This window comes from Argiope bruennichi, chromosome 10, assembly GCF_947563725.1.
Source record: "Argiope bruennichi chromosome 10, qqArgBrue1.1, whole genome shotgun sequence".
Classification (NCBI taxonomy): domain Eukaryota; kingdom Metazoa; phylum Arthropoda; class Arachnida; order Araneae; family Araneidae; genus Argiope; species Argiope bruennichi.
In genome coordinates, this window is record NC_079160.1 from 70,557,161 (window position 1) to 70,629,249 (window position 72,089).

General features: G+C 31.3%; 1 protein-coding gene across 1 annotated transcript; it reads left to right on the forward strand.

The window, feature by feature from the left end:
- The first annotated feature begins 843 nt into the window (after nucleotides 1-843).
- On the forward strand, nucleotides 844-22,473 carry LOC129987579 (uncharacterized). Its single transcript, XM_056095542.1, has 3 exons — nucleotides 844-1,075; nucleotides 1,255-1,965; nucleotides 22,307-22,473. Exons 1-3 carry the CDS (start codon nucleotides 844-846, stop codon nucleotides 22,471-22,473), a joined length of 1,110 nt encoding a protein of 369 aa, XP_055951517.1.
- Nucleotides 22,474-72,089: the final 49,616 nt, after the last annotated feature.

The following is a 72,089-nucleotide window of genomic DNA, read 5'->3' on the forward strand; positions in this document are numbered from 1 at the left end:
TTTTATGAAACATTTAAAGTTCAAGGACAAGTGTACCATAGAATAGGTAGTTTATAGCCACAACCGAATGAGGAGTCAAGATCTCTTCAAGTTTATTTCGTTGCTGATAAAGAACAACAGGTTGAACAGTGCTGCAGGAATGCGAGAGACATAAAACCAGGAATAGTGTCACAGCTACAAGAAATGTTACATTAGCATAATAGTTATGTTCGAAGTTTAAAATGTGCAATGGAAAAAAAATCACGCCAGAAATGAAAATTGTCATTCATGCAGATAAAGTACCCTCCGGTGAAAATTAAAGAAAATTTAATGCTCCGACAATATCAGAAGTTGCAATTATCTTAGCTGGCGATAAACATGGCAGTCGTCGTTAGAGCTGAGGAGTGATAAAATAAAAAAGATAGCGAAAACTCACCGTGCGGACGATGCATGACAATATCCATTAACATTTTGGCAAGGTGAGGATGGACATAACTTTGAATTGCGACAAACCAATCTTTCAGGTGAAAAAACTACAAAAAGAATTTCATCAATGGATTTTTATACATTTAGGATTATGTTTCGTGCATCAAATTTCAACATTATTTTAAGGTGCAAAAAACTTTTTCAACAATTTGTTGCAGATATGTATGCTAAAATTCAAACCGAACGACTGCGATTTATACGTTTGAATCAAAAGAAACTCCGTGTTGAAGATTATATCCATTTGAGAGATGCTATAATTAATAATGATAATATGAAACAAATTGGAAAACCAACAATTTTACCATTTACTTTCACAGGCAGTCCTCGATATATGTATGAAAGAACTCAATATGCCATGTTGGAAAAGTACGCAGCAGTATGAAGTACGAGTATGAAGCAGCTACAAAGCATGTTGCGAGATCTATATGCAGTTATTCTTCACGCTGTGTATCAAATCCTGTACAGTTATGGAATTTACATAGAGAAAATATGTCAGAAGACATTTTGCATAAAACAAGAATAACAGTTAATAATATGGATTTAGACTACAATGATGAAATATTTAATAGAGCTTTACTTGCTCTTGAAGATAAAATTAAAGCATTGGGAGGTACAGATTTAAAAGTGTTTGGACATCCAGAGGTACACCGTGATATCAATAACAGTTTAAATTATGAAATAATAAGAGAGACATGTTACAACATTCATCAACTAACATCATATATTGAAACAAATGAACCTAATCTGACTGAAGATCAAATACTTGCTTTTTAAAAATTACATCTGCAGTTTTTACAGAAACTGGCGGTCTATTCTTTTTGGATGCTCCAGGTGGAACAGGTAACACGTACCTAATTAATCTTTTATTAGCAAGAATTAGACAAAGGAATCTAATTGCTCTTGCAGTAGCTTCCTCTGGCATTGCTGCAACTCTCTTGACGGGCGGAAGAACAGCTCATTCAGTCTTCAAACTACCAATAAATTTATCGTTTGCTGAAACTCCAGTTTGCAACATCTCAAGAAGTTCAGATAGATCAAAATTGCTTAAGAAGTGTAAATTAATTGTATCGGATGAATGTACAATGGCACATAAGTTAGCATTGGAAGCTCTGGCACATAAGTTAGCATTGGAAGCTCTTAATACAACTATGCAAGATAATTTTCAGAATAACGAGTGCATGGGTGGCATAACTCTGTTTTTTTCTGGTGATTTTCGCCAAACTTTGCCTGTTATTCCACAAGGCACAAACGCAGATGAAATGAATGCATCGATAAAAGCATCTTATATTAGGAAAAACTTTCAAAGATTTGGATTGAAAACGAACATGAGAGTTCTTCTTACAGGTGACATTTCCACCGAGCAATTCTCTCAGAATTTACTTCATCTCGGTAATGGAACTATGACAATTGATAGTGAAGGATTGATAGCGTTGCCATATATTGGTAACATAGTAGCAACAATGAAAGATCTTCAATATAGAGTATTTCCAAATATCGAAAGTAATTTTAGTGATATCAATTGGCTATGTGAAAGAGCTATTCTTTCTCCAACGAATGAGGGAGTTAAGACGATAAATTACCATCTGTTAAGGAAATTACCAGCTGAAATTCAAATATTCAAATCTTTTAAAACAGTAATTGAAATAAATCAGGCAGTTAATTATCCAACAGAATTTTTGAATTCATTGGAACCATCCGGTGTACCAACACACAAATTAGAGTTAAAGATCGGTGCACCTATAATGCTTTTGAGAAATCTAGACCCTCCAACTATTTGTAATGGAACAAGACTAATTGTGAAGAAATTGATGTCAAATGTTATTGAAGCAACCATATCTACAGGCCAATCAGCTGGGAAGGATGTCTTTATCCCAAGGATTCCTCATATATCATCAGATGTATAAGCATTCCATTAAAATATGTATAAGCATTCCATTAAAATATGTATAAGCATTCCATTAAAATATGTATAAGCATTCCCTTAAAATATGTATAAGCATTCCATCAGATGTATAAGCATTCCCATTCCAGTTTAAAAGAATTCAATTTCCAGTTAAACCGAGTTTTGGTATGAGCATTAACAAATCTCAAGGCCAATCTTTAAAAGTTGTTGGCTTAGATTAACGAAGGCCTTGCTTTTCACACTGGTAACTATATGTTGGTTGCTCGAGAGTCAGTAATAGTAAAAATCTGCATATCCTTGCACCACAAGGAAAAACTAAGAACATTGTTTACAGAGAAATATTACAAGAACAAATATATTAATTAAATTTGAATATGACAAAGAATGAAAATAGTAGAAAGAATTCTAAGAATTCTTTTCTAAATTCTTTTCAAAAGGACAATAGTATTTAAAGATACTACATCCTCTTTTGAAATATTTCATTTATACTTATTAGTGAAACCTACTCTTAGTTTTGTTTTCCTTTTCATGCCTTATTTAAATCTGTTTGTCTCAAGTGGGTGTAATGTTGAGTAATGTAATATAATAAATTCTTATTCTATAAATTCTTATTTCTTATTCTATAAATTCTTATTTTCTTTATCTTATTGTTTTCTGGATTCGTCAAGTGCTAACTATGAAACGATATGAACTTTGAACATTTCCAGGAAGACATTTGATGTCAAATATTTTATGAGCTGTTTGGACAATGCTATGTTGGGGCAAGCCCTTTTCATGTTGGATGCAGGTGGGATTCCTTCTGAATTATTTTTATATCATTATTTCCTGGATCCAGTTAGAACTAGGTTAGGTGTATGCTTTGGTAATTAAATTTTATTTATGTTAGTTACATATATTTTTATATGTTTATAGTTATAAGTAAATCGTTCTTTTAAGTAGTTTTTTTAACTATTTTCCACCATTTCCATTATTTTCCACCATTTCCATTTATTTCCATTATTTTAAACGATTCTGTTTATTTTCTTAGTGTTTGATGCATTTAAAATTAAACATTGTTAATGAATCGATCTGCTCATGATGAATCTGAGAAATTTTGTTGGCAAATTCTTGAGATATTACATAAATTAAGAAAGATATTCTTTAGTTCACATAAAGTTTAAATGCTCAGTGACTCTTTTTCAGTAATTATATAAAAAATGCTTTGTTTCAGTAAAAAATATTATATTAAATGCAGATTAATCATTTCCACTTTAATTTAAAGTATAAATTCTACCGGAGCAAACTGAAAATTAGTGATATACATATTACGTTATGACTGAAGGCATTTATAATATTATGAGTGAATTATATGACTATCAAAATTTGAAGCTTTAAAATATTTTGATGAAGAAGCTATTAAAGTAGGAATTACATAAAATATTTAATTATTAAAATTTTAACGATCATTAAGATTGTCGAACCGGCTGGTCGCCAAAGGTGGCTTGTATTCAAATAAAATATCTTATTTCCGAGAAACGTCTCCGTGCACAGTAATAAAAAAATTCAAACATAAGACAATAATACTTGATCCGTTGCAACTAGGGATTGCAATACCGGACCAAAATTTCAATACCGGTATTCGGTATTTTTTAGATCTTAATACCGGGATACCGGTTTTAATACCGGTATTAGAAATTTTAGAAAAAGAAAGATAACAAGGTGTTTCTTTGTTTTATTCGCCAGTTTTATAAGAGAATGTAAATATCACAAAAAATAATATGAAACTTATAAATTATAACAGTATATAAAGAATCACAAAAAAGTAAAGGAACAACTTATTTATTTAAATCACAAAAAAAGTGTAAATATCACTATTCAGTCTGTGGTACTATTACAAATTTTTGAAATGTGATCTTAAAAAACATGATGCATCAATTATACTGCCATTAAAGCTGAAAAGTAATTTTGTGTAAAAATTACCAGCTGTCGAAATTACGCTCTTTCGGCATCTACGCTAGTTGGTGACACTGTCAGCAATACGCGATATACTTTTTCCAAGTATTTACCTCTAAATCCCTCATTTTCAAATAAATAAATTTCTCGTCGGATGGTTTTGGATATAGCTGATTTCTGTATTGTATTTTGGTTCGTTGAATTTTTTTTATTTATCGCTAATTCTAATTTTTGTTCAAGAGACAATTCCTTTTCACTATCGACATTAGTGTCATCAAAATCTTCGATAACTGAACCGAATTCTTCTGAATGTGGATAGGTTTGTGGGTAAAAAATTGTAAGAAAATTTACTATAAACTTAATCAGATTTGAATTGATTCTTTTCTTTTCTTCTTTTTCATTTTCATTTTTAAAATCCTTATAATTATGTAAATACCATAAGACATTTTCTATTTCGGTATGCCTTTCTTCTGTGCGATTTTTCAATGTAATATATAATTCTTCAGATAGTGATGTGTGCTGTTCTTTCAAGATTTCAACATGAAATTTATTGTTGCATTAGCTGTTAATATATTAAAATCTATCCGACATAATGCCTCTATAGTCAGTTTTATTGGAAGTAGAGCTGATATAGTTCTAGATATTAAGTCGAATTCACTGTCTGAAAAATTAATTTACAGGTTTAAGTCGATTATTGCTTTTTGGAATGGATTTCTAAATTTCAAAAACCGTTCCATCATTAGGAGTAAACTGTTCCAACGTGTTTTAGAATCTATTATTAACATATATTCTGTTTTATTTTCAGTTAGTATATATTTTTATAATAAGGTATTTTTTGTAGGGGAAAGTTTAAATATCTTAACAATTTTTCGAACTTTATAAATTATAGGAAGCAATTCTTGATGGGTTAATATTTCATCCTCATTAGCAATATCAACTTCCACAATTACATTGTCATTATCTTCATTGTCAATATCACTCTCACTCTTATTGTCTTCAATGTCGGAATCCGAAGTTTCTATATCCACAATATTTGGATTTTTCTGTTCTTTATTTTTTTGGTATAATACATTTATTACTCCTAATTGAATTCCATGAGCATAGCACAATTGCTGATTTGCACCAATCAACTTTCCAAATTTTTTCATAACTGTTGCTCCATTAGTCGTTATGGGTACAATATCTTCTTTCAGGGATAATCCATGTTTCGCTAATTTAGATTTAGGCAATTAATTAAGCCATTAATTATCTAATTAATTTCGCCAGTTAGAGAGACATAAAAACAAAAACGTATACTATTTTGTTAGTTTATAGTGGAGACAATTTTAAAAATTTCTAGGAAATACCGAAAAACCGGTATTTAAACTTGTGAATACCGGTATTACGAAATTGTAAAATGGCTCAAAATACCGGTATTCGGTATCCCGGTATACCGGTATTGCAATCCCTAGTTGCAACGTATCAAATTTTTCTACACATTAAAAAAAATCTGGAAAGTGATATCTTATTTCTGAGAAACGTTTCCGGATAGGATCATAAATAATTCGAATATTTCGCTTCAAAACGTTACAATTTGAAAATAATTGCGGCTACTAATAAATGAAATAATTTGAATCGATAGAGGCTGGATTCTAGCGTCCGAGGACACTTTTCCAGTTTTTTGATTGGCAGACGATTTTCAGCTCAGTTTTGCTTCAAAATGAATTCTGACTGTGATAGTTTAAATTCATTTTTTGAACTTCGTAGGCAGTCTTTCGAACGGAATATTATTTGCACTTTTCCGTTGTGTATTTAAAAATGATTTTTTATAATTCGTTATTATTTCTTTAAAAAGCTGAAAAAATTGCAACAGCGAGATAATCTTCGGCGCGATGCTTCAAGTGTTGATTTGAATCGTTTCTATACGATTGCACGATTACAGCACACATCCTTTCGTTCGCATTTGTCAAATGGACGTTGTTTGCGAGCATTGTGGCGCATTAAAGTTTGCTGGAGAAACGCCTGGATTGTGCTGCCTTAACGGTAAAGTGAAATTGCCATTATTGACTTCGCCACCTGAGCCATTGCGTTCAGTGCTTTTCGGCGAAACACCAGAATCGCGACATTTTCTAGTGAACACTCAAAAATACAATGGCTGTTTTAAAACGACTTCATTTGGGGCAAACAAGAATCAGGATTTAATCCGACATTCGGGGCAAACAAGAACCAGGATTTAATCCGACATTCAAAGTAATTTATGTTGAAGAGAGTCAATGTTCATTTTCTTTAAAAGATAAGTTTTGTTTAATAGAAGATTTGGATTTTTTGGATTTTATTGGCACAAGAGCCATGGTATTGATTAAGTGTTTAATAGAAGAACAACTGCTCAAATGTAGTTTTAATCATAGGCGAAAAGATTTAGGTCAATGAATTTGTGCCTAAAGAAATAAGGCATGCAGACAAGCAAAAACAAAAAGAGATTATAAATAAGTAATATTGATTTCGCTTTCGACAGATTCAAGGCCAGATTCACCATCAAATGTGATCATTGCTACCTCTTGAAGATGCACAGCAGAAATTCTTGCAAATACACATCATTGGTAATATAGAGAAACAAGAGATCAACCCAGCAATGAAAAGAGCAATTCTCCATGATCTACAGCAACTAATTCATGAGCATAATAAGCTAGCTTACATAGAAATTACATATCAAATGAAAAGAGCAATTCTCCATGATCTACAGCAATTACTTCATGAGCATAATGCATTAGTAAGGATGTTCAGAACGGCATTGGAACGCATGCTAAACAATGACTACAAAGTCGTGATCAGAGCAGATAAAAGACAAGCTGGAACACGCGAACGAACATTTAACGTTCCAACAATAGACGTAGTTGCAATCCTGATTGTTGGTGAAAACGTGGAAAGACGTGATATTGTGTTTAAACGTTGTGATACTAGGCAACTGCAAAAAAATATATGAAACGCACCGTTCATATGACACATTGCAATACCCACTGATGTTTTGGCAAGGAAATGATGGATATCACTTGAATATAAAGATGATAAATCCATTGAATGATGAGTATCAATAAGTGTTGCGCAAATTTTAATTGAAAAAGCAATTAAAGATTAACAATCAATTAATTATTAATAATGCTCATGACAACTAACAATTGATTAACTGTAATTTTGAAAAGTTACAATTAGTATTTTTAAAATTGTTAATGTAGTAGCAGGAAGTAACAATTAATTAATTGTCAACCGCGATTTGAAACAGTTAATTAATTTATTTTCATTAATCAAATAACTAGGTGGTTGAAAAATTAAGTGACTGGAAAGACCAACACTGGAATCAATATCATTCAATACAGTCATGACTTCTAAGATACTAATTTTACTGTTTTTATTTCAGGAGAGGACACTACAAAGAAGGTTAGCTCGATGAACTATTATGCATATCGTTTATGATTCATCAAAATGCTGACAATTATTTGCTGCGATTTCGGCGATTGTTTCAGCAATATTGTGTCCATATGTACGTCAAAAACGAAACGGATAGACTAAAATCTGAATTTTTAAACTCTTTGGATATGCCTGGCTTACCACCGCACAATTTACAGCTGAAGGTTGGCTCGGTGGCTATGATGCTTCGAAACCTAAACCAACCAAAACTATACAATGGAACGGGTTTAGTGGGGGAAAAAAACTGATGATCAATGCGATTCACACGACTATACTCAAAGGAAAATTCAAAGATGAGGAATTTCTCATTCCGAGGATTCCCATGATCCCAAGCGATATGCCCTTTGAATTTAAAAGAATTCAATTTCCAATTCGTGTTACATTTGCAATGACGATTAACAAATCACAAGGCCAATCGTTGAGTGTTTGTGGTCTGAATCTAGAAAACCCATGTTTTGCTCATGGTCAATTATATGTGGCATATTCACGTGTTGGTAAATCATCCGCTTTATTTGTTCTTACGCCTGATAACAATACAAAAAAATATTGTATATCAGAAAGTGCTTGACTCAAGAGAATAAACACGAATGTATATATAGATTGAATAAAGAAAATGCCTTTCTGACAAGCCATTGTAATACTTATTTTTGTAGTTTTATTGATTTTTTTTTCCTTCTATTATTATAAAAAGTCAAATACGATTAAAATCGGAACCGCCGTTCTTGAGTTATAAATGGTGTAACTAAACTGTTCACGGATTGTTAGGCGGTACGAAGTTCGCCAGATCAGCCAGTAAAATAAACACAGTTTAAAAACTTTTATTAGTCTATATAAAAGTATAATTATTTGCTTTTTAAACTATTTTTAAGATTTAATCTTTGATTTATAATTTATTATAATAAATGCTAAAGAAACTTGAAATAAATTTTCTTTTAAAAGCTGTAACTAGTTGGCACCATTCGTGTCGATAGAAATTTGTTTAAAATAGTGAATTCAAATAGAAATTACTTTCTGAAAATATTGGATTATACTGTTAACGAGATATGCCCAGAAACTAGATTTTACTTGTCTGGGTGGAAAAGGAAATAATGGGAAAAATCGCTTGCAAAGCATCATCTTGCCAAACAGTTCCTTAAAAAGCGATACCTGTTATATCAATTTTGCAAATGGTGAAAAGGTTTTTCTCCTTCTAAAATGAAACTTCAGAGAAGAAGAAAATGCGAAATTTTAAGCAGTATATAATGAATATTTCTGTTTGTTTTTTTTTTTTTTTTTTTTTTTCAATAGCTATGAACACAAGAAAAAAGATTTTTTTAATTAGAATCGAAAATATGTTGATATTAGAAATATTCGTTACACATTCCAAAAAAAAAATCCAGTTTTTTTACTGCTTTTACTTCTAAAAAAAATCTAGAAAACTGAGTTCGCTCAATAGTTGTTGCTTTTCCCCCTTTTTTTTTTTGTAAAATTGGGGGTTTTCTTTTTGGAGATAATATTTAGATACGAATCACACACTGATTACACATGAATATTTTTCAATCTTATCTACATATAAACTGGTCATTTAAACAAATCCTAAATGCACTTAGTTCAAAATGTTATTCGAAACAATCTGCTGTATTACAGTATTCATTTTACAGTTTATCTATCATTACTTATATTTTTGAGCTTACACTCAATTTTACCGTGGTGAAATTGGGTCCGAGGTTGGTTGTTTGGTTGTTTGGATTTTTTTGGCGCAAGAGCCATTTTTGGCCAAGCTGCGCCAAGCACATGGTATGAAATGCTACTAGATTAAAAAGAACCAAACATCATAAAGTCTAATATAAAGTAAAATACGCAAATTCGGATGATATAAAACACATTCAAAGAGTAAAAATTCCAAATGAAAGTTTGAGAATAGATTGAAATTGGGTCCGAGATGGCACTATATGATATTGTCAGCATGAGAGCAGATAGAAAAAAGTCTCTAATAATTAGTTATAAAAAATGTTTTGTGTACAATCACATTTTTTAGGAAAGTCACCTATATAGATAAACTTAAATAGTAAAAATATTAAATATAACACAAGTAAAAAAATAAAACAAAAAACACAACTTGAATACACGCGTCATCCGTGTTATTCTGCTCCCTATACTGCACTGCCCACATTTCGAAGCTGAAATTGAATATACTTGTATCAGTAATTAGTTATAAAAAATGTGTGTGTGTACGTGCGTGTGTAAAATGTTTCAGGAAAGACATCTTTATTGATGAACTTAAAAAGCATAACCTTATCTAAAATAAAATTTAATCCAAATCGTTAGAGACGTTTCCGAGATACGCGAAATAAATAAATAAGAATTGCTCGTTTTAAGACATAACTTGGTATTTTACAGTCTAGACATGGTAAATTAAGAATTCCCCATTTCAATAAGAGGCCCAGCTTTATTTTTCTGCACATTTTTAATATGCCAATAATATATTTTAACATGTGACTATGCATGTGATTTTAGTCACTTATTAGACTGCCTGATATCTCCGTTTTGACACAATATTATTTAAACAGGTGGTTGGTTTTATAAACGTACAAATAAGCAAATGAATGCAATAAACATATATGAATCTGATCTATAATACTTGATAAAATGTTATAATCCTATTATTTTATATCCATAGATTTTTTTTTTACTAAATTATTTATTTCAACAAGAAAAATAAAAAAAATTAAGCGATTTGCTTGTGCCCCTCCCCTTTCTCTGCCTCTCATTTTCTCCTTTTTTAGACTAGAATGCATGGCTTTTTATGTTTTTACAAATAAAAATATCTGTTTTGAATACCTGCTGCTTTATAATTCAAGAAAATTATTCAAATAATTTAAATTATTTTCCTTGAAATTAAAAAAAAAGTTAAATGCTCCTAATTAATGCTCTATGAATTAACCAATATCTCAAAGACACACGACACATAATAAGAATTCTGCAATAAAAATAAAATAGCAAGCTTTTACCAATATATATTTTTTACAATGCAAAAAATACGTTGATAGTATTTTTAATGTTTCATACAGGACATTCATACTTTCATACGGAGGCATTTTGATATTTTCCCACGCTTCCAGTTTAAATCTACTTCTAATACCGCTGTCTTTTCTACAAATGTTACGCATTTTAAAATGGATTTCCAAACACTCACTGTTGCCCTTTGGAATAATCAAGTGAAGCTTATAAATGGAAATAACATGTTGCCAAATGGCTACGCTATGCACTGTCAGTTTAAGTAGTTAATTCGTCATTTTTCTTGTTAAAATACCAAATTTGAAAAAAAAAATAAAAATGTATGATAAAACAAAATTAAATTCAATTTTTCCATCCATGCGTCCAACATCATTCCAAACAACAGCCACATTACAAATATGAGACAAGAAAATGAATAATCGATTTCAAAAATGTTAGCATCAGAACAAATGCACAAAGATATAAATCCTGTTCCAAATTCTGTTACTGTTTAACAGAAAGATAACAACTACATCCAGTTCATATAATTCCTTTTTTTAAAAAATGACACCTTTAATGATTCTTACTCTGTATTATTTCTTTATATGGCAGTAGTATAAAGGACACACTTTTGTTTTTAAATTTCGAACATAACTGATGGTATAACATTCTTTCAGTAATATTTTAGACGAAACATTAAAAAGGACAGCAAGAGAAATACTCGAGTTTATTCATTTCTTTTAACTTCCCGAGAGTAAAACAAGGCGTTTCGACTTTCGTTTGTAATTATGTTGAAAAAATTTTAGCTAGAAATGTAATCGAATTTTCCGCTGGCTTACTTGCAATGAAAGACATGTTCATTCAATGGAAAAAAAAGAAATTTCAAACTCGAAAGCACAAAAAAAAATGACAAATGGACAATTAATGAGGAAAGTTGTTTCTGAAATACCATTTCATAAAAGAGAAATTCTTTTACAGAACTTTGAGGGAAATCAATTTCGAAAGCTTCAGTACCAGAGCGTGGGCGTTTGTTTCTCTAATACATTGCTTTAATTGGATTATCAAAAATTGAAGAAAGTTTTGAGTGGAATTAAAAAATTCGTACGTTTTCCTCCCGTATAATAATTTTTCTATTCGATTATCAAAAACTATAGAAACTTCAGATCGAAACCACGACAGACGTTTTTTTTTAAATTAGAATTACAGTACACTCCCAAGTATCCGGTTCGCGATTATCCGGCTTCCGTAATATCCGGCCTATTTTTCTTTCGTTGTAAATTAGCCCTTATTCGGGCAAAAGATGCATGATTTGTTTAGAAGACATAGAAAAATTCTGCTTTATAAAGAATCACGCTTGTCTATCTCGAATAACTTTCTTTTCTTGAGTTTTGAAGGTTTTGGCTGTTGACCAGTAATTCTAGCGTGAAATATTTTCAAAAAATGAAGTTTTAGATGCAAAATTTATGGAAAGTTCTCTTTAAGTTGTAACAAAGAAAATGAAGAAATATTCAATTTCACCTTAAGAATCTTCCATATTAAAATAAGTTTCTATTTCCTCAATTAACACAAAATGGCCAGTATTATTATGATAATCTCACCATCCTGTCCAGCATTCTTAATACCGAGACGTCATAAAGATATGTAATATCTTGTATTAAAAGTGTTAATTCCTTTAAGCGGGGAGACTTAACAGCATAGATTTGTATAACGAGCATTTGGCGTCCTTAAAAAGGAAGGGGATGGGGTGGGGTACTTCAAATTTATTTTCGTTTATTTTACTTCAAAAATAAACGAAAGCCACTCATCATGGTGATAGAAATAATTGAAGATAAGATTATGGAAGTCTGTCCTAAGCGTATTGGGGAAGAAGTTCAATAAATTCTATAACGGACAATGAGCGTAAGGAAACACGAAAAACATAACAAAATACTGCTGAAGCGTTTACAAAATTAGCATTTGCAGAAATAAACAACAAACTACAAATTCTTATTAAACAACAGTGATAGCGCAATAGGGCTTAGAGTGAAGCTAGAAAGCTCATACCATGACCAACATTCCAAAGAGAGAATTATATTTATTGTTGAGCGGTTTATTTCCTATACTTAATAAGATATAAAGCCTAAATGAAGGAATACAAACATATCAGAGATGTATTGTATAAAGGAAAGAGAGAGATGTATTGTATAAAGGAAAACATAAAATCGAGGAATTAAGTATTTACATATTTACATATACTATTAATCGCATTATCTCTAGTATTGCCATAATTGACTCTTGTATTGCCATAAATCTTGTATTTTCCATAACCATAATTTTTCTCTGTGCGGTCGGGGGGGGGGGGGCATTGGTACAACATTCATTGAACATGGCAAAAACAACATTAATCTTTCTTCTTTAATGCAAGACAACCTGCGCAATGGAACAATAATATGGATTTCTAGCACAATCTATTATAATCTAATATAACATCAAGTAGTGTATATAGTTTAGAAAAAAATGACACAAAATGATGTAATCGAAATGACAATTCTCTTTGCTACATGAAAAAATAACAGTGTTAAATATATACTTAAGCTCTCTCCAAGATTATTGTGACATGGGAATTCGAGAATCAATCTTTCTACTTGCGGCTACATAGCTAGTCACGTGAATATGATGAAAAGTTTAAGCGATTTTTAAATTGCGCATCCAATGATATTAATTTTTAGGTAACCAATTAGGCAAAAATTAACGAAGTAATTTTTAAGTAATTTAACACAATACTTTGTCATTGAGATGAGTAAATCACCATAATACTGGTTATGTTCACATTCAAATGCTTTCAGATTTATTATTCTTGACCAATAAATTTATGAAACAGACAAAGTGATATAAAACTTTAGCAAAATGAAACTCTTCCAGGGTATTAATATTGCCGCATTGAAGAAAGACAGTTGAATATCCATGGCCGAATGGTCATGGCACTGGTCTCATGATCAAGAGACCTGGGCTCGAATCCCGCTAGAGATAATGCGATTAATAGTATATGTAAATATGTAAATACTTAATTCCTCGATTTTATGTTTTCCCTTATTTCATGTTCCAGAAGATACTGGGCATTTCTTTAGTTTACCAGACAAGTGTTCTGGACATTTCTTACTGTCTCCAGAAGAGTATTCTGGAACTTTCTCTGATTGTATAAAAGCAGAAGATTTGTCAGTTACTGTATTCTCAGTTCAGAGTTCAGTTAATAAATTGGTTTAGCTCTACCTCTTGTGTGTGCCATTGGGTTCTATACTATAGTTCTACGTGACAATATAATACAATGATTTTAATAAAAATTGCTTTAAAAACACTTTTATTAGAGCACAAAAAAGTAGCATTTTTATATTTTTCTAGTCATTATTATTATTATTAAAAATATAATGAAACCTTAAAATTATTTATTTCGAAAATTCATAACCAAGTATCGGCATCAGTGTAGAATTAAAATTTAGTTAAATTAATCAATTGCTTATTCAGAACACAATAAAACGAATGTGGCAGTTTCCAACCTATAGGCAAAAGGCAGTGCATAAATGGGTCCGGAAACAGTGTCTCCATTTTTGTTTTAGGTGTTGTTTTCTGAAATTCGAAAATAAAAATCAATGGATTAGAAATCCTTTTGAAAAGGACAACATAAAAAAAAAAGAAGTATCATCGAATGAAGAAAATCCGTTAATGGAACAATTATGTGACCTGACTATAAAATGGGTTTTTTAGAACAACATCATAGGTTCGTTCTGGATAAATATTCGAAAACGGTATTCAACATTATGAGATTCATGGTCATTCGTCTACGCGGATGGACTTTCCAAAGTTTATTTTTATTTAAACATAAAGGCAAAACGCACACACACACACACACACACTTGAATGTAGAAAGAGACTTCAGGTTGAAACTATAAAGTTTTAGTTCAGGTATTGAATGTCTAGCTTGAGACAAAAAATTCGAAATTCCCTTCTTTATTATTGTTGTCGTTTTTTGTTTTAATCATAAACGCGTCGTTTTGAGTTTACCTATAGCCTTACATGGCATCGGCTTACAATGTTTATGAAATATTACCTTTTGACGGGAATTTCATTTTTAATAAACCCATCGTTTCATCCTTGGAGAATCATTTGGCGGGAGTGGTCTCCCCAAAACTTTCTCGTATACTCTCCAATAAGCTTATCATACCATAGAAGCCTTACATGGCGTCGCCTTACAATGGTTATGAAATATTACCTTTTCACGAGAATTTTATATATACAAAACCAATCGTTTCATCTTTGGAGAATCATTTGGCGGGAGTGGTCTCCCCATAACTTTCTCGTATACTCTCCAATAAGCTTATCATACCATAGAAGCCTTACAAGGCATCGGCTTACAATGGTTATGAAATATTACCTTTTGACGGGAATTTCATTTTTAATAATCCAATCGTTTCATTCTTGGAGAATCAGTTGGCAGGAGTGGTCTCTCCAAAACTTTCTCGTATACTCTCCAATAAGCTTATCATACCATAGAAGCCTTACATGGCATCGCCTTACAATGGTTATGAAATATTACCTTTTCACAAGAATTTTATATATAGAAAACCAATCGTTTCATCTTTGGAAAATCATTTGGCGGGAGTGGTCTCCCCAAAACTTTCTCGTATACTATCCAATAAGCTTATCATACCATAGAAGCCTTACATGGCATCGGCTTACAATGGTTATGAAATATTACCTTTTCACGAGAATTTTATATATAGAAAACCAATCGTTTCATCTTTGGAAAATCATTTGGCGGGAGTGGTCTCCCCACAACTTTCTCGTATACTCTCCAATAAGCTTATCATACCATAGAAGCCTTACATGGCATCGGCTTACAATGGTTATGAAATATTACCTTTTGACGGGAATTTCATTTTTAATAATCCAATCGTTTCATTCTTGGAGAATCAGTTGGCAGGAGTGGTCTCTCCAAAACTTTCTCGTATACTCTCCAATAAGCTTATCATACCATAGAAGCCTTACATGGCATCGCCTTACAATGGTTATGAAATATTACCTTTTCACAAGAATTTTATATATAGAAAACCTATCGTTTCATCTTTGGAAAATCATTTGGCGGGAGTGGTCTCCCCACAACTTTCTCGTATACTCTCCAATAAGCGTATCATACCATAGAAGCCTTACATGGCGTCGCCTTACAATGGTTATGAAATATTACCTTTTCACGAGAATTTTATATATAGAAAACCAATCGTTTCATCTTTGGAAAATCATTTGGCGGGAGTAGTCTCCCCACAACTTTCTCGTATACTCTCCAATAAGCTTATCATACCATAGAAGCCTTACATGGCGTCGCCTTACAATGGTTATGAAATATTACCTTTTCACAAGAATTTTATATATAGAAAACCAATCGTTTCATCTTTGGAAAATCATTTGGCGGGAGTGGTCTCCCCACAACTTTCTCGTATACTCTCCAATAAGCTTATCATACCATAGAAGCCTTACATGGCATCGCCTTACAATGGTCATGAAATATTACCTTTTCACGAGAATTTTATATATACAAAACCAATCGTTTCATTCTTGGAGAATTATTTTCTAATTAATCCTTAGCATGCGTTAATAGCATCCAAAAATCGAATTTGTGCTTTAAGCATATTTTTTTAACCGACTTAAACACAATTTTGGCTCAGAACTGCATTTGTAATCCAAAATCCTATACCAAATTTGTTACATTTAAGTCATTGCATTTCTGATCTATTGCGTTTACTTGTTTCTGAAAGTACAGACCTACAGACAGTCAACCGGTGGCTGGATTTGGCTCAAAATTTGAAATGTGTCTTCAGTATTAATGTTGACTCGGTGCATCGAATTTTATCTTTCTACAAAGAATCCTTCGTTTGCAAATATAGCGATAATTTATATTCAAACAGATGGACAGACGGACTCCGTCTGAACAAATGTTACTCAAAATTTGATAGAAATCTACAGAGTTGGTGTAAAGACCGTATATCTAGCTCAAACAGTTATTCAATTATTTTTGACACAAACAGACGGACGGACATTTTCTAAAGTTTCGAATTCAAAAAGTTCTAAACCTCTAAGATTCACCAAAATTGCAAATTCGAATTTTTTGACTATTACTATATTTTCTTTATACTGTGTTTACGAGAAAATAAAAGGGATAGAAACTTCTTAGTCAGAGAACCTTAAATAGCTTATAATTAAGAGTAATTAGAGAAAATTAAGAGAATTAGATAAAAAAAAATGCTAGCTTTCGAGAAAAAAAAATTAAGACTTGTTCTCTAAACTATCCTTATTTGTTCCCAACAGTTAAATATCATTAAAAAAGCATTAAAATTCAGATTTGTGACTTGTAGCACTGGCAGTTATAATTACTTTACGGGCAAACATTTCTTTAAATATTTAAAAATTATCCTGGACAATATCAAAGATTAAGATAACTTTATAATTAATAATAACAAAGAAGTTTTGGATTTTCTTAAAGATAATAACATTAATAAACTTAATACTTACGATTTCGAATATTTATACATCAATCTGCCTCATGAAAAATTAATAAATGTCTGTACTTTTATATATGACAAATATTTGAATGAAGGTGTTATTAATAAAAATAAATGGCTAGAATTACGTAATTTTAATATTACAGAAAATTACTTTTTAATGGAATTAATTTTTATAAACAAGTAAAGGGCATTCCAATGGGAACAGCTTTCTCAAGTGCTTGGGCCAATATCTTCTTACATTATTATGAGAAAAAACTAATTTAATATGATTTAATAAACGGTTGGAGGAATATTGATGACTTACTTTTGATACACTTAGATGATACCAATATTTTGACTAATTACTATCCAAAATATTTAATTCTAACAGAAACAAATCAAAATCAACTTGAAGCTACCGTTCTGGACTTAAAAATCGAAATTGCTAATGATAAAACAATAGTTGATATCTACAATAAAAGGGATGAATTCAACTTTAAAATAACGAAACTTTGTAATTACCATTCTAAATCTAAACTCTAAAATTTTCAAAAATTTAATTTTTTCAATATTCAACAGGATAAAAAGAGTTTGTAATAACAAAATTTCCTATATAAAAGCAACAAATAATCTCCTTAAAAATTTAATAATGAATTTCCCAGAAACTACTGCAATATTGATATTTTAAAGGAAAATATCAATATAAAGGATATATAAAGGAAAAAAAAAGAGAGATGCTTTGGTATAAACCCTTTGTCTAAAATAAAAATAGACTTTCCGTTGCATATTAACTAACTCAATAGATGGCGCTAAGATCCTGCGATTATTTATTACCTTGAACGGCGTAAGCAGAAACAGTATAGTATAGTATAGTATAGTATAAGACGCGGGAATAAAGATTGAAGATGGGACACTTTTTGTAATAAATTTTACCTGCTACTGGTAGGTTCTTTCCTCTTTGTTTTAATAATTGCTTATGAGAGCTATTATATAGTCTATTTTATGTTATTGTATTTTTTGCTTAATTAGTGGTCGTATTCTTTTATAATTTTTTGTTCTGTTTCATTTCTGTAAAAAGTGGTGCATCTCTTAGGCCTTAATTTCAGGGGATTTTCGGGTCATGAGGGGTCAATACTGTTGGACTAAGGTCTGATTCCTCACAGAAAAAAAATCCCTTATTTTGAATCCCTGACTTAGGGTGACCCTTGAGAAAGTCTTCAGAGGGAATTCTTATTTTATTTGGTTTAATTTTGATTCTATATTTTTTTCCTTTTCACTTAGTTTTTATTACTAACTAGTTATAAATTAGAGCATATTTAAATCATTTAATTCCTTTACATTAGGCACATTCAGCTTATTCTGAATGTACATCCTACAATTTTCTGAAACCTCCAAAAATTTCGATATATAAATTTTTTTTAAAAATTTAAATTTCAATTAGTTATGATAATTTCAATGAAATTGTAGATAATATGAACCCCATCAATAAATAGAAAATGCTTAGTAATATATATTCCTAAAACAACTTTAAAATAAGATAGACCAGTAAAATATGATCAATACGTACGATTCTTCGAACAGAAAATAATTCAGACATATAATGGAATGGATAAAAGTTCTTTAAATAAAAGAACGAAACCCATTTTTCGTCTCTTTGAGAAAGATGTGTCGTAGACGTCTGCTTTTGTTTTAAGTTTTCATTCTTGAAACCCATGAAATATTTTCCGACTCCAATCTATATAAAACAAAAGTCCGAATTTTTTTCGTGACAAAATGATTACACTGTCGCCTCATCTTGTCTTATTTTTGAACCTTCCTCTTTTCATACGCCCACGCTCAAAATTCAGAAATTAAAATTTCTTCCGACTCAGATTCTCAATAACAAAGCAGATTAATTATTATTTTCGTTAAAATTAAATGAATAACTATTTTTATGAAACCACAATTAATGAGCAGAAGATAATAATTAATCAAAAGAAGTTTAAAAAAATTAAAACTGTTAATGTCGATAATTTTATTTTCTATTTAAATATTTTCAAAAATTATTTTTAAGAGTAAGAAAATAAAATATTTTTAATCTATGAATAATGTACAATGTTAATTGAATTTTGTATTATGTGTAATTTAAAAAACGAAATCGTAAATTAGTATCATATAATATGATGTACTGAATTTGATTAATGAAGATCTTTGCTTTATTTTTCTGTAGAATATAAATGATCAGATTATCGTTATTACAAAATAAGTTTTTAACTTTTACAGACTATAAATGATGAAAAATAAGTTATGAACAAAAATAATTTACAAATAACCTTTCTCTTATTAAATTTCAAAATGGCGCAAGTTATAGTCTCAAAAGTGATGTCTATACAGTTAAGTAATCATGCTCCAAAGAAGGAGATGATATTGATAAGATTCGCAATCTTTCGTCTAGGACGGTTTCTTAAGAATATGTTTATATTAAGACATCGCTTAAGGACTAATATTTCCTCAAATTAATTTGTAATACTGTAGAATGTTCTTTCAATAACACAAGGACAATCACGGACATAACTATAATTTCTGAGAAGTTCCGGACATTGAGAATGACATCTAAGTTGTATATATTTTCCAAGTCACATCAAATATTTCATACTAATATCAAATATAATGTATTCAACACCTTTTCTATTCTATCAATTCTCAAAGTCTTGATTCTCGTATGCCACGATGATCTAGTTGAAGAATTTCCACAGCAAGATGGGATAATTATGTGTCAAAGGCTAGATTATAAGATGGGAATGTGACTATATCTAATATTTCAGTTACCCAAATTGTAGTTGAAAATTATTATTATGTTTTGAGAAAAATAAAGAGATGGGTCGATACCTTTCAGTCTAATTTAATACCCACAAATTAACATTAGGTACAGAAACCCGGAAACGACACATTCTACATAGCACTATTTATTTGTGCAACATCATGTGCATTGTACATTGAACTCGTGTCAGGTCTTACCACTAGGGATTGCAATACCGGACCAAAATTTCAATACCGGTATTCGGTATTTTTTAAATCTTAATGCCGGGATACCGGTTTTAATACCGGTATTAGAAATTTTAGAAAAAGAAAGAAAACACAGGTGTTTCTTTGTTTTATTTGCCAGTTTTGTTAAAGAGTGTAAATATCACAAAAAATAATTTGTAACTTATAGATTATAACAGTATATAATCACAAAAAAATGAAGAAACATCTTATTTATTTAAATCACAAAAAATGTAAATATCACTATTCAGTCCGTGGTACTATTACAAATTTTTGAAATGTGATCTTAAAAAACATAATGCATCAATTGTACTGTCATTAAGCCTGAAAAGTAAGTTTGTGTAAAAATTAACAGCTGTCGAGAACGCTCTTTCGGTATCTACGCTAGTAGGTGATACTGTTAGCAATGCGTGATATACTTTTTCCAAGTATTTACCTCTAAATCCCTCATCCTCAAATAAATCGATTTCTCGTCGGATGGTTTTATTTATAGCTGATTTCTGTATTGTATTTTGGTTCGTTGAATTTTTTTTTTTATTTATCGCTAATTATTATTTTTGTTCAAGAGACAATTCCTTTTTACTATCGACAGTAGTGACATCATAATCTTAGATAATTGAACCGAATTCTTCTCAATGTGGATAGGTTTGTAGGTAAAAAGTTTTAAGAAAAATAACTCTAAATTTAATCAGATTTGAATTGGTTATTTTCTTTTCTTCTTTTTCATTTTAATTTTTAAAATCATTATAATTATGTAAATACCATAAGGCATTTTCTATTTCGGCATGTCTTTCTTCTGTGCGATTTTTCAATGTAATATATAATTCTTCAGATAGTGATGTGTGCTGTTCTTTCAGTGACTGCAACATGAAATTTATTGTTGTATTAGCTGTTAATAAATTAGAATCTCTCCGACATAATGCCTCAATAGTCAGTTTTATTGGAAGTACAGCAGATATAGTTCTGGATATTAAGTCGAATTCACAATCTGAAAAATTAATTTACAGGTTTAAGTCGATTATTGCTTTTTGAATTGGATTTCTCAGTTTCAAAAATCGTTCCATCATTAGGAGTAAACTGTTCCAACGTGTTTTAGAATCTAATATTAACTTATATTCTGTTTTATTTTCAGTTATTATATATTTTAGTAATATATCCTTTTTATAAGGGAACTTTTAAATATCTTAACAATTTTTCGAACTTTATAAATTATAGGAAGCAATTCTTGATAGGTTAATATTTCATCCTCATTAGCAATATCTCTATCACCAATTACATTATCATTATCTTCATTGTCAATATCACTCTCACTCTCACTCTCACTCTTTTCAAAGTTGGAATCCGAAGTTTCTCTATCCACAGTTTTTGGAATACGTCTGTTCTTTATTTTTTTGGTATAATACATCTATCACTCCTAATTGAATTCCATGTGTATAGCACAACTGCTGATTTGCACCAATCAACTTTCCAACTTTTTTCATAATTGTTGCTCCATCAGTCGTTATGGATACAATATTTTCTTTCAGGGATAATTCATGTTTCGCTAACTGAGATATAAGCAATTAATTAGCTGATTAATTTCGCCAGTTAAGGAGACAAAAAAAGCGTATACTGTTTTGCTATGTTCGCGATACCTGAACATATAGTGGAAACAATTTAAAAAATTTCTAGTAAATACCGAAAAACCGGTATTTAAACTTGTGAATACCGGTATTACAAAATTGTACAAATGGCTCAAAATACCGGTATTCGGTATACCGGTATTGCAATCCCTACTTACCACTAACAAATTTGTCTTGGCACTACAATAATTTGTTGGCCGCAGAGGACTCCACACACAATCTACACTTCTACAACCTTTCAAGCAGTAAATAAGAATCTGATCATGTTATAGCAAGCTCTGCCATCATCTAAAATTCAACAATATTATGTGCAAAATGGTATAACTTGGGAACTTTTCATCCCACGAGTGACTTGTTGGGGAGGCTGGTGGGAACGTCTGATATTAATTAACAACGTCTGCGAAAGGTACTCAGATATACACTTTTAGATGAGGAAAGTCTGACCCCTGTCCTCATTGGATTAGAAACCACTCTGAACAGCCGTCCATTAGTCTACGAAGAGGGAAAAGACGACAGCGAACAGCTCCATAATCTTAGTTTTAGTCCTGTCAAGAAATTAACTGCTGCTAACAACCATTCCATCTATCCCGGATAATGACACAAGATTTAAGAGAATCTACAAGCAGCAGCAGGAATTACTTGAATGTTTTTTGGAAAAAATGGTCAAAAGAATATTTACTTCAACTGCGATCTTTTCATCAAGTTCGGAACCAGTACAGTCCCGTTACTGTCCGAGTTGGCGATATCGTGCTCCTGAAAGAAGACGTCCGACTACGGCACATGTGGAAGAAGGCCAAAGTGATAGATCTATATCAGGGACGCGACGGACATTTAGAATCTTGCTCACTGAGAGTTATTTGGCGAAATGTAACCAGCTCTGATGTTGGTCATCCCCCTCGATGTTGACCAGGATGGGGAGGATGTTGGGAACGAGAACTACATCTAAAAATTTAATTGCTCAGTTGGCAGCAGTTGCTAAAAAATCAGTTTTCCCTAAGAAATATAAAGAGATATATTGATACTTTTCAGTCTAATTTAATACCCACGATTTAACATTATATTCAAGGTTTTATTATGATATCCTTATGGAGACCGGTGAATGCAAAACAGCCTGCTTCTATTGCGCTGCGAATATTTTGAAAGTAGACGGCTTCACCATGTTCAGAGGATATCATCTTTAACCAAACAGATTCATGAAATTTTTCGGTGCGAATATTTGGAGAGTAAGGTTCCATGTTCAGGTGGTAACAACGTTAACTAACTAGAGTCGTTATGAAGTCAGTCCTAAAATATGTCGCGTATAATTTTGAAACATTATGCAAATCCAATACGACTAAATTAAACCTTATCCTATTAACCACATGAAAGTCCACACGAATGCTCAGTGACTTTTATGAAATTGATTTTTCATGCACATATTAGCGATTTTTCTCCATTACTCCTAAAACAGAATAAGAATATTCACAATATGCACTCCAAAATTTAATATTATGTTCTCGTTTAGAAGATAGACATAAAAATATTATGGCCAAATTAGTAATTGTAATTTTGACCTTTTACAACTTAGTACGTGAAAAAAGTAATTTTAAATATATCCACTATGCAAGTAGGGCATAGCAGATGGATTATTAGGAGGTAAAGATCCATTGTACAGCGTTATCTTTCATTTTATTCAGGCATAAATTTACTCCAGCAGTAAACATACTTCAATTTTAAGTCAATATTTTCATTATAAAATGTGGCAATTTTTCTATTAGAAATATTTCCATATCAGTATGACAATAAAATGCATGAAAGATAACTCCACAACTAAAAGAGTCGTCTCTAAATCTATTTAATTATTAACCGATGGCAACATAAATAGAATAAAAACAAAATAATAAAAATCAATGTTTATATCTTAACCCCAGAACTATTCATCATATATTTCTCATTAAAAAAGCGTTAAAACAAATATAAAAATAAAAATCTATGCCATCTAATTCCTTATTTTTGTTACAGATGCATCTAAAAATACTTGGTGTATCGAAGGGCAGCGAAGAGGAATCGATAAAACAGCTGAAAAATACTCCCTTGATAATCATTAGTCATCAAACTCATGACTTTGTTATGTCATTATAACTTTATTTCAAGTTCTGAACGAGAAAGAAAAAATGAAAATAAACTAGAAACACTGATAAATTTGGAAGTTATTGAAACATTTTATTCTTCCAGTTATAAGTATTTTGAAAAGTTTCTGTTGTCAAATGAAATTCGTTAGATATAAAAAAAAATGTTATCACATAAGTTTAACCATTCATCAATCAGTTTATCAAAATTATCACTATCAAGTACAGTGTACCTATTTTCTTTCACAGGTACATATAGAAAATACTTCAGTTATTTAACAATAAAACTTCTTAAAAATATTAAATAAGTAAGATTATCTAATTATTAAATTAAGTAGAATTTCTTAAATGAAAAAAATTATAAACATAAAAAGACAACCGACCTTTTATCAATTTTGAAATTTTATTGATTCTTGGTTTTACCGCATAAGACTGATGACTCGTATAAGCAAATGTTATTGAAAATTAAATTCAAATACAAAACCTTGCGTAATTATGTTGATTATTTGTCTTTAAATAAATAATGCAATTACATCTCGAAAATATTTATATCAACTATAACTTTAAAAAATATTAACTTCTTCCTAATAGTTTTTTTTCGCTCTAAACGAATTAATTGCTATAGTTTAATGAAAGCGGATTTTGTGCCATTAAACTCAGCAAAACTAAAAAATTAAACCCAATACATTTTGTTTGCCTTTTTCTATTAGTTTAGAAAAAAAACAGAAAAAAAAAAACATTTCACTGAATTCAAAGATTAGTCGCTTTCTCTTAATAAATATTGTTAAGAATCTGTAATGTTGCTTCCCAGAACAGTTATATCCATCGTAGAAAAAACAGGTTTACGATCAGCTCTATTGGATACTGATCGGATGCCAACTCAGTAACCCTCGGGCTTGGCGACAAAGCAGCCAACCATTTGGAAACAAAATGGGTGATATTAGAATCTTCAAGAATTTTGGCGATAGAAGCAATAGGAGTTGAGATATGGTTGATTGTTCGAGAACCTTTTCTGCCTTGCTCCGAAAATTATGAAATGCCGGCAGCCCAAGCCGAAGATAGTCGAGGAGTAGTATTGAGCCGCATAGCGAGTCAACAGCGAATTAGTTGCATCAATCCAGCGAAGCGCGAGCGTTGAGTGGAGCTCAAGCGACTGGTGGATTGAGCTGTCAACCTAATCTTGGAGTTTATTGTAGAAGCAGCACTGAGTAGTTTGAGGAGCAGCCAATCTTGTAGTAGTGAGTCGGCAGTTAGAAGAGCTAAAGCGAGGAAACAGTAGAGAATTGCATGCGTTTGGAGAGACAGTAGAGAGTAGATTGTAGTACATAGATTCCCTCTTCCTGGTAAGTTCTGTCTGGGCGCTTTGTGTGCTGTGGTTGTTGTTAGTTACCGATTATTATTTATGGGCTGCAGTTTGTTCTATGTATGCTGCTGCGTATTGCTTGTGTATCTCTCGGCTGTTTTGTCGTCTGTAAATTCGTGTTAATAAACGTCGTTATTTGATACTTAGGCCTGCTGACTATTTTATTCCATACATGCACTACAAGGAATCAGTTGACTCTACGGACTTAGGGGAGGAAGACCTATAATATTTATCTGCATATTTTATCGTTGAATTAAAATTTGAAATAAATTTTTGCCCGTTTCTATAATTTTAGGATTCTTTTTTAAAATTCAGAAGCAAAAAGAAAAAAAAAATAACGCAGAGGTAAATTGTGCGAGTAGAATCAAATGGAGGTATACAATTTATTGTGCCAGTATTTTTTCAATTAATTTTTTATATTTTTACAATTTAATCATTTTGTAAAAGCCATTATTCCATTCTGCTGATTAAAATGAAATGTTAAACCAATTTAGCAAACTATAATACATTCGAAAATAAAATTCCAAGCACAAGAAATAATTCTAATTCCTGTAAAATGCTATTTATATCAAGTATTTACCTATTCACTAAATGAACAAATAAAAACTTCAATATAATTATATACACTTTACGAAACGACCAATGAATATTTCTTAGACATTATAATCAGAAAATATCCCTAAGTATATACTAATAAGCCTTTACACTATTATTATCTACTTCAGGGGAAACGAAAATTCCTTTACTCGATAAAGCATCCGTTGTTGGATCGATTCGATAAGTAGATAATTGGTCTCTGAGATAAACAGATAATTGGTAAACAGACTAAAAGATTAGCGCTAACTCCTTTATGTACTGCACTGTGATGGTGTAACGCCAATTGAATCGAATTTCAAAATTAAGAAATAAATATATGGATATACAATTCAGGGATTAATGCTAAATATTAATAATACATAGTGAAACAGAAAGTCATTTACTCCTAAAGTGATGTTTTCTTGATAGAAATCATATTTTGCTACAAAGTGAGGATTAATATTTTATTATATGATTTGATCTTAATAGTCGGTAATAATTTCTGATCTTTCCTTTCAGATAACGATTTAGATGCTTTTAATAGTTAGCGTTCAAATTGTCGAGTATGCTAATATTTATGCAGGGTGTCTCAAAATAGATGAACAAGCGTTTATTTTCTTAAATGCTGTATCTAGATTCATATTAACAATCACAAAAATTTCATTAACACTGAAACGTCCGACGCTGTCGATTGGACACAGGACCTATTTAGTTTGTTCTCCTTTCTGCATTTCTGCAGGGAATTTGAAAATTTTTCGTGACTTTTAATAATTTTCTATAATTATTACACAGAAAAAGTTTTGTGGTTCTAAGTTAATTAGGAGAGATTTTACAAATAAATATACCTAGAAAGTCCGCTGGTGTCGTTTCGACACAGAGGCAATTTATCATTATAAATAGCTGTCGTTCAACAAACGATAGTTCACTAAGTAAAACAAACTTCACAAAATACTATCGTGCATTTGTTTGACCTTGAATGCAGTGTTATTGTGTTCTCAGCGGAAATGAATCAATTATACTACTTTTATAAATTAGCAAACAAAAATGATACCCTCAAGCAGCTTTATAGCCGTAATCAGTATGTAATTTGTAAAGAAAAGTCACTTTCTATAGATCAGATTTCTTCTCAAGAAAATGTCGCTGAGAGAAGTCGCTGCAGTTAATTGGAGAAGTGGAGGGAAAGGCTATACAAGCTGTCATTGCAAAAAGAAATATTTCACTACTAAATGCAATTACAAAAGCAAGGGACTTTTGTGCAATTTAAAGTTCGATAATAGTTTAAATTGTTGTAACGAATAAGATAATATAACGTCAATCACATAATTAAGTATAATACTATAGCTTTGAGTTTAATTACTATAATTTTATTAGCTTTAAGTTTAATTGCTATAGTTTTTTAAGTTTTATTACTATAACTTTCTCCTATTTTGACATGTATCATTCATAATATGTTTTAATAATAAAAGTATAATTTAAAAACGTAACAAATATATTTTTTTCCACATTCACCATCGTGCATGATGATTGTCGACATACACCGGTGATAGTCTGAATGTATAAGAATATAATAAAATATTCAATCTTTCTCCGAGTTATTTGGTATAAGTTGACATTCACCGGTGAGTGTCGATATTTTACAGATTTTGATCTTTCACGCTAACATCTGCATTCTTCAAGTCACACCAAATATATCATCTAATTAAAACATTGATCTATAACAAATATAATACACTCAGCACCTCTTTGATACCAACAGTTTTAATTTTAATTTTATTTTTCATCTTCCACGGATTGTTGAAATTGTGCAAACACAGATGAATGTAAAAGAACGTCACTTATAATATGGGGGCCGCCTAAAAATTTGATTAAAAAAATTTTTGTAACGAATTTCCACAATGTGCTTTTATGTAATTTATTACAGAAAACCAATACCAAATATATATACCAAACCATCACCAATTTATTTACAGAATTCTGTAATTAGAGTTATATGTTTTGGTGCAATATTCAATGAAAAAAAAGCCTATTAATAGTTACATTTGGGGACCAACTTCGTAGATCAGAATTTTGGCTTTCCAAATTGTTTAACTATTAATGTGGAAAACATTTATTTAAATTTTACTTTTTTATTTGAAAAAACACGAATATATGGATTTAACGGATACTACAAATAAAAATGCGAATTAAATAACGTATGTATTACGAAATGAAATCGGAATTGTAAATCTTACTTTAAAGTTACTGACAAAAAAAATTAAATTTTAACTCGCCAAAATCATGCAAAAGATTGGCTTGATGTAATTATGTAATTAGCTAGAATTTGAAATTATAATAGCATAATAAACAAACCATTCTTACTGGTCAATTCTATCGCAAAAAGGTGCAATTAATAAATGAATAAAATTAGTGAAACATACCCATTTATCAGATACTAGAACTGTTGTGGTTTGCATAGAGTGAGCAGCAGTAAGTTTTATAGTGAGGAGTCGTTCAAAACAAACACTGTAAAAAAAGGGGAGAAAAAAATTGATGACATAACCAAAGATATGGAAACATAAAAGCTAAGAATATTTAAATATTGTGTACAATGCTTGCAACAAATTTCATACTTCTTTTATTTTTAAAACGGTCGGTATTTTATAAAATAAGAAAACATTCTAAAGAATGCTGGCATTTCATATACATTGCCAGTAATCACTCCGCATAACGTAACACTCAAAAAATAAAATAAAAACATCTACATGAAAATGAGGTTTATTAAAATTCGAATAAAAAAATCGAAACCGAAAAAATACGAATGAATTCGTTAACTAAAAAAACTATCATCTTGAAAGAGCTTTTCTTTCTAATAAAAAAGAAATGTAAAGAAAATTCGAGCATCTAGGCCCGAACAGATATTGCAGAATTATGATGGTTTAGTCATGATTCATCTATTATTCAAATCGAATTTTATTTAGACAGGGACAAAATACATAAGAGCAATTTTCTTGACTTAAATTTTTAGAGTATATCGAAAACTGGCTTCACAGTTTGCACTAAAATATAATACTGGATAAAGGGAGAAGGGATGGAAGTTTTAACACCAGTTTTTCGCATTTAATTAAAAGAATGTTAATTTGTGAGAAAAATATCAAGTTAAACAGTGTAAGTATTAAAGAAACCTATAGAAGGAGGTGTCGAAAGTTATCCCTATCAACACAAGATAATGTCCGATATTTCCATATTATTCGATATTCTAAATATCAGGCAATATCGTGAAACTATCATAAAAATGTTGTTGGGTATTTTGTACTAATAGGGATAATAGCTTAATTAAAACAGGAATAATTTTTCAAAAATTGGTAATTTGAAAAAATATAATTTATTTCAATTTGAACGAAATCTTCGGAATTCCGTTAAATGTGTTTTACATGGAAGGAAATAGTTTATGAACATTTCAAATTCATATCTTCATCATATTTTAAGAAATTAGTCATTGTTGAAAAAAACAGAGTCATCCAAAAATTCCTATGAGTGCTTATTTAACCAGTCAGAATTCAAAGACTGAAAAAAAAATCAATTTTTAAAAAATTTGCCTTTTGTTCTCAAATGTTATCCATAATAATTGACAATTTGAAAAAAAAAAACCGATGAAAAATAAAATTGGAAGACGTATTCACAGAGTAATTTTGTCATAGAGTAGTGACTGATGATTATAATTAATGAATGAAAAATAAAAGATTTTTATTTAATTAATAAATGATATAAATTTAATGAATGATTATTAATAATTGATCAATAATCTGCATACAGACGCATTCCTATAAAGAAAACCAATGTTTCGGCAGTCATTAAATATTCTTTACGCTTCACTGATTACTTCAAATTTTATGAATTAAATTTTTAAAAATAAATATAATTGTTTAAATAATTTTCTAAATAAAATGTTTATTTTCTATTAGTAGTAGCACTCATTAAACATTTTGTATACAAATAGAAATATTTTATCTCACAGCTATATGAGAATTATTTTCTAAATAAATAGAAAAGTTTTAATTTTAGATCTTTGAAATGAAAAAAACATTAATATAGCGATTATGTTGGTTCTTGAAAAACTTTAAAAATATGTCGAATGTTAAGTAATGTTCGCAAATGAACAATAAGAAAAACAAAATATGTTTGAATTATGAATAATCAATCAAGACAAGATAAACTATGCTCGGACAATCGATCGAAATCTTAAGAGACGAATAGTTAAAAGATAAATGATACTTTGTATATATTTAGAGAGCATAAACCATACATGACAGGTCCGAGAAAACGCAGATTTCAGCATTTCCGAAATCAGAATGTATTATTCTTGGGAACGATGTAAACTTGTATTAAAATTTTTTAATGCATTGAGGGAATGACGGAGCTCAAAAATAAAAACTGCGCACCGCGTGCTAATTTTGTATATGATTTTAGCATGGAAGACTGGATTCGTAGAATTTTGAATAATCCTGCTGAATGCCATTCTAAGTCAGAATGATATTCAGAGAAAAACTTTTGGGTCACAATAAACACATTGCGTATGGTTCACGAGATTTCTCGTTTTAAGCAGGTCGAACGTTGCGGCAGGGTCACGCGATTTCTCGTTTTTAGCAGGTCGAACGTTGCGACAGGGTCACGAGATATCTTGTTACCATGCTTTTTCAGCTGAATCGAAGCATAACCATCCAAGGGCAAATATTTTTGTTACGTTACCAGGGTGACGAAGCCTTACGCATTCTTATTACAAATGATTAGCAAAATAACTGAATGTCGACATTTCAAGTATGTGGAAACAATCGCTCAGTATAGCCAGTACGCAGGTAAATCTGTGTCGATCTTCTACCATACCTTATGAAGTGTTTCATTATCGTTCATTTTGTTATTTCAAAGTTCATATTTTAATTTGTAAGAAAACAGCTTTTTAAAATTAAAATATATATATATATAATAAATAAATGTATAAAATATATAGTAATATTTCAGAATACGTTATGTAAATACAATACCAAATGCAAATTAAAAATGTGCACGTTTGCATCTTATTGCTTGACAAGCATGCTTCTACAGCGTTCAAAAGTATGCGGGTCCTGAGATACCGTTGAATGTGCAGAGCGCCGTACTCAATATGTTATCATAGAGTAGGAGGCCTTTTATTTAGTCAAGAAATTGACGAAATTCCAAAGCAAGAAAAAATTTGTTAGCTTTATTTGAAGGAAGTTTTTCCCCCATGATATTAACATTTTTCTCTTCATTTTTGCAAGATATTGTTAAGTAAGTCTGTGCTGTTTTTTCGTTCCTTTGCCTTTGTCTTTAATCACGATGGCGTTTATTGCTTCCGATGCTTCGGAATTCCGTCTTATTTATTTAAAGAAAATACTGGTATAACTAATTAGAAAAAAATGGGAAAAATGAAACTCATATAACTGTAGAAGTATCTATAAACAAAGTTTGAGGTCCATGGGAAAATTTCGTGGATTCTTTTTAACTATTGACTATTTATTTTGATAAAAAGAAATTGTTGCTATAATTGACTAAATAAAAACAACGAAGCCAATGGAGAAATTGTTTTAAAAAATGCAAACTATCGTAGGCATAGTACTTTTTCTGAATCTATTATCATCCACAGCAGTAGAAGCTAAAAATCATATTTCTGTACCAATTAATAATACTCTTCATGACAGAATTTCAAATCTAAATCCTTAATTCTGAAGATTATTTCAGAATATAAATTATATTATAAATTACAAGATTTTAAATGAACATAAAAAAAATATTAAAGACTGCAAGGCACGCCAATTTTGTCAACCCTGCTTTCCTAACGGAGAGGGAAGAGGGGGCACGCGGGGAAGGAGATGACGATTGGAACCAAAGATGAGAATGGTGATCTGTTAAAGAGTGTTTGTGTTATTTCGTATTTTATGTTTTACTTTTGTGCCGTGTTCCTATCATAAATGCGAATAAAAATTCGGACTAAATTTTGAAGTGATCACTACTCACACAAAAGAAATCCCACTCGAAGAAGGTATTTTACATTGGTGGCAGCAGTGGGATTATCCGAAAATTAAGGGATCAGATTATAAAAAGATTAATGTAAACAATGTTTCTGCTGAGAGGGAAGAATCAGAATAAAAAAATCTGCAGAAGAAAGCAAAGGATAGCATTATCTTTGAGGAATCTCAAGAGTAAATTACTTCTTGCGGGAATGAAGTGGGAGTTGACACTAAGGGCGAGAGAGTAACCACTGAAACAGTAGCGGCTGGATATATTTGCTCGGTAAGTTATTCCTAGGCAAGCTGTTGAAGGCAAACTTAGTAAGCTGGAAAAGGCATCTATCAGCGTGGCTATGAAACTAGCTGAAGCATTGATGGATTCTGGTACGGGAATGAAAGTTGTCAAAAGGGACTTAGTTCCTGAAATTTCAATCGAAGGAGCTTCTACAATATACGTGAAGGGTATTTTTGGCACAGCGGTTAAATGTCATTTGTTGTATCTTCCGTTAAGTCTAGCTACTGGTGGCCAGGTTAATGTGGCGCATCAGCAAGTTTTATGTGCTTTGGCATATGTTTTGGTGGAGGATTGTTACTTCAATCGGATGTTCTAAAAATGTTGGGAGGGGCCCAGAGTGAAGGAAATTCACTGGCTCAGAACTCTCAGAACCTGGGGGGTGGCTCAGGAAATTGTAATGGAACCGTGGTGTGAGGACGCTGCAGATGATGAGAATGAAAAAACGAACTGAAGGGAAGATAGGGGAGGAGTTGAACGGCGGGAGAGACGGTGCGAAAAGAGAGAATTGATGTTTGGATCTCGATGATGTTCTTGTATTAAATTTTGTTATATTGTTCTTGCATGTTATGTGTCGTCCTAAGTGAATGTCAATTAAATGTTGTTAAAAAATTAAATTTTGTGTCATACTAATTATTCTAGTCTACATTTGCTAATGAAAAGGACAGTCGTTGCCTTACTTATTTTTCAGGATGAGAAATCGAAATTGAGAAAGCTCGGCAGAACCGACACGTGGTTTCATTTGGAGATCTGAAGGAGCAAGCACAAGATAGCATTATCATTGAGGAATCTCAAGAGGCAATTACTTTGTGCGGATATGAAACCGAAATTTGATACTAAAGGCGAAAAAGTAATCACTGAGACAGATAAGGGAAGCATGGTGGCTGATACTTTTAGCTCTGTGAAGGAGCAGTGTGCCGAGTTAGTAATGACTTGGAAGCATGCTAAAGAAGGCAAAAGTAACTACTATGAGTTAGACGGTTGTCTATTTCACAGAGAAAAAATACTCGTGGAGAGTATTAAGCAACTTGTAATTCCAAAATGCAGACGAAATGAGGTACTGAAACATGCTCTTACCCCAGTGTTTAGTTGTCATATGGATTCTAAAAAACTCTAGAACGAATCAAATACAAATTCTTCTGGGAAGATATGAAGACTGATGTAAAAAAAAAAAAAAATGCGACTCATGTAAAGAGTGTCCAATCCAGAGTGTCAATCGGTTTTCTTTTTGAAGAGTCTACTCTATAATAAACGTAGGGAAATTAATTTTAAGTAAACTGTTGAAAAATTGAAAGTTATTATTTTTATTTTATTGAAAAAATAAAAATATTTTTTCTGTTTTGTGTTCTGAATTTAACTTGCTATTTGAAAATTTGTATGCACTATTCCGTCTTTCTATTGTGCGATATTACAAAGGGAAAAAAATATCGAGTCAACGACTGGACAATGACCTAGAGTGGTACGCAAGGGATTGCACGAACAACTTTTCTTATCAACAGTTCTCATTTGTATTAAATATTTTTCTTATTATTTGTGTATATTATATTATACTATATTTTTTATACGAGTATTTATTCATTCCGGTATACATTAGAAACGAAAGTATAATGGTGTTGAAAGAAACTTTTAACGGATATTCAAATAATTTTCCCTAGCTACATGAATAAATATTAACGAAAGATATTTTTTTATTTTATTTTATTTGTGGTAAGGAAGAAGATTTAATTAATTGCGAAACAACTCGGCGTAACCGTTGAAACCGACTTGGCGAAACCCAAAATTAAAGATCCGATTTAAAAGTGGAGATTATGATGAAGAAAATGCTTGCCCCCACCTTATTAGCATTCTTTGTGCTGCGTATTTGTCCATATTTTTAATTATTTGTTTCCCTCCCCCTTCCATTAGCATTCTTTGTGCTGACGTATTTGTCTACTTTTAGAGCTAATTGGATATAAGTGTATCTACCAATGGATCGAAATTGAAGGGCTCGAAAAGTTTAAGAAAGTATTTGAAGTAGCATCCAAATACGGCTTAGGAATCAAATTTCTAAAATGTCAATTTCTGCAGAAGAGAGTTAAGAGTTTTTAGGTCAACTCGTCGAATTGGCATGTCCGCTACTGTCGTCGTTCCAATAGAGTAAGCGCTCATTGATCTAATGAGAGATAGATATGAAGTTGAGAAAATAGGCGGCCATGAAGGTCCTAATCTGACCACGTCGTCTGCTGATCTGATGAAATTTTACTCACCAAGTTGAATAAAACGAAATCAGGGCGATTGTTACTAACTATTTTATTCTGTAATATAATCCATTTTTATGTATATTTTTATATTCTTGTAACATAATTTTGCTTAAATGAATATACAGATAGGTTTTTTCATGCTTAGTCCATTTTATTTTCCTTTTGCAGTGAACTTCTGAGTTATCGACAATTATGTAAACTGTGTTTTCCTTTACATAGTGCATTTATATTTTAGAAATTTTTTTTCCATTGATTTATTCAACAAATTATTAACTCTCTATTAAGAATCAACGTATTTAAAGTAAATTTCAGATTTTTTTTATATATAACAGTTTGGCCGGGTGGAATTTAATCCCAATTTTAAGTGCAACTATGTAAACAATGATGTGGTCATCGTTCTATCAGGACTGGCCGAGTTGGAGATATTTAATTAGCGGCCATTACCAATCCACTGTTAAACCAAATGCACACAGATTTAATCTTAGTTTTATTGTATTGTAACAGATGGCACCGTGGGTTCTACTAATCCAAAGTGCTAAGTCACGTGACCATAAGTTTTAGTAAAAAGAGAGCTTCTAAAAGGCTTTGGTGGATTTCGCTCGAAGGAAGAAAGAGGAGAGAAAGTTCTTTGTCTCCTGCAACGATGAGTGTTTAATAATCTTACCCTACGGTTGCACATAGTTATGCTAGGTGCAGACATCGTGTTAGGCTTCACCTTTTTGGTGCCATCTAAGTATTTTAACTTCTATCTTTATTGTAATTAACCTTTCCTGTCTTAGTTTTTAACGTCCGGTTAATTTTGTTTACTCTAAATTAATTAGCTGTCTTTCTTTAAACGTTACTTTTTTCTTCTTAATTATGATCCAAATGGGATTGAATGGGCATTTTGTCCCAACCACATTCCTACATATATGATCGTGTTTTCAGTTATCTAGAATACATTCGTTTCACTTTTCGATGTTCACGTTTCGCATGATTCATTATTTTGAAGTTTAGTTTATCTTGTTTGAAACCTGTGTTGAGTTTCATAAAGCCTGTAACATTCATAAAATTATCTACGTAAATACAACCAAAAAAAGGGAACATTCTTAGATCTAGATAAGCAGGCGATTATAGCACTAATGGAAGTATCTGCTAATGCAGATGGTTAAGAAGTATATACATCATCAACAAGCCATTTTTCTGTATTCTTTAGAGATAGAATATATAGTTTATTCAACAAGAGAAGCATGCTTAGTATTCGAATGAATCTTCATCCTCAGCTTCATACAAAACGAAGAAAAGATATTCAATTTATTAATATCTTCGTTCAGACACTTTAAATAAAGAAAGGAATGTTAATGTTGAACATAGTATACATGAAAAAGGAACTTGGCATGATTGCAAATGCTGATTATTAGTCTACCTATACTCATGATTATCCAGCTGATTCTAGCCTTTCGATGATAGTAGAATTTATTTTTGAACATATAGAAGAAAATGAACGACAATTTTCTTCAAAAAAATAGTACTATTATACAACATCAAAATACAGAACTGTAACTGTTGTCTTTCTAAATAGTTATATGGATATAGGTAACTTTACGAGAGGGCAAAATGTAATGATTTTTTTTTATTTCTGTGAAATTGAACGTTATAGAAATACTATGCTGTCAATTTTATGATGCAGATAATTGTGCTGTTCGAAGCTCTTTTTAAGATATCCATGCTGACATTACAGATTTGTAAAAATTATGGCTTGACGTTATTGAAAAAGAATCAATAAATATTCACATGAAAATTAATGAGATTAAAAATATTGTAATCCAAGCACATTTTGTGATAATTGCGGATACGCCACGCTTTTTTTAATTGAACTTTCTCCCATGTTGAAAAAGGGCACTTCTAAGGCTTTGATTAATGTTTTTCCCCTCCCTATTTTGGCTCACTCCAATAATAGCATTAAATTTCGAATCCTTTATAAACGATCCTTAATAATATGGCCTGAGAGGTATTTATTTTAAATTTATATATGATAATGTTGATCATAACAACAATAAAGTATGGGCATCAAAATTGAGAAAATAATTGGTACTATCGACAAATACTGTCAATGGTACCAATACTTTCTACATAATGGGCAGAATAATGTGTGTAACTATTCTCTCAAAGGTCTCTCCGATAAAATCAATAAAGAGATAGAATGGTACTTCGAGCATCTTGTAGTTTGTGGATTATTAGTGAAAGAGCCATTTCTTGACTATACTGCGCCAGGTTAGAAGTAAAAACTACATTTGTTTAAAATCCAATAGTGACAATGGTTAGAAGAATATAAAATATGAAGAAACGATCAAGTACTAAAATCTTAAGAGTTCAACTAACGACTAAAATGTACATAGGACCTGGTCATTTACTATGGCAGTAAAAAAAAAAAAGAAATTAATGAGAAAGGCTCATATTATTGCATGGGGGATTCTTAAATAGGGGATTTTTTGAGTAAAATCATATTACAGTAATTTGTTCATAAACTTCAAATCACTTATGATACAATTTTCATCATATTAGTTGATAAGAAACGCGAATTTTATATGCTAAACCAATTTTTTGCCATTTTTGCTTTTACACAAAATCTAATAAAATTTTGGCATGTTGTAATAATGTTAATAATAATGAGTTAGATTCACTAGTATTAAAATTCGAAAGCTTCCATCTGCTTACGTTTTTTCCCCCTTTGGATCGATAGCTGTATTATGGACCGTTCTGGTATGGATTAAAAGAATTTTCAAGGATGTATGCTCAGGTATCCGTTCATAAAAATTTAACATGGCATGCTTATTCAAGAGCAGTTAGAGATTACCTAATAACTCATTCAGCTTTACTAAGTACACTTTTTTAATTATAATGATGACAAGCTGTCCTTAGAAAACAATGTGCAAAGTATTGACAAGTCCCATAGTTATCCATAGTTCTTAGTAAACGATTGATATAGATTAAAAAAAAGTACATGTCTACCCATTAAAGCTTCCATCTCAGATATACCGGCAGATTGGCTTCCGAAACCGCTTCTTCTATAATTACAATTATAAATGTATTCATCGAAGCTGAAAGAAGTGATAATTAGCAAATGCATACTCAATCTACACAAAAAAATTATACCATTTTTTACACTTCTAAACATTTTTCAAATGCCAAATATGTTCAAATGCCCTTAAACCAAATATGTTCTCCAAAATCTAAAACGTTCATATGTTAAACCATGTATCTACAAGAATTACTTTAGCTTTAATCTGCCGCGTACATTTATGATTATAACTAAGTTACCAGCACATCATTTTTTTATGATAAAACTGGTGTACAGGGAAATTCTGGTGAGGTGTTTGGCAATGAACACTAACCAAGACTTAATGAGATCGATGAAAATAAATTAAGGACTTGCCCATGGCAGAGAGCTAACCTTAAGTATTGCAAAATGTGTATTATCAATGCTTACTCTTATCAAAGTTTTACATTGCATCAACGAATTCTACCATCTTCCTTATTCTATTTTTGAACAGATTATCGATGCAAGGAAGTCGCAAAAACATCATTTGTATGCAAGGAAGTTGCGAGTAAAACATCATATTTAGGCAAGGAAATCGTGAGTTGAAGAGGATTGTGTAGATACCAACTAATAATTGATTATTCCAGCAAACGCGAACCGTTTCGGACAATCTTATATCATGTCCATCAATAGTGATTTAAAAGGGCAAAAAAATAATCGTCATAAAGCTTTTGAAATATGGTCTTCAATGTACTATAGGTAAATTCATTAGGTAAAGTTAAAATTACAAACCAATGAAACACAGTCACTTAAAACACAAACCAATTTCCTCGAGCGTTCATTGCATCATATAAAATTTATAATTAATTCGTAATATTAAATCCAACTTTCTTTCCAACAAATTTCAATGCAATTTTAGACAAACATATTTATGTGGTAAATTAACGCCACGAGAGGGCGCTCTGCATTCTTCCGGTGATTGCCAGTAGTCGGAGGGCAGAGTTCAGAGTTCACTGGGAGAGATGGACGTCCGCCAAGAAGGCTGCGAACAGAAATCAAGAAGACATGTTACCTTGAAAAAAGGCCGGAACTGGAATTCTTACGTAGAAGAATTCCTCTGCAAATGCCCAGTGTACCACGTGTAGGTAGGAAAGATCCTTTGAACAACATCAACTATCCATCTTCATGTAATATAAATTCCTTCTTCATCATTGAATTTTCACTCGTAAAAATCATCATAATCATCCTTTGTTAATCAAGAATTAAAAAATTAAGCTGATCCAAGTGAACAGATGCATTAAAATCCATCACACCCACATTTACGATCTTTTTTACCCATGAGGGACCTTTATTTTATTCAATGTTTTTATAGTCGATGAAGTATGTAATAAATGCAAAAACATGTCGCACTAGAATCAGTAGAAACATTATGCTTATTTAAAAAAATATTCATGTTGCTGACAATGGATACTTACGACACAAAATTGTATGAAATGAACGTGATAAAATTATTGATTTCTTAAACGCTTATATAATATATGTATGTTCAAAAATATTACACATAATAATGGTACACCATCCTTGATAGCTGACCCAATAATACTTTTTTTATCATATTAATACAAAAACAGCAGAAGATGTCCACCAACCAAATGAACAAACTAACCGCGGAACAATGTCGAAAAATTCATGAGAATATGTTTTTCTGAAGATAAATTCTTAACCAAAGAAAGTTATAAATGCCTACTTATTGATATTCTTCGTGAAAAGCTCGATAAAGTAGGATTTCGCACAAAGCAAACAGATGAAGTCGCTGTGCTCTAAATAAATAAATTCAATAAATGATTTAAGTTTATTTATAGAGAAGATATCAAGTAGGGCACGGAAAAAAAATACTTCTCTTCTTAAGCTAGAAAAATAAAAAGCTGATGACAATGTCAACAATTTTCAAAAGGATTCTCTACAAAAGTTAGTTCAAATCTCTCATGATTTCAATGGATGTGATATGAAATCGTCTTTTCATGTTCAACGAATGAAACAATTCCTGCAAATAAACAATTTACAAATATTTGCTGCCTTTTTCCAAATGCCACGTTTGAACAAATTTTCATTACGGCTAAGAAAATTACTTATTTATATAGATTAAAAAGTGAAAATATAATATTAAATAATATTTACTAATTTCAAAAATTAAAAAAATATTAAAATTAGAATTTTGTTAACACTGTAACAATGAATTTGTAAAACAATGTTTTGAATATGGATTCACAATCATTGATAGGAAAGGAGAGAAAAATTCCTCCTGAATACATATTATTCTAAATTGCTAAAACGCCATTGCGTAATACTATAATTTCGTAATTAAGATCATTTGTATCGAGGGTGAAAGTTTACTTTGTGTTGCAAATAGTTTTGCATATTATATATATATTTTTCTCACGATTCAACAGGATTAAAAGAGTTTGCAATAACAAAATTTCCTATGTTGAAGCAACAAATAAATAAACTCATTAAAAATTTAACGAATAATGAATTTCACAGAAACTACTGCGATATTGATATTTTAATAAAAAAAGAGATGTTTTGGTATGAACACTTTGTCCAAAATAAAAATAGACTTTCCGTTGCATATTAACTAACTCAATAGATGGCGCTAAGATCCTCCAATTATTTATTACCTTGAATGGCGTAAGCAGGAAAAGTATAAGAAGCGGGGATAAAGAATGAACAAGATGGCACAGTTTTTGTCAAAAATTTTTACCTACTGTTGGTATGTTCTTTCCTTTTTGTTTTAATAATTGGTTATGAGAGTTCTTATATAGTCAATTTTATGTTATTGTATTTTTTGCTTAATTAGTGGTCGTATTCTTATATAATTTTTTGTTCTGTTTCATTTCTGTAAAAAGTGGTGCATCTCTTAGGCCTAAATTTCTGGGTATTTTCGGGTCAAGAGGGGTCAATACTGTTGGACTAAGGTCTGATTCCTCACAGAAAAAAAATCCCTTATTTTGATTTGATTTGATTGTTTTTTTTATGGATCAAGGGCCAATACTGGCCAAGCTGTGCCAAACTCGAGTTAACTTAAAATTCAAAAAATATACTCATTACAGTAATGGGATGTAAAGTAAAAGAAAAAACAAAGTGAAAATAGAATTTTAGATATTATGCATGAAATTGATGTCAAGTAAAATTGAAAATACATTAATATGGAAAGGTTAGCCAATTATATCTTTCAAATTTGGATAATCACTGCCGAAATATTTTACACTCTTAGAAAGAGGTATTTAGGGCATTCACAAATGATATGTCGAACTGAAATTATAGTATTACATTTTGCGCAAATTGGAGCTGTGTCTGAATGAAATAAATGTTTGTGAGTAAAATGAGAATGACCTATGCGAAGCCTTGTTAATACAACACTCATTCTACGGTTGAGAGAGTCATTCTTAAACCGAGAAATAAATGGTTGGATGGAATGCAATTTATTATAAAGTTGCGAGTCCCAAGTACTTTGCCATATACGAAGTGAACATTGCTTTAAAAGTTGATCTAAGTCTTGAAACGGAACAAAGGTTTCTTCATTTGAATTTGCTGTTTTTGGGCAACATCAGCTTGATCGTTCCCAGGGATACCAATGTGTCCAGGAATCCAACAAAATAGAATATTAAAATTACGATCCATCAATTTAAAATATAGTTTTACTGTACTGAGCACCAAAGGATGGCTTTGTCTGGATGAGTTCAAAGTTGTTTCAATTGAACTTTTTGAATCGGTATATATGACCGAATCTTTCTTTGATAATAATCTTATCGCTCTTAAAGCAGTGTAGATGGCAAAAATCTCCGAGGTAAAAACAGAACAATGTTTGTTTAGCTTCCAGGAAAGTACAATGTGGTCTAATATTACAGCTGAGCCAACATGGTCACCGATTTTGGAACCATCTGTAAAATCAGTGCCGTATTTTTTAAACGACTGCCTATGATCACAGAAAATTTGTATGTAAACAGATGGTGCTGTTGTAGATTTTGGCAACTTATTAAAATCATCGACAGTAAGAATGCTTTTGCATGTCCAAGGGGGAACTTCGTCTTCTTTAGTTAAAATGTTAATGTTCTTTAGGTTAAAACTATCTAAAAGAGGGCGGATTCTAAAACCAAATGATGGAATAAATGAAATCTTTTTCTCGTATAGCTGTCCATAAATCGGATTCACGATTCTGTCATATAAAGGATGTGATGGATTTTGATTTATTTTAAAAAAGTATTTGAGAGAAAATCTCTGGCGTCGTAATTGTAAACCTGGTTCTTTAGTTATTATATATAAGCTTTGAATAGGAGAAGTTCTAAAAGCCCCTAATCATGTATTGCTTCAAGCTGCTGCAGAATAGACTTTGCTGCTGAGTCGTAAACCACGCTACCATAGTCTAGTTTTGATAAAATCACACTTTTGTAAATTTTTAATAGAGTTGAAGTATTGCAACCCCACGTTGTATTTGACAAAACTTTAAGAATGTTTAAAGACTGAGCACATTTTTTCTTTAGACGAAGAATATGAGAACGAAATGTTAGTTTAGAATCAAATAAGAGGCCTAAAAATTTAACGACCGGCACAACGGGAATGGATGTGCCTTTTAACTGAATTTCTGGGTCGGGGTGCAAGCCACGAACTCGACAAAAATGAGTGCATTTTGTTTTTTGAGTTGAAAGAGCGAAACCATTTTTATCAGACCATTCCGTTATAGATTTGACAGCAGCTTGCAATTGTCGTTCGATAAAGGGCATGTGAGTACTTGAGCAATGGATTTAAAAATAGTCGACAAATAATGATTCATGAACATATGGTGGAAGTTTTTCCATAATTCCATTAATTTTAATAATAAATAAAACAACACTTAAAATACTACCTTGCGGTACCCCTTCATTTTGAATAAAATCATCAGATAAAACATCATTAATACGAACGTTAAAAATTCTTTTCTAAAGAAATTTTTGAATAAAAATTGGCAATTTTCCACGAAAACCCATATCATGTAAATCTTTTAAAATGCCATGCCGCCAAGTACGATCATATGCTTTCTCCATGTCGAAAAAAATCGATACAAGGTGTTTTTTTGTAATGAACGCTTCCCTGATGGCCGTTTCCAGGATTAGTATGTTATCTAAAGTACTGCGACCATGTCTGAATCCACTCTGATATTTAGAGAGTAGTTTCTTCTCTTCTAGAACATGGATTAATCTAGCATTGATCATTCTTTCCAGAGTCTTACACAGGCAACTGGTAAGAGCTATAGGCCTGTAGCTTGATGGAAGCTCTGGATTTTTACCAGGTTTTAGAATGGGAATAATCGTTGCTCGATTCCAGGACGTTGGGAAAACATGCTCATTCCATATTCTATTGAATAAAATTAGAAGCGAAATTAACGAATTGGAACTCAAATTTTTTATCATGTCATGATGAATGCCGTCAGGTCCAGGTGCTGTAGGATGCGAGTTCTGCAATGCTCGCTTAAGTTCATGATGTTGAAAATCAGCATTATAAGCATATGACGCTAAGGTATTAAAATCTATTTTTCTTTTTTGTTGTTTTTTATAGGTAATGAGCATACGATTCTTCACTGGCTACATTAGAAAAAGCTGTACCCAATGTATTCGCTATATTTTTTGTATCAGTGATGGAATTTCCATTGCTGTGTAAGAATGAAAGTTTCTGATATGATTTATTGTTCCCTAAAATTTTCCTAACTTTTTCCCACATGCGATTGGAAGACAAATGTCCGTGGATGGAGCTAACATATTTTTGGAAGGAGTTAAACTGACTCTCTCGTCTAATTCTTCTAAAAAAGGATTCTGATTTTTTAAAGGCAATAAAATTTGGGGTGGTAGGATATCTTCTGAATTTATCCCAAGCCTTTCTTTGTGCCTTTTTAACAGCAGCGCATTTTTCATTCCACCAGGATTTGTAAAACCTTGGCAAATTTCCAGAGGATTTCGGAATGGCTATTTCAGCAGCTTTTATCAAGCATTTTGTCATTGAATCTACTGCATTATCAATATTCGGCTGTTTTACTATATCTTCTGTAATTTCGGAATGAGATCTAAAGAGTTGCCAGTTGGCTTTGTCAAAGATAAAACGCTCAGGTCTTCTGGGAAGGCTAACATCAGATTTTGAATATTTTAAAATAATGGGAAAATGGTCACTATCGAATAGATCGTCTGAAACTAAGAAATCCCAATGGGAAAGAAGTGAAGGTGTGCAAATGGCAAGATCAATGGTGTGAAAAGTTTTATTTGCCTGATGAAAATAAGTAACATTTGAATCATTTAAAAGACAAAGAGAATGGTCATCGATGAGTTTTTCGATCTGTCGATTTTGCATTTGTATCTGTGCTACACCAAAGCGTATTGTGCCCATTAAAATCGACACGAATAATAAAGGGAACTGGTAACTGTTTGATAAGACCATCAAGATCTTTCTGGTGAATGGTGTCATTAGGCGGAAGGTACACAAAACAGACGGTTATTACAGATTTGATCTGAATTTGTACAGCTACAGCCTGCAGTGGAGAAGGAATATCAACATTCTTGGACGGAAAACAGCTGGGTACAAAAGTCGCGACACCTCCAGAAGCACGAGCATTTTGTAAATAATCTTTTCTATTTATTTTATAATTTTTTATTCTAACATCAGTCATAGGGTTGAGATGTGTTTCTTGGGTTCCTAAGCAAACTGGTTGATATTTATTCAAAATAGATTTGATATCATCAGAATGGGTGCGGTAGCCATTACAGTTCCAAGAGATTAAATGAATAGCCATTATTTGGGGTTTTTTTTAAAAAATGATTTAAAATGTTCGGATGTCATGCGAGTAGAATCAGAATTAACTTTGTCCTCATCCATGCTACTTATAGAATCGTCTGATGGATGAATTTTCAGTTGTTCTTCCTTTTCCTCGATTTGATGTTTTTTATTTTCTTTTTCAAGATGTTGACGAGCTTTTACTTTATTCAAACTCTTTTTCCGCTAAACGTTTTTAGGAGGCTGGGAGAAATTTTCTTCATACGATCTTTTTATCTCAAGAAGTGCAAGCCAATAACTTCTTTTAACTGTTACAGTATCTGGATTGGTATTTGCAGGTGTTACAAGATTATTAACAGTCGTTTTAGGTATTGGCTGCGAATTTCGTTCAGTTGTTGAGTTTAATGCAGCAGAATATGAGAGACCTGGTTTGGGTGTTCTGTCTGTTACTATTTTTCGAGCTTCTGGAAAAGGTATATTTTTTTGTGATTTTAACTGTTTGAATTTCTGTTTCTTCTTTGTAACGTGGGCATGATCGGAAGTATGCTGGATGGTCACCGCTACAATTAAAACAGTTTGGTGTTGTCGAAGTGCAGTTGTTACTATTATGATCAGGGAGGGAGCATCGAGCACAAATTTCTTTGTCTCCCCTGCATGCCGTTATAGTGTGTCCAAATTTCTGACATTTGAAACATCGGATGAGATTCGGTATGTATGGTTTAATAGAACAGTTTATATAGGCTATTTTCACAGATTTTGGTAAAACAGGAGTGTTGAATGTTAAGATGAGGTGCTTTGTAGGCAGGATTTGATTGTTTTTTTTTAATTGTGATTCTACGAACAGCTATTACATTCTGTTCCTTGAGGCAATTTCGGATGTCTTCCTCAAGGTTTGTCTGAAATTCTCGTTCCGATATGACGCCTCTGAAATGATTTAATGATCGATGGGTTGCAAAAGTGACTTGGGTTTCCCCTATCATTTTTAGCTTTTCTATGTTTACTGATTGCTGTTTATTTCTCACTTCTATAAGAAGGTTACCATTAAATAATTTTTTATATTGCTAACTTCTCCAATGAGACTAGTTATACATTTGTGAATAACAATTGGTGAAACAAATTTCAATGAACTTTTCTCAGCACTTATAACAAAATATTTAGAAAAAGCATTACAATGGTTAGAAATAGTAGAAGCCATGCGACTTAGAGAAGGTTTCGGGCCCGACGAAACCGCCCACCACGGAGCCCAACAAGGGATGGCAGCAACCGGCTCCAGACATTCCCAGCCTCGGCGCTTACCATGGTGCTAGCTGGAACCTATACGCTGAGAGTCACCCCCGGGGACAGTGACCACCCTTAACGCCAAGCCCAAGGAGTTACCCCTTCGCTTGATCCCCTTGAGCAGTCCAGTCATGTGGCCAGGATACCGGCCGATTGATACACCGGGGACCGAAATGTACCACCCGTCCCATGGGTCGCCACGCACGGCCAACACGTGGGGATTTTGACTGTCCATGAGAAGCAAGAAGCAAACAGAGCGGTGACAACTTCTCATGGAGAGCTCCCTCGCTTGCCGTCGAGGGATGGAAGAGATACTGCAGACAGCAGAAGGTGTAGAGGAGTGTAAATATAAATGGAGTAAAGATCCCTGGGAACCTCGGGATTGGGACACCCGTACTCACCTATAGTAGGCGATCTCCTGAGTTGCCCTTATTTTGAATCCCTGACTGAGGGTGACCCTTGAGAAAGTCTTCAGAGGGAATTCTTATTTTATTTGGTTTAATTTTGATTCTATATTTTTTTCCTTTTAACTTGGTTTTTATTACTAATAAGTTATAAATAAGAGTATATTTAAATCATTTAATTCCTTTACATTAGACATATTCAGCTTATTCTGAATGTACATCCTACAATTTTCTGAAACCTCCGAAAATTTCGATAGATAAATTATTTCAAAAAATTTAAATTTCAATTAGTTATCATAATTTCAATGAAATTGTAGATGATATGAATCCCATCAATAAATATAAAATGGTTAGTAATATATATTCCTAAAACAACATTAAAATAAGATAGACCAGTAAAATATGATCAATAGGTACGATTCTTCGAACAGAAAATAATTCAGACATATAATGGAACGGATAAAAGTTCTTTAAATAAAAGAACGAAACCCATTTTTCGTCTCTTTGAGAAAGATGTGTTGTAGACGTCTGCTTTTGTTTTAAGTCTTCATTCTTGAAACCCATGAAATATTTTCCGACTCCAATCTATATAAAACAAAAGTCCCAATTTTTTTCGTGACAAAATGATTACACTGTCGCCTCATCTTGTCTTATTTTTTAACCTTCCTCTTTTCATACGCCCACGCTCAGAATTCAGAAATTAAAATTTCTTCCGACTCAGATTCTCAATAACAAAGCAGATTAATTATTATCTTCGTTAAAATTAAATAAATAACTATTTTTATGAAACCACAATTAATGGCCATAAGATAATAATTAATCAAAAGAAGTTTAAAAAAATTAAACTGTTAATGTCGATAATTTTATTTTCTAATTAAGTATTTTCAAAAATTATTTTTAAGAGTAATAAAATAAAATATTTTTAATCTATGAATAATGTGCATTGTTAATTGAATTTTGTATTATGTGTAATTTAAAAAACGAAAGCGTAAATTTGTATCATATGATAGGATGTACTGAATTTGATTAATGAAGATCTTTGCTTCATTTTTTCTGTAAAATATTAATTATCAGATTATCGTTAATACACACGAAATTTTTAACTTTTAAAGGCTATAGATGATGAAAAACAAACTATGAACAAAAGTAATTTACAAATATCTTTTCTCTTATTAAATTTCACAACGGCGCAAGTTATAGTCACAAAAGTAATGTCTACATAGTTAAGTAATCGTGCCCTGAAGAAGCAGGTGATATTGATAAAATTCGGAATCTTTCGTCTTGAACGATCTCTTAAGAATATGTTTATATTAAGAAATCGCTTAAGGACTAATATTTTCTCAAATTAATTTGTAATACTATAGAATGTTCTTTTAATAACACAAAGACAATCACGGACATAACTATAATTTTTGAGAAGTTCCGGACATTGAGAATGACATCTACGTTGTATACATTTTCCAAGTCACATCAAATATTTCATACTAAAAAAAACATTGATCAATATCAAATATAATGTATTCAACGCCTTTTTTATTCTATCAGTTCTCAAAGTCTAGATTCTCGTATGCCACGATGAGAGGGCAACTTTATGAGAGGGCAAAATGTAATAAATTTGTTTTTATTTCTGTGAAATTGATCATTATAGAAATACTATGCTGCCAATTTTATGATGCAGATAATTGTGCTGTTCGAAGCTCTTTTTAAGATATCCATGCTGACATTCCAGATTTGTAAAAATTATCGCTTGAAGTTATTGAAAAAGAATCAATAAATATTCACATGAAAATTAATGAGATAAAAATATTGTAATCCAAGCACATTTTGTGATAATTGCGGTTACGCCACGCTTTTTTTAATTGAACTTTCTCCCATGTTGAAAAAGGGCACTTCTAAGGATTTGATTAATGTTTTCCCCCCTATTTTGGCTCACTCCTATAATAGCATTAAATTTCGAGTCCTTTCTAAACGATCCTTAATAATATGGCCTGAAAGGTATTTATTTTAAATTTGTATATGATAATGTTGATCATAACAACAATAAAGTATGGGCATCAAAATTGAGAAAATAATTGGTACTATCGACAAATACTGTCAATGGTACCAATACTTTTCACATAATGGGCAGAATAATGTGTGTAACTATTCTTTCAAAGGTCTCTTCGATAAAATCAATAAAGAAATTGAATGGTACTTCAAGCATCTTGTAGTTTGTGGATTATATTAGCGAAAGAGCCATTTCTGGATTATACTGCGCCAGGTTAGAAGTAAAAACTACATTTGTTTAAAAGCCAATAGTGACAATGGTTAGAAGAATATAAAATACGAAGAAAGGATCAAGTATTATAATCTTCGAGTTAAACTAACGACTAAAATGTACATAGGACCTGCTCATTTACTATGGCAGTAAAAAAAAAAGAAGAAAATAATGAGAAGGGTTCAAATTATTGCATGGGGGCTTTTTAAAAATAAGCGTTTTTTTAGTAAAATCATATTACAGTAATTTATTCATAAACTTCTAATCACTTATGATACAATTTTCATCATATTAGTTGATAAGAAACACGAATTTTATATGCGAAACCATTATTTCGCCATTTTTGCCTTCACACAAAATCTAATAAACTTTTGGGGTGTTGTAATAATGTAAATGATAATGAGTTAGATTCTCTTGTATTAAAATTTGAAAGCTTCCATCTGCTTACGTTTTTTTCCCACTCTTTGGATCGATAGCTGTATTATGGACCGTTCTGGTATGGATTAAAAGAATTTTCAAGGATGTATGCTCAGGTATCCGTTCATAAAAATTTAACATGGCATGCTTATTCAAGAGCAGTTAGAGATTACCTAATAACTCATTCAGCTTTACTAAGTACACTTTTTTAATTATAATGATGACAAGCTGTCCTTAGAAAACAATGTGCAAAGTATTGACAAGTCCCATAGTTATCCATAGTTCTTAGTAAACGATTGATATAGATTAAAAAAAAGTACATGTCTACCCATTAAAGCTTCCATCTCAGATATACCGGCAGATTGGCTTCCGAAACCGCTTCTTCTATAATTACAATTATGAATGTATTCATCGAAGCAAAAAGGAGTGATAATTAGCAAATGTATACTCAATCTACACAAAAAAATTATACCATTTTTTACACTTCTAATCATTTTTCAAAAGCCAATGTTTCAATTTTCAATGTTCAAATGCTCATAAACCAAATATGTTCTCCAAAATCTAAAACGTTCATATGTTAGACTGCGTATCTACAAGAATTGCTTTACTTTTAATCTGTCCTGTACATTTATGATTATAACAAAGTTACCAACACAGGATTTCTTTTACAATAAAACTGATGTATAAGGAAATTCTGGTGAGGTTTTTGGCAATGAACACTAACCAAGGCTTAATGACATCGATGAAAGTAAATTAAGGACTTGCCCATGGCAGAGAGCTAACCTTAAGTATTGCAAAATGTGTATTATCAATGCTTTCTCTCATCAAAGTTTTACATTGCATCAACGAATCCTACCATCTTCCTTATTCTATTTCTGAACAGATTATCGATGCAAGGAAGTCGCAAATAAAACAGTATTTGTATGCAAGAAAGTTGAGAGTAAAACATCATATTTAGGCAAGGAAATCGCGAGTTAAAGAGGATTGTATAGATGCCCAGTAATTACTTGATTATTCCAGCTATCACGAACCATTTCGAACATTTAAATCATGTCCATCAATAGTGATTTAAAAGGGCACAAAAAACTAATCGTCATAAAGCTTTTGAAATATGGTCTTCAATGTACTATAGGTAAATCCATTAGGTAAAGTTAAAATAACAAACCAATGAAACACAGTCACTTAAAACACAAACCAATTTCTTCGAGCTTTCATTTCATCATATAAAGTTTATTATTACTTCGTAATATTAAATCCAACTTTCTTTCCAACAAATTTCAATGCAATTTTAGACAAAAAGATATTTATGTGGTAAATTAATTCCACGAGAGCGCTCTCTGCATTCTTTCGGTGATAGCCAATAGTCGGAGGGCACAGTTCAGAGTTCACTTGGGAGAGTTCGCCTAGAAGGATGGCGAAGAAATCTTGAAGACATGTTACTTTGAAAAAAGGTCAAAACTGGAATTCTTACGTAGAATTCCTCTGCAAATGCCCAGTGTACCAAACGTAGGTAGGAAAGATCCTTTGAACAACATCAACTATCCATCTTCATGTAATATAAATTCCTTCAACATTGAATTCTCGCTTGTAAAATCATCATAATCAGGGACCTTTATTTTATTCATTGTTTTTATAGTCGATGAAGTATATAATAAATGAAAAAAGATGCTGCAATAGAATCAGAAGAAACATTTTGCTTATTTAAAAAAATATTCATGTTGCTGACAATGGATACTTACGACATCAAATTGTATGAAATGAACGTGATAAAATAATTGATTTCTTAAATGCTTATATGTTCAAAAATATTACATACAATAATGGTACACCATGCTTGATAGCTGACCCAATAATATTTTTTTTTATCATATTAATACAAAAACAGCAGAAGATATCCACCAACCAAATGAACAAACTAACCGTGGAACAATGTCGAAAAATTCATGAGAATGTTTTTCTGAAGATAAATTCTTAACCAAAGAAAGTTATAAATGTCTACTTATTGATATTCCTCGTAAAAAGCTCAATAAAGTAGGATTTCGCACAAAGCAAACAGATGAAGTCGCTGTGCTCTAAATAAATAAATTCAATAAATGATTCAATAAATGATTTAAGTTAATTTATATAGAAGATATCAAATAGGGCACGGAAAAAAATACTTTTCTTCTTAAGCTAGAAAAATAAAAAGCTGATGACAATGTCAACAATTTTAAAAAGGATTCTCTACAAAAGTTAGTTCAAATCTCTCATGATTTCAATGGATGTGATATGAAATCGTCTTTTCATGTTCAACGAATGAAACAATTTACAAATATTTGCTGGCATTTTTTCAAATGCCACGTTTAAACAAATTTTCATTACAGCTAAGAAAATTACTTATCATTTATATAGATTAAAAAGTGAAAATATAATATTAAATATTATTTACTAATACCGAAAATTAAATAAAAAAATATTTAAATTAGAATTTTTGCCTCCAACTGAACATGCATTAAAACAATGTTTTGAAAATGGGTCCACATTTATTGATAGGAAAGGAGAGAGAAATTCCTCCTGAATACATATTATTCTAAGTACCGTTGCTTAATACTAAAATTGCATAAATACTGAAAAAAAATTAATTGTAATAAAGTTACTTAAGATCGTTTGTATCAAGGACGAAAGTTTATTTTGTGCTACAAATAGTTTTGCGTATTATATATATATTATTTTCCCACGATTCAATAGGATTAAAAGAGTTTGTAATAACAAAATTTCCTATACTGAAGCAACAAATAATCTCATTAAAAATTTAACTAATAATGAATTCCCCAGAAACTACTGCAATATTGATATTTTAATTTTAAAAAAATATGATTTGGGATTAATTATTTGCCTAAAATAAAAATAGATTTTCCGTTGCATATTAACTAATTCAATAGATGGCGCCGAGATCCTCCAATTATTTTTACCTTGAATGGCGTAAGCAGAAACAGTATAAGGCGAGGGGAACAAGAATGAACAAGATGGGACATTTCTTGTAAAAAAAAAAAATTATCTGCTGCTGGTATATGCTTTCCTTTTTGTTTTAATAACTGGTTATGAGAGTTCTTATATAGTTTATTTTATGTTATTGTACTTTTGCGTAATTGGTGATCGTATTCTTTTAATTCATTGTTTTGTTTCTTTTCTGTAAAAAATGGTGTATTTCTTAGGCCTTAATTTCAGAGGATTTTCGGGTCAAAAGGGCTCAATACTGTTGGACTAAATTCAGATTCCTGACAGAAAAAAAAATCCTTATTTTGAATCCCTGCCTGAGGGTGACCCTTGAGAATTAATATAAATACCCCATTATAATACATATATGCATAATATAAATATGTATATACATATGACAGAATTACAATATTAAATGGTAAAATATAGCTTGGCGACATGGCGACCAAATAGAAATTACTGGACAAATTTAATTAATTAATTGATGTTTGAAAAAAATGTATTAATATCAAGTGTCATCCACTACAAGTTTAAAAAATTGTATTTGAACTTGAGTGGATGAATAGAAAGTATTTTATTGACGATGAAAAATTTGAACAAGATATATATAGAGAGAGAGTGTGTGCGCTAATAGTAGGAATTGAAAAATAAGGTTTGAAATGGACAAGCATTTGCATGAATGGTGAGGGTAAAACTTGTAAAGGTGAAATAAATTACTGAATTGCCTGACGATACCGACGAAGTAAGTAGTGATCTTGTCGATAGCAAAAATACGGACAAATCAAATAAAAATAACAATCTAGAAAATAATAAAAGAATAAAGTTTGAGGAAGACGATTCGTAATTTAAGCTATTATAGATAGACAGGCCGGGATAGCCTGGTTGGTAGAGAGTCGGATTCGCGTCCCTTAGGTTGCGAGTTCGAACCTCGCCGGCCGAAGATTCCCCGCTTGCTTGGTAGCTGACGCGCGTTAAATCTGTCGTGGTCACAAAGTCCTCCATGTCGAGAGTAATACCACTGGAGGTACTGGATCAGGGGTGATCGTTCTCTGATTCAGGTCTAAATTACGATCTGTGGTTGAGCGAATGAAATGCGTGAATGAAGTCCGCCCCGTAAAAAAGGTTGTGACTTGTGTGTAGCTAAGTCGTTCTCTTGGCCCTAGATGGCGCAACTATAGAAACAAGAGGCGTCCCCCCCCCCTCAGGCTTAAATCGGTTGTCTTCGAACAGCGGGCTTGTCCATGACAAGTGCCATAAGAAACAACAACGAGATATACATGATTAATGAATACAAAAATTTTAAAATAATTTTTTTATATATTATTTTAAAAATTGTATTTTAAATTTGTCCGTCGTTTAATAACATATTCCAGTATAAATTATGAATTTAATCTTTTATGCCAATAATTATTTCTGAATACATTTGTCGATCGCCCAAGAAATGAACAGTTACACTCGCGTACTCTATTATTCAGTGCTTCTCTGGGATACCAAAGAGATAAGATACTTTTAAAGTTTTATTTTCATCGTTTTGTTAAATAGAGCAATATGATACCAATTGAGATCGTACATCAACACTTCTTAAGAAAAAAATATTGCTGTACTACAAAGAATTTCATGTCCTCGATTGTTTTAGGTATAAAACAATTTTAAAAATTCGATATTCTTAATTCTTTAAGGACTAAGATAAGTACTTAAAGGAATCAACTACTTAAGAACTACTTAAAGGCGTTAAAAAAATGAGTTATTCTTGATAATCCTGTTTTTTCCCAACAAAGACGAATTTTTAAAAGAATATATATATTGATCTGAAATTTTTACAGTCATTTTCTTTTATATAACACATAATTAGAGGAATTTCAAAGTCTCATTTTTTAAAAAAGTTTTTAGTTTTTGCATTTTTTAAAAATTTATTATTTACCTAAATAAACTATTATAACTTTCAGCATCATTCTATCATGCAGCTTACCTCATTGTACAGCATTTTTAATAATTACGAAATTTTTTAATTAAACCTTTTTCCTCCTTAAACCTTTTGATTTAAACGCAAAACTCAATTTTAAAACTCCTACAAATATCTTGTTAGATACCCGGATGAAAACTTAAGTCTTATTTTGGATAGCCAACTTAACCTAATAATGATATGCATTTTTTTTCACTTTAGCTATTTTTCATGAAAATTGGATTTACTTAATTTGCTCTTAATTATATAGCAGCGATAATGTACATACAAAAATGTATTTAGGTCGTCAGAATTCGCCTTGTATAAATCAAGTATTTAAATCAAAAAATACTGCAACAAAATTAAGCTAAAATATTTTCAATTATTTATTGAAATTATGAGAAAAATTATTAACACATAATGACCATTGCATCAACGATTCTTTATGAATTTTAAATTAGAAAATAAAAATGGTTTTCAGATTTCAAATTATTGAGGAAAGACATCAAAATTTTGATAAACTTTTAATTATATATATAAAGTTTTGAAATCCTTTGTTAGTGTGCCCTTAATAATGCCAAGTAAATACAGACAAATTTGGCAATTTATTTTGGCATAATACGTCCAATGGTTTCACCTGTAGTGTATTTTAAACGATTTATTTCCTCATGTAAATTGTTATTAATAGAACGTACGACTGTATATAACATTTATGTTACAACTTCCAATTATAAAAAAATTGATGAACACTGTATAATAGTAAAACCAAGAATATAATTTAAATATTAAACTTAAAAGATACTGACATTTATGAATCTCTTTATATAAAAGTGATCTGATGTTTATGTATACGTTTCGTTCATTTTTTTATTAGAGGTTATAAATGTCGGAGAAATTTCATAAGGAAGAAATATGGATGAGAAGAATGTCACATTTGCCGATCTATCATGCTGAAAAATTATTAAATGCTTAGAGTGCAGAGTGAGCTGTCAAAATTTAGATCAATGTTTGCCTACTTTAAGTCCAACAGGGTACCTTTCATAATAATGAAGAAAAATACTCCAATACAAAATTTATGACTTTGTTTTCCTCTCAAAATTTCTTAAATATATTTTGCTGAATATTATATATTTCCAGATATGTTTGAAAAGCTAAAACTTTAAAAACGTATTTACCGAAAAAAGAACTATAACTATCGATATGATTCTTAATGATTAAGTTTGTTTTTGTTTCCAAATTTTTTTTCCAATGAAACTATTCCAGACGTTACTTATTTTCATTTTACCTTAGTATTAATATTTTCTTGTTTACATGTTCTATTATATTCTTTCTATTCTATTTTCAGTATTTGGTATGTTAGTAATCTTCATAGCCTGCTATTTTTAATCTTGCATCAGGAAGGGCTATTTGCTATTTACAACATGGAATTAATTTTTATATAATTAGAAATAAATTGTAATTCTAATTGCATAAAAATGATATTTGTGAATGAATTTATGGCTAATCAGATAATATATATACTAATATACAAAATACATACTACCCCTTATATATTAAAAAATTAAGCTATATATATAATTCTTTATATATATCATTTGACCAAAGAACTCTCTCTCTCTGTTTTTCTTCTCGTTTTATTTTACAGGATTCACGCACTACTTTGGCTTTTCTTCATGAAGTTTCATTTTGTGGCATAAAATAAATTTTACCTCTCTTTTCAAATTCTTATTTCAAGTACTCATATTTTTTCCCTTTTAAACTGATAAATTGTTCTTTTAATTGCATTTAAGTCAAAGCGTGTTGCCTATGACTTTCTGAATATTACGTTATTAACATTCCATTAAATGCCGACATTCTACGAATTATCAGATACTTTCGCGTAATATATGAAATATGGGAATTATATGAATTTGAATATGTTAAATATCTTCTCACTGCATTATATGTGATATTAAGACAATCTAGAGAATGGCAAATAATATTTTTTTAAAATATCAAAGAGGCTTATGATAAGGTTCCTATCTAAAAGTGTATTCTAGAGAAATACAAATGTTATTTACAATATCTTATTAAAAATCTTTTATTTTACAGAAAGGAAAAGAAAATTTATAAAAAAATAATATGAATGTTTTTATTATTAAAGGAAACAAAATTAAATATAAACTTACTTTTTGAAGTAAGAAAGAAAATATTATTTTAAATTGTGCAACATGGCATATGTTAAAAATTATATTCGAAATAAACCGATTAAGTGAGTATGTACTTCATAGTTTGCCTATCCCCTTGTATAACAACATAGGTGTAGTACAACAGTTCAGCGTTGGACCAATCCTTTGGATTCTAATAGTCAATAAAATTCTAAGGAAATATTTATATAATGAAGACACATATATTCACGCCTACGCAGATGATATTATTATTCTTTTTAAATCCTTGGCTTCTTTTAATTTTACAAGCAAAAGCAGATTCATTTCGATAGAAAAATAATATAAGTACAGTACAGCCCCGAGTATCCGGTTCGCGACTATCCGGCTTCTGTACTACCCGGATTTTTTTTTATCGCAATTAAATTAGAAAAGCAAGTCATTGGCAACATTTCCACGGTACTGGAAGCGAACGTCTTCTACGATTGTCTTATATGCCGTGTACAAAATATATATAGAAACACGAAAAGAGCAACGTTCTGTTTGTTGGTACAAAATATATGTAGTAACAGGAAAAGAGCAACGTTCTGTTTGTTGCACATTGTTTCGTGAGTATGTATGGGATCTCATTTGTTGCCAATATTTCTGATTATAACTGCACAGTACGTACAGTATTCATAAAATGCTATGTGTTTTCTTAGGTCTGCCACAGTGAAAATTTCAAAATGAGTGATAAAAGAAAAAAGTTGTTGTGACTATGGAGGAGAAAATACGCGCTCTACAGCGATTAGATTCTGGTGTAACAGAAAAAAATATAGCTTTGGAGTTAGGATCTGAGAAAAGTACAGTGGGAGACTGAAAAGTGGTGTGTTGCACACACAAGTGGAAGTAAAATAACAGTTTAGAAAAACCATAAATATTCGATAAGAAGTGAGAAAATATATAACAGTGAGTTTGGTTTAAATTAGTATTGGTGGACAAGGAAATGAGTTTATAGAACTCTGGCTTATCCAGCTTTTGTGTTATCCGGCCTGCCCTTATTGAATATTCCTGCTGAATATTCCGGAGTGTACTGTATTGGACAAAACATTTACTATAACTTCAGCAATTGTAAAACTAATTTCAGTTTGTTCAAATACAAAAAAAAAAAAAAAAATCTTATACACATTTTAGCTAAGTATTTATATGGAAATATAATTTTGAACAAAAAAATCTTAATTATCCTGTTTTAATCTTTTAGACGAGCCTTCCCTTCATATACGATAAAAAAATATAAATAGAGATAAAATCATTGAAAAGGTTAGAAAAATCATCAGAACTACATGGCACCTGAATCCAGAAACGGTCAAACAAATATATTGAATAGTTATAGAAAAAATGATTATGAATGATTTCGCAATATGGTTCAATAACAACATTAAAAAAAACCAATGAAATATTTCAACTTTTTGCGAATTGTTAATAGGAATTACTAAGCTAGTATTTAGTAAAAATTATTCAATAGAACCAAGTAAAACATTACAGGTTTATTTATGGCTACCCTCCATCAAATCAACATACAGGATAAATGTAGCATATGTAAACAACGAAAAGAAGAAATTGAAAGAAAAATTAAAAAATTGAATGTGAAAAAATTCTGAAACTATGGAACATCGAATTTATTGACTGGTCTTTTTATGAATATCAACTGATCTGTCAACTGACAGGAAATATACTTTTCATAGATGGCTCTAAAATTAATGACGCAGTTGGTTCCGCTATTGTTTATTACTTTAACAGAAACAAAATGCATTCCAAAATCTTCCACTTCGGAAATAGCTCCACAGTTTTCATGACCAAAATAGTTGTAATAAAAGAGGCAATTTATTACGTAATTGAAAACAATATTCTAAAAGTCAAAATTCTAGATCTTCTTTAATGATAATATCATCTACGCAAGTAAGAAGGCTATTCATTAATAATTAATTAAATGAAAAAATCAGATTAGCAGTTACAATAATAAAATAACATTCTTCAGAATTCTATATAGATTCTTCATACCCACAATCTATTCTATACAGATTGTGGGTATAAAGAAAATGAAAGAGCGGAAAAATTCGCCAAAATAGTACTGACAATTGCCATTTTGCTCACACAAATATACAATAAGAATATAGCAATAAATAAAACAATAAATGGGGAAACAAGAAGGGATAATACAACAAAAGACCAATGAAAGAACAAAGTTTTGCGAACTTATGGAGGTCTAAAACGTGGCGATTCGTCTTAATCTCGAGTTCGAATTTTTTGACGATTACTGTACTTTATATTATGTATAACAGAAAGGAAACATGTAAGTTATAAAATGTTAATTAAACTAAGAATTGATAATTGATATTGAGTTTCATGATTACTCCTTTCTCACACAAAGTAGGAAAGAAATAATAATGGAATGAGTCGAGTTTAGCCTCGAAAGTAAAATATATATGCTCACTAAAGAGACACTCGGTGTTACCGGATTGATACACGGAATCCATCGAAAACTCACACATATCATTTAAAAGTTAATAAACGTGCTTCCTTGAAATCTCTCCCGACGAAATTACTTCCAAAATTCTGCATTCATCTACACCAGCCAAGTAGCGGAATCCGGATTTGACCTAAATGCTGGCTCTCGAAAGGAGTTAAAATTCCACACCACTGAGCTGAAAAACTCATTAGCTTCTACAACAGTAATTCCTCTCATACTTGGCTTCGAGTGGAGAGGCTACATATTTAGACGATAAAAGCTCACGCACGGCTGAATTTGGCTCGTTGCACGTTGTACAAGCTAATCAGGTTCCTCAAAAGAAACACTATTAGTGAATCTGACGATAATTTTAACATGATTTTCGGTTGCTTCGCTCGCTGTATAACAATGGAACGTTGAGGGCACGTATACATTGCCAACGAATAAATAATAAGAGACACGGCTAAGAATTATAGAATAAAGTGCTGGTTGGAATTCTAATAATTGTAGGAAAAATTGTTCAATGCATATAATAAATATTTCTTTAAGTTATTCAGTCATAATATAATTTGAGGAAAAATAATTTGTCTAATATTTTCTTAGATTTCCATTTATACTGATTCATAAAATCCATTGTTTGTAAGAAAAGTTGTATTCTGTAACATTCATTATAATTTAGAGCTTCGTTCCTTTCAGAGAACATAACAACATATTATTTTAATATATGTACATAACGAATTAAAATTATTATCAAGGAATAAAACATATAGTTTGGCTTAGTTATAATAATATTGCCGGCATCCTGACTTAGGGGTAGCGCGTCTTCCCCGTGATTTGGGCGTTCCGAGTTCGAGTCCCGGTTCGGGCATAGTTGTTCTTCTGTGTTCTATCTGTGAGGTGTGCGAATGTGTCTCCCAATATGAAGGGGTTGTGCAAGCAAATGTAACGCATGAAGTAGCCAAGTCGTACTCTTGGCCTTAATTGTCGCTACTGAAAAAACAAGAGACGGTCACTCGGCTTTAAATCGCTGGTAGGTAATTGTCAGCGGGCTTATAAAGTGCCAAGAGTCACAACAAAAACACATACTAATATTTATAAAATTAATTATAATAGCATAATGTTTAGTTATATAATATATTAGTTATAATAATAACTAGCTGATCAGCTGTCAAAACTGCTTCAATTAAATCTGCAATATATTACCAACTTGGAAAATCTGAAAGAACAACCAAAACTCGTCTTCGTAAAATTCTCATCGATGAATGACAATCAAGAGAGGAAAATAATGAAAAAGACAGCTTTGCTTTCAGTATCTTTTCTCAGGTAAAAAGAAATAATAGTATTAACAATAAATATTTAGCCCAACTAAATACAAGCCATGGACTTTGCCCGCATTATCTTGAAAGATTCAATATGAGAATATGTAGTTGTAGATGTAGTGATGATAAAAATGACATTTCAAGCTACATTTTTCATAGTCCGACTCTTCATTATTTGAGAAAATTAATTAAACTTGAAGAAAATATTTCCCGAGTTCTATCGAATAAAAAAAATGACTTTAGAAAGCTCAAGCTATTTTGGATTTCCTGCATCGCAATGTAAACAAGATTTCCAAATGAAATAATAATTTATCCTAATTTGTGTTCTATCTGAATCATTCTTATTTTGGACTATGTTCTTATAACATATGTTATTTCACTATGAAAGGCAAAACGGATTTTTGTTGCTTATACTTTTATGTATACCAACTTTGCATTCCTCTTAGTGCTTATACTTTTATGTATACCAGCTTTGCATTCCTCTTAGTGCTTATACTTTTATGTATACCAACTTTGCATTCCTCTTAGTGCTTATACTTTTATGTATACCAACTTTGCATTCCTCTTAGTGCTTATACTTTTATGTATACCAACTTTGTGTATGTATACAACTTATATGTATGTATGTATACCAGCTATTTAGAACTATTCACTCTTTTATTACAGTACTAATGTAAAATGTTTATGCACAAAGACAGATAAACTTGATAGTACTGTAAAAGTAATAAATACTAAGTACCATACTATTTACATTCAGTTAAAAAGTAAGCACAAATATTTATTGGTTTCAGAAGGTGCTTTACAAAAAATACTATTATTTTGCTACATGAAGCAAAAATGAAATTCAAAAAAATTATATAGCGGAACGACATGATCTTCAAAAAAATATATCAATCATTTATGAGTTTCAAAAATTGCTAACTTTAATCCTAAAGCATTAGAAGATGCTAAAAAAAAAATCAAGATATTCAGAATACGTATTAAATATTTTCAAAATTCATATAAATTGTGAATGTTATTAAATTTAACAAAAACATTCTGAAGTAGTGTTTTGTCTCTGAAAGTTATGAAAATGTAATGAAACAAATACTGTTCAGTATTTTTGTGTAATACATCATGTTATTAATGTCTTCATGAAAAAAAACAAGGAAAAATTATCTTTTGAGCATATTAAAATAGAAATATGATAAAAATATTAGATATACATTACGAAAAAATAAATTTCGTTTTTTAAAAATAAATAACATATTGAATTTATTTTATACTACATTAAGAATTCGCCAACTATTCTCAAAATTAGAAGATATAATAAGACTAAAATACTCAGTTTGAATGCGCAAAACCAGAAATAATACATTTATAACTGGCTTGTTAGAATAATAAATAGTTTTAGGCTTAATAAATCAAATATATATGTATGGTTAAAATATATATAAAAATATTATGCGTGTAAAAATTGTATAAGTGTCAAAATGCACTATGATTAAAACGTTGGCATGGTGTTTTTAAAAGAGAACAAAATGTTTAAATTACATCATAAAATATTAAATAAAATGGTACACACCAATAGCTTTTAAAAATTTAAAAATGTTTTGATGGGAGTGTTCCTCAACCAGAATTTGCATAGAGTAGTTAAAAAATTGTTTCCGATGACATCTAAAATTACGACACTCGATTAAAACATGAACAATAGTTAGATTTACAAGGCAATTTGGGCAAATAGGAACTCTTTCGCCGAATAAAAGTTGTCGATGAGTTAAACGGGTATGGCCAATGCGGAGTCTAGTTAATTTAACATCGTAGTCACGCACTGGATGACAAGGTCAATGTGAAATTGTGGGGTTTATAGAATGAAGTTTATTTCTAACATGGTGATTCCATGACTCTTGCCACAGCGTATATAAACGACGCACCAAAGAATTTTTTACATCATTGCTTGGGATATCTCGTTTCAAAAGTAAAGATGCTCCTTTTGCTGCATTATCTGCCATCTCGTTTCCACCGATTCCGACATGACTCGGAACCCAACAAAACAATATCTCGTAGTTTCTGTTTTTTAGAATCCTGAAGAGACTCAGGATTTCCAGGGAAACAGGATGAATTCGATTATAGGAGTGGGAAAGTGCTTCCAAAGAACTCAAGCTGTCCGTATATATGCAGAATTTTCGTTCAGTAGAGAGTGAAATCATCTGAAGGGCATAGAGGATCGCCACTAACTCTGCAGATAAGATCGAAAATGTTGTATTGAGACGGTAGCTCAGAACATTAGTGTCAGAAACAATACCACAATCAACGTGATCATCTGAATTTGACCCATCTGTTAAAATTTTAAAAACCCAGAGACATGATAATTAAATAATTTTTATCATCGTTCTAAATTAAATTTGAAACAATTTTGGGATGTGGAGGAACAAAGTCGTTTACAAATGAAAATTCATCAACTTACATAGAAAAAATACAACATGATTAAAACGCTTCTGAAAAATGAGGCAGAAAAAAAGAGAAGGCTTAGTTTAAAAAGGTCACTGAAGTGTTTCCTCAAATGCTCCTCAAATTATGCCAATGACTTGTTTGACAAATCTAAATTGTATTCTTTTGCTGGACCAGTATTTTTTCAGAATTTCATATAAAATACTAGTACCATTATTATTTGATGTTAATTCAGTTCAATAATACCATATACTCATGTTTACCGCTAAATCCGTTGTTGTTTTTATTTATTTTTGACGTCATGATGACGCGCTATTTCGCGTGAATTTCATTGGCTCGGATCAAGGACCATTTCATCTATTCGCTATCTTTAAGGTCTAGTCTAATTTTTCCCATTGTGCTCGTGCAAGTTAAATTTTATTTTTATTTTGTGCGAAATAATTTGGTAAAAAATATAATTAAATTTTTTTAAATGTCATTAAAAATAGAAATTAAATTTTTCGGTTAAAACATTAGTATCAATAAAAAGCTAATTTTTTGATCTTCAGTGTGATGTAAAAATCATTTTGTGCTGTAATATTTTTGAAAGTTATAGCGGAAAAACGCCAAAATTTCGCTTACTTTTTAATTAATTAAAAAGCGAATAAATCGCTCCGAGGCACACATTACCGACCTCCAAGGTACACATATGCCAAATTTGATAGCCGTAGGTCAAATGGCCTGCTCTGTAGAGCTCCAACATACACACACACACATTGAGCTTTATTGTAAGTATAGAGAGACTAATAATGCAATTTTAATGTTTCCCATTTTAGCATAAATACATTTTGAAACTTTAAACTCTTGCAAATGCATCCAAAAAACAGAAGATTGGAACATACTTCGCAAAGTTATTGATATTTATAAGAAGTATTTGCTCATTATATTGACCTCCATAATAACGCAAAATTCACCATCTAAGCAGAGCAATAAATGAACCTTAACAGCATCAAGTCACATTTTTAAATGATCCTTAATTATTTGAAAGTTTCAACATAACAGCTGAAAAATATATTTTTTTAAATGTTACATAATAATTTATCCTCAGATGAGAGAAAATAATGATTTGGAGAATTTAAAATATCATCAGCTGAAAAGTGCTTTCGAAACGATTAATGGGGGGAATTTTTCGTGTTCCGATAAATTAATTTTTCTAGTGATTATGATGCAAGGTTCGACAGTAATGCTTGAAAGTTCAAAGTGTAAATACTGTTTTATAAAATTGTGTACAGTCAAACTGAAATTAAATTATTTCCAGATAATTTTTTAGAATATTTGTGGTTATTGTTTACAATTTCTATATTTTCAAAAAATAATTAAAGCAAAAGATTTCTATTTCGTAGCAGAAGTTAAATTCCTAGAATTCAGAAAAAAAAATTTCTAATTTAGAACACACTGTAACTGTCACTGTTTTCCTTGGCCCTCTAACGGCAGTGGCAATAAACAGTTAGTTCAAGTCTTGGAAGCAAGCGGTAAACATGTTGCCCCGAGTATAATTTTAATTAATATTTGTAATTAAATGTTATTGCCCCCAAATAGTTTTGCTCCTTGTAAATCATGGCCTTTTATTTCATTAAATGTATTTTAACTTAACTGGCATGATTTATTGACTTTAACCGTCTTCCCTGACAGAATTTAAATTTTGACGCCCTTACGGTCACAACATTACGTTCCTAAGAAGTAAGTTGCATGGGCTAAACAATTTTGTAAAACCTTCATTATATACTTTGCATTATATATATTTTTTAGTGTACAACATATTACATGCACAAATTAAAGATTAATTTCAAATTTCTAATATTTTCAAGATTTATGATCAACTTTGAACATTTCAAAGACATATTTCATAAAAATTTCATATACAGAAATGCAACATTTCCTTAAATTATTCTAAAATTTTAATATTCTTTCCATTTACAATTAATTTATAAAGTTACTTCATGTTATGAAAATTGTATACTTAATTATAAATATCTGACAAAAACTGCTTTGCTGTTGCTCTTAATATGAGCAATAGACAAGTATGAACATAAAGCTATCCTTTTCCTCTCTATTTTTTATAAATTCGAAAAACAATTGTGCAAAACTATTAATTTACAACGACCTTCAGTGAACATTTTTTAAACAAAGTATAATAATAATTTACTTCAAATTTTTGACTAAATTTTCTTTATGACTAATACAAGTAGCATCCTTAATCTGAGAGTTTCAATAATAAATAATAACGTTAACATAATTATAAACAGATTTTATTTCAACTTTATTTACAATATTTAAAACACTTGAAGTATTCGAAATTCCTAAAAATCCTCATTTTATTAATCTAGGGAGAACGCGAATTCACTAGGGAAAACGCCTTTCAATGCCGCCAGGGAAAACTAATTACAGCGCTATTGAGAACAGATTTTCTCCAATTATTTACGGTTTTGTCGAGTTAAAACCGCACGAATCTAGATTTCTTGTTCGTGAAATTTTCAAAACAAAGTGAAGTTGCCCAATTTTATTCTTGTTGAAACGTGCTTGTGCTGGTTGATTTATTTACGATGAGCGAAGAAAATGTTAATGCTTTTTGCGCTAAGAAATGGAAAAACAGATTTCTTGAGCAATTACAATTTTTACTGAAAAAACATAATAATTTGAATGTGATTACACGTTATGAATACAACACTCTTTTAACTGAGGTTGAAGAAGCAAAATCTGGCATTAGTAAGACTTCTATTCAACACTGCAGATTAAAAAGGTTTGACATTCTTGAAATCAGTGGAATAAAAAAGTTGATTTCTTTAAACGAGCCCATTTAAAGAAATATATTTACCAGATGTAATAATATTTTGATTTTTTTTGTGATGTTTGATGATATAAAAAGTGCACATGTGGCCATAGGACACGGTGGTAGAGACAGACTTAAAATTGAAACTTCAAGAAAATATGCTAACAAACCACCGAGATGATACAAATTTTTTTATCAATGTGTGAAACATGTTAACAAAAAAAAATATAAAAAGGAAAGGTTTGATTTCTAAACCTATCATTCACTCACCAGAACCATTTAATAAAATTTGTGTTACTACGACCACTTCAGAGGTAAGAGGTTACGTTGACTTACTAGATATCTTTTTGATATTTGGGGCTCCTTGCATACTGCAATCTGATAATGGAAGAGAGTTTGTAAATTCAGTTATGGAATAGCTACGTACGTTTTGGTCAGAATTGAAGATGGTTCATGGGAAACCACGTCACAGCCAGTCGCAGGGTTAGATTGACAGGGCCAACCAAGACGCAGAAAATATTTGGCTTCATGGATGAAGGATAATAAAACTACAAAGTGGTCCTTAGGTCTGCGTTTTGTCCAATTCATGAAGAACAGAGCTCTACATTCACGAATTAAACAATCACCCTACAAAGCTATGTTTAGGATTGAACCATGAGTTCGAATGACAACCTCAACTTTGCCATCAGATATTATAAAAACTGTCGAAGACGAGGATGAACTTCAGAAAAGTTTCGAGGATATGAATGCAGAACAAGAAACTGAACAAGTACAACCAGGGGAGCATATGCTTGCTAATAAGTCGACCAATATTTTTTTTTTATTAGAGAGGAAGCCAAAGAAAATTTAATAAAGCAAGCCAAACGAATGAAAAGATCTCCGATACAACACATCCTGAGGGTAATATTGGAGGTAATGTTGTTCCATTTCCAGATCTTGATAGAGCAAAGGCTGATTTGCGAAATCTCATCTGTGTGTGTTTAAAAAAAAATAAAGATGGTCTGTACAAAATTGGTACGAAAGATGGAGTTCTGAACAAACTGTATTCGAGGTAAGAAATGGTATTTAAACTTAATTAGTTTAGTATATATTTAATAAATATAATTTATTCAATTTATATTAAATTATTTTATAAGCATTTATACAGTAGATTATATCTATTGAGGGTCCAAGTTTGATACAAAAGTTTAACACATTCCCTGATTTTTATATCTGAATTGGATGTATCGCAGCAAATTTTCTTGACTAAAGAATAAGTACTGAATCCGGAAATATTTCTGAGAACAGCAGCAAGAAAAAGAGCTATAGAAAATAGGCAAGGGTTCGCCACTATTCTTGTAAAAAACACTGTTCTTCATTCAAGGAGATGTTTATGTATGAAAAATGATTCTCTTTAGAATTCTAAGTGTCATAGTAGTTTGTTTGCCTTGTCAAAATAATCTGCTTTAAACAATATCCAAAGAAAATGTTTCTTCAATAATAGGATTTTTCCTCAAATACTGTTTTACTAAGTATGAGAACGCATTTTTCCTTGTTAATTCGGGTTTTCACTGGCGCTGCCAGTTAGATGGCGTTTTCCCTAGTAAATTCGGGTTCTCCCTGGCGATGTCAGTTAGAACGCGTTTTCCCTAGTTAATTCGAGTTTTGACTGATTTCAGGTTTTCACTGTAACAATATTATCTATACTACTATTATAAATGTGAAAGTTTCGATGGATGGATGTTTGTTAGTCAATCACGCCAGAATTGCTGAACGGAATTGGATGAAATTTAGCACAGTGATAGATTATAATCTGGAATAGGACATAGGCCACTATTTATTCCGGTTAATTGAGTGCTTAATTTTTATTAACTAAAAACTAACTTTTCCGCAAAAACTCTGAGGCCAAATCCCGCCAAAAATGAGTAAGGCTTCAGTTTTTTTCCCCACATTAATGAGGTTAGGCTTACTATATTTTCGACCGATTATTTCAAAGGATTCTGTTTAGTTTCCTGGTGTTTGATGCATTTAAAATTAAACATTGTTAATTCATCTATCTTTCGGATTAATTCTGAAGTACTTTTAAATTAAAATAAAGAATGAATTAAGGAAATTTCTAATCTGTATTGCGTTACCCCACCTGGCGTAGTAAATTCAAGCATTTGCGTTTCCCCAACTGGCGTTGAAAATTCACGCATGCGCAGTGTGTTCTGATTGTTGACAACTATGTTTTCATTTTAATTGAAAGTTTAAAAATTATGTGTATTATACTGTTGTAGCTATCTCAGTCTCGATCGATAAATAAAATAGACTTGACTTAATTTGATTTGATTTGATTTTAAAGAAACACGGATTTCACTTGCTTATTTGTTTTATTTCTGGTATACAATGCAAATAAATTGTTTTTAGGTTAGTTGAATGCTTTTTAAATTAAATTGTATTTATATCTATACTACTATCATAAATGTGAAAGTTTGGATGGATGTTTGTTAGTCAATCACGCCAGAACGGCAGAACAGAATTGCAAGAAATTTAGCTTAGAGATAGATTATAGTCTGGAATAGGACAAAGGCTACTATTTATTCTGTTTAATTGAGTGGTTAATTGTTTATTAATAACTAACTTTCCCGCCAAAAATCGCCAAATGAGTAAAGCTTCAGGGTTTTGTTTTATTTTTTTTTTCCCATGCCAATGACATTAGGCTTAACATGATTTTGGCTATTATTTCAAACGATTCTGTTTATTTCGTTAGCGTTCGATACATTTAAAATTAAACTTTTTTAATTAATCGATCTTTCGGATTCATTCTGAAGTACTTTTGAATTAAAATAAAACAGAATAAAGGAAATTAAAAATTTATAATCTATATTGCGTTACTCCAACTGGCGTAGAAAATTCATACATTTGTGTTACCCCAATTAGCGTTGAAAGACCACGCATGCGCTGGAGTAACAAAAGATAAAGCCATTGATGCCATAAATTCCAATCAATTTCCACGCGTACGAAGTCGCGGGTGTCAAAAATGAGATTTTGACGTTATTGGACTCTGTATTTGGGTGTATTGTAGGAGGTACCGTTTCGAGTTCATATAAATTAAATTCAAAGTATTGCGGTTTAATATGTGGGCAGAAGAATTAAATTCAAACTTAAGAAAATTTTGGGGGATTGAGGAAATAGGTAATGAATTACCTAAAAGTAAAGAGAATGCTACTTGTGAGGTACATTATAAACACATAGAAGAGATGAGAGTTAAATATACTGTGGTGATGCCATTTAAAGAGCACTGGTCATGTCTAGGGAATTCAAGGGGTATTGCTCTAAAACGACTTGAATCGCTGTGTACTCGCCTGTCTAGAGACCAAAAATATCTGAAACTGTATTCTGACTTTCTTCTATGAGGGGTTACGCCACATGAGCGAGATACAAGAAGAAAGTGTTGAACCTGAAGTGACATATTATATGCGTCATCATGGCATCTATAGGCCGCAAAAAACGACAATTAAACTACGTACCGTGTTTAATGCGTCCACCGTGACTACTAGTGGAAAATCGCTCAACTCTATTCAGTATAACAGCGGAGTGATTCAAGATGATCTATTTACATTGTTAGTTAGATTCAGGAAGCATATATTTGCATTTACTGCAGATATTCGTCAGATGTACCGTATGATTAATATAGATAACAGACAAAGAAATTTCGAAAGAATTTTATGGAAAGAAGGAGTTAATGAACCCGTTAAAACGTATCAGCTAAATACGGTTACCTATGGAACGGTTAGTGCTCCGTATCTAGCCATGAGAACACTTAAACAAATTTCCATCGACGAGGGAACAAACTTTCCAAGTGCTGCATCAGTATTGTGTCATGACTTTTATATGGACGACGTTTTAAGTGGAGCGAGCATTGGAAGACACGACAACTTAGCAACATCAACTTCTTGACATTCTAAAAACCGCCCAGATGTCATTACATAAGTGTTGTGGAAATACTTCTGGGCGTTTTCTTGATACGGAGAAAGAGTATGAATTCTCATCTACGGATGAAATTAAGACTTTAAGGATTATCTGGAAGGCTAAAACTGACTGCTTTACCTTTAAAGTAAATGTACACATAATGCTCATCCTACCAAAAGGTCGGTCTTATCCATTATCGCCAGACTTTTTGATCCACTTGGGTTACTTGGGCCAGTCATCATTAAAGCAAAAATCTTCATGCAACAATTGTGGTTGCTCAAGATTGATTGGGTGAAATGCTTCCCACGAAAGAAGCTGATGAAGTGGCAAGAGTTTGTGACATCTTTCACAAACGTAAACGACATTAACATCGAAAGATGTACTGTTATTCCAAACACGGAAGTGACTGAGCTTCATGGATTCTATGACTCGTCTGAAAAGGCGTATGGTGCTGCAATCTACGCCAGAACGGTCAATTCAGCTGGTGAAGTGAAAGTAAATCTAATTGCGATGTAACTCGTGTGTCACCGATCAAGTAGGTAATCATACCTCATTTAGAGTTATGCAGTACCGTTCTACTCACCAAATTGATGCATAAAGTAAAAAATAGATTAAAAATGGATATTATGTCAATCTTCTATTATTCTGATTCTACAATCGTGCTTTCATGAATGAAAAAAGAGTCACGAGACTTAAAAACATTTGTTGCAAACAGAGTGGCTATTATTCAAAATCCACAGAAGTGAATCAACAAAATCCCGCTGACGTCATTTCGAGGGGACTTGATCCAACGCAATAATTTAAGATCATATGAAATAAAAAATAAAAAAACTACAATCAAAATGAGAATAAGGAATACAAGTTAAAATTACTTGAAAAAAATTACGAAAAAAAAGGGGTGGGGTCCTGTAACTTTAGCACCGACTGTTAATATACGTACCAGCAAGAAAGGCACTCATTTAATGGCCGGCACGCTGGCGTCGAAGCGTCTAAAATATTTAGCTGAACTTAAAATAGCAGAAGTGATGCGAAATATTTGACACTGATTCTGAAACAGATTTAAATACTCTACAGAACATTATTAAGCAATTCGTTCTTATTTCGGTGATTTTATGGATTTAGGCTTAATAAAAAGAAACCATCCGGCAGTAGACAAACACTCGTGAAAGAGACTGTCGGCCTCAGCGATAGGCGCGTTTGCGCTTTCTGTCCCGAAAGGGCTAATCAAGGAAAACCCTTGCAATACAAAAATTATCTTCTGTCAAATATAACAGTTCCAGTGGAAATATAAGCTTTATAAACAAATTAGTACAGTTTATGATAATATTTAACAATTATTATGTCTAACATAGTCTTTTATTACTCTCTTAACAACAAATATGTCTGTGATAAAAGAGTTGGAATGAACAATAAACAAAGTCGATCGAAATTAATCAACTATATAAAGTATGTGTGACAGACATCAACCAGATGAGGACGTTTACAAGATGAAAGACGATACATTAATTACAAAATGATGCGCCTGAAAGTTTTTAAAAAATGACAATTCTAACCAGACTCAGATGTCGCATATCCTCCCGAATCCGATGCGAATAAGCTCATGAACAGGAATCAATTTTTACATATGATTTAGCAACGCGAGTAAAAGTACAGTGTAGTCAGTCTTTCTCTGGTTACAAAGAAGTATTACAAAAGAATCATTGAATATGATACTGCACACTTTTTACTATGTAAGTGTCGTGTTATTTAAGTTTTTTTAGTCCAACAAATTACTGATTCCCTAGAAATGTAACAACTACTCTGGCCAGATTCAGAAAAAAAATCACTATAAGGGAATGAAGATCCTTCCTGATGTGACAAGAACCTGTGTTTACAGCAAGAACTGCCCGGGAACTCAGCTCACACCGAGACACATCTTCGAGTGTCCATCTATTACAGCAGATATCTAAAAACTTGGTTTTTTACCGCTGATGGATGCACTTCGGGAGATCCTTTAAAGTCCTCCGGACCTTTGACAATATCCGAGACTTTCTTTCCTCGATTTCTACATTTCCATGGACACGATGACGACAGTACAACAAATAGTGCAATCAATGCCGAATGGCCGTTACAGTTCAATGTCAATTTTGGAATTGCATAAAATGAAGATTATTTGCAATACCAGCTGAAGAAGAATTTACTGAAATATAGGAACACAGTTGTTGTATCTAATGAAAAAGCTAAAATGTTAGATAATAATGATTAGAGAGAATGCAATACCGTCTTGACAAGGGGTATTCACACTGAAATTTACTGACGTAAATGGCTTCATTAAAAATCGATAAAAGCATGTTGCAATATATCGAAGCGACGAAATGTCAAATTATAGTAGTTATTTTTGAAATGTTTTGTTTAAATCAGAGAAAGACTTCGTGATCATCCTGTATAAGGGGAATGCGTAAAAATATGAGATGAAACGATAATAAATTAGTATAATAAATCTTTTTATATGTATATATTAAAATTAATCTTTTTTTGCTATCTGTTATTCTTTTCGCGGATTTCCAGTGATTTTTTTGATTAATTTGTAAATATTCAATAATCCGGATCGTAATTGGGATAATCAGAAATAATATGATCAAAAGTATTATATTAGTAAATTCAATGTCTACATTTCGAAATATATATGGCGTCAACAGAATGATGTTTGCAACACTAAAAAGTTCAATGAAGGAAAAAGGTAAAATTTTTATACTAATACTACATACTAATTATATTATATTAGCATATATTGTCAGTATATATACTTTATATACGATAATATATCACTACAGATATCTTAGAACAGATTAGTTTTCTCCGTACAGATACGAACAAACAAAAAAACTTAAACAAGTAAACACTGTCGCCCTGCAGAAGTTTCACTTGAACGAGCTAGATGCGTTACAGATGACGAAGAGGTTAAAAAGACAGATCCGTTCGACCAGAAAAAGACAAACGGCAGATTCGTAATCCGATCCATAATCTCTAAATTATCCAATCTTAAACAATCTTATGGAATACATTTGATAATCAAACAAAGCAGTACGAAACAGAAGCCGACTAAGACAATAGATAACAAAACACGATCGGATCTAAAGAATTATAGAAAATGGAATTAAAGAAATTCGCAAAAGCATAATGCCTCATTTAGTAATATGATTAACACTCGAAATAGGCTTACATCTTCCTCTTCGCTTAAATTATCTTTCCTTTCATTCTTTCTCAATACGGAAACTCATCTGCGCAACGAATTAATGCAAGTAACTTTCTTCGCAACTATCTGGAAACATAATATATATTCCAATAAAATTATCTTTCCTTTCATTCTTTCTCAATACGGAAACTCATCTGCGCAACGAATTAATGCAAGTAACTTTCTTCGCAACTATCTGGAAACA

Bases quoted from the DNA above. Each gene is read 5' to 3' on its own strand.
- LOC129987579 (XM_056095542.1), top strand. From the start codon at position 844: ATGAAGTACGAGTATGAAGCAGCTACAAAGCATGTTGCGAGATCTATA. The intron at 1,076-1,254 runs GTACAGATTTAA...TTACATCTGCAG, and splicing joins TAAAATTAAAGCATTGGGAG to TTTTTACAGAAACTGGCGGT. The intron at 1,966-22,306 runs GTAATTTTAGTG...ATACACTTTTAG, and splicing joins AGTATTTCCAAATATCGAAA to ATGAGGAAAGTCTGACCCCT.